Source organism: Balaenoptera ricei, chromosome X (assembly GCF_028023285.1).
Source record: "Balaenoptera ricei isolate mBalRic1 chromosome X, mBalRic1.hap2, whole genome shotgun sequence".
Taxonomy (NCBI): Eukaryota; Metazoa; Chordata; class Mammalia; order Artiodactyla; family Balaenopteridae; genus Balaenoptera; species Balaenoptera ricei.
The window spans coordinates 133,983,404-134,044,804 of record NC_082660.1 but is presented as its reverse complement, the minus strand read 5'-3'; the positions used below and the strand labels follow the sequence as shown (position 1 = coordinate 134,044,804).

Here is a 61,401-nt window from a genome sequence, read left to right as displayed (position 1 = left end):
TGCCGGCTGCTGGACTCCGCAGGTACCGGGGGCGCTGGGAAGGAGTGGGGGTGGGGGGAGGGGTACGGGCTGCTCGATGGGGAGTGGGGGAGGGGCGGCGGAGGGCAGCGGGCTGAAGGGGGGCTGGGGGAAGTGTCCCCCAGTGTGCGAGTCTGAGGGGAGGACCGTTGGCTGCCAGGGTGGCGGGTGGGGGGCGTTCTGGAGTCGGGGTGCAGAGGGTGGGGTAATGGCTAAGCGTGGGGGGGGGGCCCGGAGCGGAGGGCTTCCTCCTGGGCGGGTGGGGCCGGCTTTGGGGGCCAGAGGAGAGGACGACTGGCTGCGGGGGTGGGGAGGACGCGACGGGCGGGCCACTCCCCCTCCTCGGGCCGAGACACGAGGCGAGGGCTAACGGCTGCTGCGTGTGGTGGGAGGAAGGCGGAGCTACTCCTGGCGGAGGCGCGGGTCGATGGGGAGGACTCTCGGGCCCCCTCCCCGGGCCGAGACACGAGGCGAGGGCTAACGGCTGCTGCATGTGGCGGGAGGAAGGCGGAGCTACTCCTGGCGCAGGCGCGGGTCGATGGGGAGGACTCTCGGGCCCCCTCCCCGGGCCGAGACACGAGGCGAGCGCTAACGGCTGCTGCGTGTGGAGGGAGGAAGGTGGAACTACTCCTGGCTGAGGCGCGGGTCGATGGGGAGGACTCCCGGGCGCGGGTGCGGTAGGCGTTGGGGGAGCTCCTGCCGGGGCGGGGGGTGGGGTGGGGGGCGGAGGACGCTCGTGGCAGGAAGGGGGCTCCGGCTCCCGGGTGGGCGGGGGCAAGAGGGGTGGGCTCTGCGTCTGGGGTGCGAGAGGTGAGAGCCCCTGGCTCTGAGGGTGCTCGGGGGAGGACTCCCCGGTATGGGGAGGTGAGAGAGGCAGTCTGATCTCTAAGCATGGGGGGGGCGCCCGGCTTGCAGGGCCCAGAGCGGATCGCCAGCAGGTGGTGGGTGGGGGAGGGTGTATGGGGGGATGTGGTCGGGGGAGGGGGCGGGGAGGTGCTGCCTGGGCACGAGGGGCGTAAGTGATGCTGAGAGGGGCAGGCGCTGGGGCTGCTGTGATCTGGTGGAGGCTGTTGGCCATGGCAGATGGATTTGTGGGGGTCCAGGGAGGGGCTCTGGCCCCTGCATGAGGCATCGAGAAGCTCCAGGTCGCACTGGAGGCCATAGGGCGCGATGAGCGCTTGCAGTATTTCCTCACATCCTGGCCGCGGAGAGACTGGGGAGCGGGTATAAGGGGCGGGGTCTCAGGTGGGCGGAGGGAAGGATCCCACGTCCTGCGTGGAGTCAAGGTGAGGCCCCTGAGGGAGGACTGAGGGGAGCCCACAGAAACCCATCCGTGTGGTCAGCCCTGGGCAACACCGGGGCGGGATGACCCCGGGCAGCATTTCCTGACATGCGGGTCCCAGAGAGAGTGGGGACTTGGGGTAAGGGGCAGGGCCTCAGGTGGGCAAAGGGGGGGTATCCCAGGTCCTGCCGGGCGTCAAGGTGAGGACCCTGAGGGAGGACAGAGGGGACCCTGGGCCCCAGAACAGAGGGGACCTCAGAGGAGCTCGCCCATGCTGTCAGCCCTGGGAGGTCCCGGGCAGGGCTGACAACGTTGCAGGCTCTCACCTCTGCCACGTGGTTGGGGATGGACTCGTCTAAGGATGCGAGGACCTTGGTCTGAGGGGAAACATCAGGTCAGCAGAGGGAGGAGTCTCAGGATCTGCCAGGTGTCAAGGTGTGGAACCCGAGAGAGGACGGAGGGGAGCCCAATCCCCGGAACAAAGAGGGGCCCACAGAGTCCGGCCCACCCCTCCTACCAGCATCGAGGGGCCCAGAGCTGTGCCACAATCTACACCCGAGGTGCGCCCTCCATTCCTCTTACAGGGGCTCCAGGAACCGGGAGGCGAAGGCCCAGGTCTGAGGCACGTGTCCTCAGGCCACAGAGCAGAGGAGGCCCAGGCAGCGCCAGGAGTCAAGGTGAGGTGCGCGCCCTGAGTGTGCACCCAGGGGCTCCCCCTCCCAGAACACAGGGGACCCCACAAGGCCCAAGTCACCGCACCTCCCCACACCCCTCTCAGCCCTGGTCGGTACCTGGGGCTGCGCTGGCTGCACCCTGAGGAGCCACCTCGCTTCCTTCTTCAGGTTGGCAGGAGACAGGCCGCCCAGGAGGAGCGCCCCTGTGATGCCCGAGGGCACCCCTCCAGACGAGCCCTGTAAGTGGCCTTTGTCAGAGCTGCCCAGGGTGCGTTTCTCCGCCGAGGCTACTCACACCCCCTCTCTCCCCCAGGTCCGTGGTCCGTATCTGTCACCCCTGCCCAGACTCCCGTCGGCGGCCCGACCCCAGTCATCAGGCCCCTGGTCGAGATGAGTGAGCTGCGCCAGCCTGAGGCAGACCTTCAGGCCCCAGTCCAGGCCCAGGGCCCGGTGGAGGCGCAGCTGTTCGGGGCTGCGGGGGAGGAGGCCGCATCCCCCTCGTCCTCCTCCTCCTCCTCCGTCGCCCCCTCCTTCTCCGCCTATGCCGAGTCTTTGCCCCAGGAGGCACTTACTGTGCTGAAGTCTGACCTGGTGGCGTTCCTGCTCCTCAAGTATCGCACCAAGGAGCCGATCTCCAAGGCGGAGATGCTGAATATGGTCCTCCGTGACCATCGGGACCACTTCCCCGTGGTCTTCAGCCGAGCCTCCAAGTGCATGCAGCTGGTGTTTGGCGTGGACGTGAAGGAGGTGGACCCCCGCGAGCGCACCTACGTCCTGGTCCCCACCCTGGGCCTCACCTGTGATGCAGTGCTGAGCGACGGGCAGAGGCCCAAGGCCGGCCTCCTGGTGATGGTCCTGGGCCTGATCGCCCTGTACGGTGACCACGCCCCTGAGGAGGAGGTCTGGGAATTGCTCAGCATCATAGGGGTATATGCAGGGAAGCAGCACTGCATCTACGGGGAGCCCAGGGAGCTGCTCACCAAAGTGTGGGTGCAGGAGGGCTACCTGGAGTACCGGCAGGTGCCCCACAGCGACCCCGCCCGCTACAAGTTCCTGTGGGGTCCCCGGGCCCACGCGGAGACCAGCAAGTGGCAGGTCCTGGAGCATCTGCTCAGGGTCAGTACCGTGGGTCCCACGTCTGCAGAGGGTGTGAGCGATGAGGAAGAGGGGGCCTGAGCCAGAGCAGCAGCCAGGCTCCTTCCAGGCCCAAGTTCACTGGTAGGAAGTGAGGTTGGTCCTTCACTCTGAGTTTGAAGAGAGAGCGGTCGAGTTTCCAAGTAGTGAGGGCCCCTGCGAGTGGGGGGGAACGTGGTGTGTAGCATCTTTGGGTTCCTGTTGTGTATGATGACATGGAATATCATCTGTTTTCTTTAGGAATTTTTCAAATGTTATTCGTTTTAATGGAAGACTAAACAAGCTTCAGTGTCTAACTTTGTGCATGACTTTGATTAGAATGTGTTTATAATTACCCAGTTTAAGAACAAGAGTTTTGCTGTTTTGTAAAAGAGATTGGGAAATCTCCCTTTTCATTTTGTGACCCTGAGGCAGATAACATGGAATTGGAATCAGAACTGCTCTGGTAATGTGAAAGTACTTAGCAGTAATATAGATGGGGGAAGAATTAGAAAAATAAAAGTAATCGTAGTGAGTTTTTGCTTCTTATCCTTCTTGTCTGTCATTCTGTAAAACTACGCTATCTCTGTTTAGTTGGATTTGCACGGTGATTTACGAAAGCATGAAAAACTTGATTTGAGTAAGTAAGCCCCCTGCTCTCCGGCTTATATATTCGGCAGACCTTCACGGAGCCTCTGCTCTCTGGAAGGGCCTGTGTTAGTAGCGGGAATGCTAGGAAAAGCAGGACACACCCACACCCACACCTAGGGGGATGGTCTAGGAGCCGCAGTCACATGAGGAAGGTGGTGAGACGTCCCCCAAGTCCCACAGAACAAGTCAACATGGGACGAGGCGGTGGGGCTCCAGGAGCGAGCCCTGGAGTGTAAGTGCCCCGAGCCAGGGCAGTTTGGGCCTTTGGGAAGCGGGGCTTCCTTCTGTGGGAGGTGATGGTGATGAAGCTGCATATTCTCTGACATGACCGGGACAAGAAAGCGCCCAACCAAAGGCCAGAGGAGAGAGGGGAAGGGTCTGTGATCCAAACAATATGAGAAATAACTGCCCGTCGTCAACGTTCCCACAGACGCCAGGTCCTGTGAGCTGCTTCACGAAGCTCACGCGCATCCCTGCAGCCCCTACAAGACACGGCTCGTCACACCCACTCGCTTCACAGGTGACGAACCTGAGGCCACGGGGCTTGGGAATCTCCCCAGGGTCACGTGCTGCTAAGTGACGGGGTGGGGACCAGAGCCCTGGTCTGACTTCCTCTCGAGCCCACGCTGCGCCCACCCACCCCCGGCCCGTGGCCGACCTCCTGACTGGCGACCCATTGCTCTTCTCGGTGCTACACGGTGTCTTTCAGTTGACAAAAAGCAGGCCCAAGAAAGGAAGGTGCCAAGGAGAAGCAGAGGCAGTGTGGGGCTGGTCTGTGGTTTGCTGAGATCCGCCACTGCCAGGTGCCGGCATTTCTGTCCAGTGCCGGCACCTTCCCGCGTGACGGCGCCCCGTCCCTGTTCCTGCCCTGGGGCCCTCCTGCCCAACGGGAGCCCGGCCTGCTGAGCTGCTCATGGCTGAGCCACGGGCAGGGAGGGACTGAGACTGCCTGGGACTGACTGTAAGGCCCCAGTGCCTACCGGGACAAGGCCCCTCCAGGAGCCTCCTCAGATACTGGAGGGAAGTGAACGCTGGCAGACACCCCGAGACCCTGGCGGCAGCGAGGGAGGGGAGCGGCTGGAGGGCCTCTGGGCTGGGGGCATCGGGGCGCGGAAGCCAAGGGCAGGGGCCGCAGGGCGAGGCTGGGAAAGGCAGGCCTTGGACGTCACCAGGGCTTGTGCCTGCCCAACTGAAGGGTCCCGAGACCCGGCTGAGAAAGACCCCCATGGTGCCACGCAAACCCACTGCCGGGGCCTGGCTGGCACCTGGGAGGGAGGGGGACCAGGAAGGAGGCAGCTCCTACGGGACCCAGGGGGCGAGGGAGGGCCCGAGGAGGGGGGCAGCAGGCAAGGCCACACAGGCGGGCCCACCCAAGGAGGCCCCAGCCTTCGGGCCCCTTCCGAGGAGCCACCGACGGCCTCCACCGAAATTCGCAGCCTCCGAGGTCACGTCCCTACAGGAGGAACTGACCTGAAAGAGTGCTTTGTAAACCACTTTAGAAGCACAAAGACCAGGGAGCAGGCCCGAATCTAGGCCTGGGAGCTCCATCCAGGATGCCAGTCCTTAGGCTGAAAGGCACCTCGGGAGGTCCTCTTCCACACCCTCTTAGCTCTCCCCTTTCAGAAATAGGGCAGTGGCGCTCACAGAGGGCAGATGACCCTGCTTAGTGGCAGAGCTGGGACAGGGACCTCGGATCCTCGTAGACGGGCCTTTCCAAGGTGCCACTCTGTCCCCTCCACGGTGGCTATTTAGGACAAAGTCGCCCACAACGGCCAGAGAACGCGCATCGCCAAACCCACCATCCTATCCTCCCACCTGCGGTGAAGACGGACGACTCTCATTCGGGTTTCGGCGCGTCTGACACCCAGACCCTCATCTATTTCCAAATGCACGTGGACGGGGGCTTCCTCCAGTCACGTCTAGGTCGGCAAGTAGGAAATTTCCTTGAGAGTCAGTCCGTGTCACTTAGGCCCGTTCAAAAGCGTCTAAGCTGAAAGCAAACAAAATCATTCTATGTATCCTCCAGGTAACAGCGAGACAGGGCCCCGGGGGTGGAGGTGGAGGGGGGGCAGGGGCGGGCGTGGGGAAGGAGAGCAGGGCTGGCCTGGGAGCGCACCAGTGAAATGCTCACTTTCAATGGGACAGGCTACACGCTGAAGCCCCGAATCAAATCCTTCGAAGGGCAAGTACCCACAGAGACCCAAGGTGGACGTGGGAGGCCAGGATCGGGGGCAGCAGAAGCCAAACCACCCCACTGCGGAAAGCAAACAGGGCTTTCGAGGCAGCCTCCAGGGAGGCTGAATCCGACGGTCTGCGGAGGCGATGGGAAAAGGATACACACAGGTGTTCCAAAAGTGAGCACTCTTGGGCCACGAGAAGGGCTTCTACGGGAAGAAATGGACGCTGAAGACAATCCCTCTGTGATCCGCACAGGGATGAGGTCTGGGGCAGGCAGAGGAGAGAAAGGCTGCAGTCCCAGCACAGATGCTGGATGGAGGGCTGCCGTGCCCATGACCGTGGGGGGAGCACAGAGAACCGCACACCGTCCCCTCGGGGCTCCTCACCAGCCTCCAGACTTTGGCAACCTGTTTTAAGAAACGTTTAGTTTTAGCTGAAGAGGCCTGAGCAGTGGCAGGTGATTTAGGGAAACGCTTGCTTTGATGATTAGATCATATTACCTGTTGGAGTTAACGTGATTGTCACTTTTTCATCCTCATTCATAGTGAGTAATACATTTTACATGTCTGTGCAGTGCAGTGTGTCCTATATATATATATATATATAAAACATGTGTGTAGAATATATGTGCCTATATACACATGCATCGCCATACCACATGTATGTATAGGGAACGCGTCATGTATGTTCCAGTACCCAGACTGAGGTCATCCACAGGGCCCTGAAGGGCACAGACACTCACGCCCCGTGGGGGTGCTGAGAGTCCTCCAGCCCGGCGGTCCCCGTGCTTTGAATGCAGGCTTGCCGCCTGCCTGACAGCCAGTCTGCCCGGGGAAGTGAGCCTGCAGGAGAAGGTGGGGCCACCACGCCGCCGGGAGAGACGGGAGCAGAGTGGGCAGTGGAAGGAGAGAGCAGGGCCCAAGCCTGCGCAGAAGAGCCGCCTGCCGAGGGCCGTGCCTCGGACCCCCACGTCCAGGACCCTTCTCCATCCTCACACCCTCAAGTCCTAGACCCTCACCCTCCTCCCTGGCCCTCGTGTCCATTTCACGAGAGATGGTGACCTGATGGGGCTGGGGAGGCCACGTGGGTAGAATCCAGTGTCAGGCTCTCATGGGCACTAATGCCTGGCTTCCCTGTGTTTTCTCCATTATGTGGCCTGAGGCATCAGGTAGTAGGACCCCGTGGAGGACAGCTGAATCCCCCTTGACTGTTGGGGAGACATGTCAGGCCAGTGCAGGGACGGGGCTTTGCACGTACACGAAGCTCAGCTTGAATAAGAGTCCTTCTAGTGATAAGCTGATCAAATCATGGAGACTCCCTATGCCTCGATTTCTCCATCTGTAAAATGGGCCTCGTAATAGTACAAGGCAAAAGCATTGGTGTGGGTTTCCCCATGATGTGACCTGTTTGTAAAAGGCCTGGGCCAAATGAAGTGGTCGGTGGATGTAGCTCTTGTTACTGAGTGTGTAAGAAAGATGCGCCCTCCCCCATGTTGTGAAGATTCCAAACCAGTACATGTCTTCTGATCCCCGCATACGTGGATTAGTGCAGTTTTCCTTTTCTCGTGAAAATTTGTTATCAGAATGCTTGGATTCGCCTTACTCTTTTTCTCGCTTGTCCCTGTTCACGATGAGGCTATTGATTTGAGGTGTTGCTTCCATTTGAACACAGGTGTTTGCAGCTTTTATTTTTTTAAATTTTTTTTTTTTATAGCTACTTTTATTTTATTTATTTTATTTATTTATTTTTTGGCTGTATTGGGTCTTCGGTTCGTGCGAGGGCTTTCTCTAGTTGCGGCAAGCGGGGGCCACTCTTCATCGCGGTGCGCGGGCCTTTCACTATCGCGGCCCCTCCCGTTGCGGGGCACAGGCTCCAGATGCGCAGGCTCAGTAGTTGTGGCTCACGGGCCCAGCTGCTCCGTGGCATGTGGGATCTTCCCAGACCAGGGCTCGAACCCGTGTCCCCTGCATTAGCAGGCAGATTCTCAACCACTGCGCCACCAGGGAAGCCCCTGTTTGCAGCTTTAACTCCCAAGTGCCTCTTTGGCCGCGAGCCATAAGTCCGGGGGGCGTTGGTATGTGTTTTCTTCATTTCAAAGTATTTTCTAATTTCCCTTGTGATGTCTTGTGTGTTCCCTGGGCTATTGTTACGGACTGAACTGTATCCCCCCAAATTTTGCATGTTGAAGCCCTAACCCCTAGAACCTCACAATGTCACTGTGACGGGAGTTAGTGGTTCTTAGGTTGACATGAGGTCATTGGGATGAGGTCTAAAGCAAGATGGCTGGTGCCCTTGAGGGAAGAGCAGATCAGCACATGCAAGGAGAGAAGGCAGGGCCTGGGGGTGCGTGCACAGAGGAAGATGCTGAGTCCGTGCTCCAACATGCACTACATCAGGAGGTGACTGACCTGGTGGGGTTCCTGCTGCCCAAGTATCGCACAAAGGAGACTACCACAGAGGCAGAAATGCTGACCATCCTCAAAGATTACCAGGACCACTTCCCCGTGGTCTTCAGCTGAGCCTCCGTGCACTCGCAGCTGGTCCTTGGCCTCGACGTGAAGGAAGTGGACCCCAGCAATCACTCCTATGTCCTGGTCCCCGCCCTGGGCCTCGCCTACGATGGGATGCTGAGTGACGGGCCGAGCATGCCCAAGCCCGGCCTCCTCGTGTTGCTCCTGGGCCTGATCCTCCTGGAGGACGACTTTGTTGCCCCAGAGGAGGAGGTGTGGGGAGCAGTTAGCAAGGTGGGTGTGTGTGCCGAGAGGGAGCACTACATCTATGGGGAGCCCAGGGAGCTCCTGACCAAAGTGTGGGTGCAGGAGGGCTACCTGGAGTACCGGCAGGTGCCCCACTGTGACCCCGCCCGCTACGAGTTCCTGTGGGGTCCCCGGGCCCATGCGGAGGCCAGCAAGTGGCAGGTCCTGGAGTATCTGCTCAGGGCCAGTGGATAGGATCCCAGGTCCTTCCCATCCCTGTGTGCAGAGGCTGTGAGCGATGAGGAAGAGGGGGCCTGAGCCAGAGCAGAAGCCAGGCTCCTTCCAGGCCCACGTCCAGCAGCTTCTCCCGTGGGGCAGGAAGGGAGGCTGATCCTTCGCTCGGAGTTTGAAGAGGGCCCGGGCCTGTCGGGGGAACCCGGTGTGCAGCATCTTTGGGTTCCTGTTGTGTATGATGACATGGAATTTCATCTCTGTTTTCTTTAGGAAATTTTCAAATATTGTTCCATTTAAAAGAAGGCTTAATAAGCTTCAGTATGTAAGTTTGTGGATGACATTAATCACCCATGTATTTGCTCTAATTGGGTTCAACGACAAGAGTTTTGCAATTGGGTAAAACAAATTGTAAGATTCCCATATTATTTTGTGATCCTGCACAAGATAACATGGCATTGGAATAGGAATTTACTTGGAAATGTGAAAGTAATTAGCAGTACAACTGAAGGCCACCCCGTTGTTCCTCGGGACACACCATCGTCGGCTCGGTGGTGCATGCCATGCTGTGGGACTGTCCTGTTCCCGCCATAGGGCAGGACCAGGTCCCGGGCATGTGGGCCAGAGGGGGAGTGGCTGCCCTAGGGGGAGCGGGCATTGCCAGCGCCCATCGTCCTGGCGAGACGCCACCCGTGGGGCCCTCAGGAAGGGAGACTCTTGGGAGATGGAGGGCCACCGGGTGGGGTGTAGCGGAGGCACATTGTTGGGGACCCTGGGGGGGGGGCCGGGACCCGTGGGCTCTGGTTGCTGTTAGAAGTTCCTCTCTGTGTTCCTCTCTGTTCAATGGTTTCAGTCAATATTTCTCTTTAATAAATTTCCCTGAAAGTTTCAGCTGAGTCTGGCCTCTGCTGTGGGCAATGGAGGGAAAGGGCTGCTGGGGGTGAGGGCGGGGGTCCAGAGTCGGATTCCTGCTCAGCACCCACGGGACACCTCTCCAGTGAGAGGGGAGGGTAGGCACTTTGCAGACCCAGACATGGTGAGGGTTTCTCTTCCATTTCATAGGTGAATTGTAAAGTTTTAGCGAAAACTGATAATTGCCTAAAAAGGCAGTAGAGAAGTTAAAATGTAAATTAAAAAAATTATCTCAGCAGGAAGAAGGGAACATAGGAGCAAAAATAGATGGACAGACAGTGCTATGGACTGAATATTTGTAAACCTCTCCCCCTCATTCACCTGTTAAATTCTAACCCCCAAAGGGATGGGATTTGGAGGTGGGGCCCTGGGAAGTGATTAGCTCATGAGGGGGGAGCCGTCATGAATGAGATTATTGCCCTTGTAAAAGAGACCCCAGACAGCTGCCTCATCCTCTTCTGCCATGTGAGAAGATGGCTAGTTGATACAACTAGACAAGAAATCAGTCCATATAAAGAAGAGCTTTATTACTATTATTTATTACTCAGCTGTACAAAGGAACGAAATTGGGTCATTTGTAGAGACGTAGATGGATCTAGAGACTGTCATACAGAGTAAAGGAAGTCAGAAAGAGAGAAACAAATATCGTATATTAATGCATGTATGTGGAACCTAGAAAAATGGTACAGATGTACCGGTTTGCAGGGCAGAAGTAGAGACACAGATGTAGAGCACAAACGTGTGGACACCAACGTGGGAAAGTGGTGGGGGCGGGGGGGTGGTGCTGTGATGAATTGGGAGATTGGGATTGACATATGTACACTAATATGTATAAAAGGGATAACTAATAAGAGCCTGCTGTATAAAAAAATAAATAAAATAAAATTCAAAAATTAGAAAAAAAGAGAAAGAAAAAAGAATAGCTTTATGACATTAACAATCACAGCAGAAACCCACCTGTAAAGACAGATTGACCTATGTGCCACCATGGGCTCTGCATCTGCAAGTTTGCTCCTCCCACTCCGTAGCCTTGCAGGGAGGCCTTCCTATTGGTGGAAGGCCAATGGGCGTGTCTTTTGCTTCCGGAGGCGCCAAGCCTTGGGACCTCACGCCCTCAGTGCGCATGGCTACTGCTGCTTCCGTAGCAAAGCGCCTCCTCACGTGCTCTTCTGATCCAACCACTTTCTCTGTAAGGAGACGTCTAGAACTTTCTCCCTCATCTTCCTCGGGCTTCCGGGAGCACCCGGAAACCCACGTGGCGTTCTCACAGAGTGCCTGGGACAGTGGGCTGCACAGTTCCTGGCTGCAGTGCTGAGACGAGCTCTTCAGCCCCTTCTGAGCGGGACTCCGGCGTCATCCACAGAGTCAGAGAAAGTCAGGAGACAGGCGGGGGCTTTGCCGGCTGCTGGACTCCGCAGGTACCGGGGGCGCTGGGAAGGAGTGGGGGTGGGGGGAGGGGTACGGGCTGCTCGATGGGGAGTGGGGGAGGGGCGGCGGAGGGCAGCGGGCTGAAGGGGGGCTGGGGGAAGTGTCCCCCAGTGTGCGAGTCTGAGGGGAGGACCGTTGGCTGCCAGGGTGGCGGGTGGGGGGCGTTCTGGAGTCGGGGTGCAGAGGGTGGGGTAATGGCTAAGCGTGGGGGGGGGGGCCCGGAGCGGAGGGCTTCCTCCTGGGCGGGTGGGGCCGGCTTTGGGGGCCAGAGGAGAGGACGACTGGCTGCGGGGGTGGGGAGGACGCGACGGGCGGGCCACTCCCCCTCCTCGGGCCGAGACACGAGGCGAGGGCTAACGGCTGCTGCGTGTGGTGGGAGGAAGGCGGAGCTACTCCTGGCGGAGGCGCGGGTCGATGGGGAGGACTCTCGGGCCCCCTCCCCGGGCCGAGACACGAGGCGAGGGCTAACGGCTGCTGCATGTGGCGGGAGGAAGGCGGAGCTACTCCTGGCGGAGGCGCGGGTCGATGGGGAGGACTCTCGGGCCCCCTCCCCGGGCCGAGACACGAGGCGAGGGCTAACGGCTGCTGCGTGTGGCGGGAGGAAGGCGGAGCTACTCCTGGCGCAGGCGCGGGTCGATGGGGAGGACTCTCGGGCCCCCTCCCCGGGCCGAGACACGAGGCGAGCGCTAACGGCTGCTGCGTGTGGAGGGAGGAAGGTGGAACTACTCCTGGCTGAGGCGCGGGTCGATGGGGAGGACTCCCGGGCGCGGGTGCGGTAGGCGTTGGGGGAGCTCCTGCCGGGGCGGGGGGTGGGGTGGGGGGCGGAGGACGCTCGTGGCAGGAAGGGGGCTCCGGCTCCCGGGTGGGCGGGGGCAAGAGGGGTGGGCTCTGCGTCTGGGGTGCGAGAGGTGAGAGCCCCTGGCTCTGAGGGTGCTCGGGGGAGGACTCCCCGGTATGGGGAGGTGAGAGAGGCAGTCTGATCTCTAAGCATGGGGGGGGCGCCCGGCTTGCAGGGCCCAGAGCGGATCGCCAGCAGGTGGTGGGTGGGGGAGGGTGTATGGGGGGATGTAGTGGGGGAGGGTGCGGGGAGGAGCTGCCTGGCCACGAGGGGCGTAAGTGATGCTGAGAGGGGCAGGCGCTGGGGCTGCTGTGATCTGGTGGAGGCTGTTGGCCATGGCAGATGGATTTGTGGGGGTCCAGGGAGGGGCTCTGGCCCCTGCATGAGGCATCGAGAAGCTCCAGGTCGCACTGGAGGCCATAGGGCGCGATGAGCGCTTGCAGTATTTCCTCACATCCTGGCCGCGGAGAGACTGGGGAGCGGGTATAAGGGGCGGGGTCTCAGGTGGGCGGAGGGAAGGATCCCACGTCCTGCGTGGAGTCAAGGTGAGGCCCCTGAGGGAGGACTGAGGGGAGCCCACAGAAACCCATCCGTGTGGTCAGCCCTGGGCAACACCGGGGCGGGATGACCCCGGGCAGCATTTCCTGACATGCGGGTCCCAGAGAGAGTGGGGACTTGGGGTAAGGGGCAGGGCCTCAGGTGGGCAAAGGGGGGGTATCCCAGGTCCTGCCGGGCGTCAAGGTGAGGACCCTGAGGGAGGACAGAGGGGACCCTGGGCCCCAGAACAGAGGGGACCTCAGAGGAGCTCGCCCATGCTGTCAGCCCTGGGAGGTCCCGGGCAGGGCTGACAACGTTGCAGGCTCTCACCTCTGCCACGTGGTTGGGGATGGACTCGTCTAAGGATGCGAGGACCTTGGTCTGAGGGGAAACATCAGGTCAGCAGAGGGAGGAGTCTCAGGATCTGCCAGGTGTCAAGGTGTGGAACCCGAGAGAGGACGGAGGGGAGCCCAATCCCCGGAACAAAGAGGGGCCCACAGAGTCCGGCCCACCCCTCCTACCAGCATCGAGGGGCCCAGAGCTGTGCCACAATCTACACCCGAGGTGCGCCCTCCATTCCTCTTACAGGGGCTCCAGGAACCGGGAGGCGAAGGCCCAGGTCTGAGGCACGTGTCCTCAGGCCACAGAGCAGAGGAGGCCCAGGCAGCGCCAGGAGTCAAGGTGAGGTGCGCGCCCTGAGTGTGCACCCAGGGGCTCCCCCTCCCAGAACACAGGGGACCCCACAAGGCCCAAGTCACCGCACCTCCCCACACCCCTCTCAGCCCTGGTCGGTACCTGGGGCTGCGCTGGCTGCACCCTGAGGAGCCACCTCGCTTCCTTCTTCAGGTTGGCAGGAGACAGGCCGCCCAGGAGGAGCGCCCCTGTGATGCCCGAGGGCACCCCTCCAGACGAGCCCTGTAAGTGGCCTTTGTCAGAGCTGCCCAGGGTGCGTTTCTCCGCCGAGGCTACTCACACCCCCTCTCTCCCCCAGGTCCGTGGTCCGTATCTGTCACCCCTGCCCAGACTCCCGTCGGCGGCCCGACCCCAGTCATCAGGCCCCTGGTCGAGATGAGCGAGCTGCGCCAGCCTGAGGCAGACCTTCAGGCCCCAGTCCAGGCCCAGGGCCCGGTGGAGGCGCAGCTGTTCGGGGCTGCGGGGGAGGAGGCCGCATCCCCCTCGTCCTCCTCCTCCTCCTCCGTCGCCCCCTCCTTCTCCGCCTATGCCGAGTCTTTGCCCCAGGAGGCACTTACTGTGCTGAAGTCTGACCTGGTGGCGTTCCTGCTCCTCAAGTATCGCACCAAGGAGCCGATCTCCAAGGCGGAGATGCTGAATATGGTCCTCCGTGACCATCGGGACCACTTCCCCGTGGTCTTCAGCCGAGCCTCCAAGTGCATGCAGCTGGTGTTTGGCGTGGACGTGAAGGAGGTGGACCCCCGCGAGCGCACCTACGTCCTGGTCCCCACCCTGGGCCTCACCTGTGATGCAGTGCTGAGCGACGGGCAGAGGCCCAAGGCCGGCCTCCTGGTGATGGTCCTGGGCCTGATCGCCCTGTACGGTGACCACGCCCCTGAGGAGGAGGTCTGGGAATTGCTCAGCATCATAGGGGTATATGCAGGGAAGCAGCACTGCATCTACGGGGAGCCCAGGGAGCTGCTCACCAAAGTGTGGGTGCAGGAGGGCTACCTGGAGTACCGGCAGGTGCCCCACAGCGACCCCGCCCGCTACAAGTTCCTGTGGGGTCCCCGGGCCCACGCGGAGACCAGCAAGTGGCAGGTCCTGGAGCATCTGCTCAGGGTCAGTACCGTGGGTCCCACGTCTGCAGAGGGTGTGAGCGATGAGGAAGAGGGGGCCTGAGCCAGAGCAGCAGCCAGGCTCCTTCCAGGCCCAAGTTCACTGGTAGGAAGTGAGGTTGGTCCTTCACTCTGAGTTTGAAGAGAGAGCGGTCGAGTTTCCAAGTAGTGAGGGCCCCTGCGAGTGGGGGGGAACGTGGTGTGTAGCATCTTTGGGTTCCTGTTGTGTATGATGACATGGAATATCATCTGTTTTCTTTAGGAATTTTTCAAATGTTATTCGTTTTAATGGAAGACTAAACAAGCTTCAGTGTCTAACTTTGTGCATGACTTTGATTAGAATGTGTTTATAATTACCCAGTTTAAGAACAAGAGTTTTGCTGTTTTGTAAAAGAGATTGGGAAATCTCCCTTTTCATTTTGTGACCCTGAGGCAGATAACATGGAATTGGAATCAGAACTGCTCTGGTAATGTGAAAGTACTTAGCAGTAATATAGATGGGGGAAGAATTAGAAAAATAAAAGTAATCGTAGTGAGTTTTTGCTTCTTATCCTTCTTGTCTGTCATTCTGTAAAACTACGCTATCTCTGTTTAGTTGGATTTGCACGGTGATTTACGAAAGCATGAAAAACTTGATTTGAGTAAGTAAGCCCCCTGCTCTCCGGCTTATATATTCGGCAGACCTTCACGGAGCCTCTGCTCTCTGGAAGGGCCTGTGTTAGTAGCGGGAATGCTAGGAAAAGCAGGACACACCCACACCCACACCTAGGGGGATGGTCTAGGAGCCGCAGTCACATGAGGAAGGTGGTGAGACGTCCCCCAAGTCCCACAGAACAAGTCAACATGGGACGAGGCGGTGGGGCTCCAGGAGCGAGCCCTGGAGTGTAAGTGCCCCGAGCCAGGGCAGTTTGGGCCTTTGGGAAGCGGGGCTTCCTTCTGTGGGAGGTGATGGTGATGAAGCTGCATATTCTCTGACATGACCGGGACAAGAAAGCGCCCAACCAAAGGCCAGAGGAGAGAGGGGAAGGGTCTGTGATCCAAACAATATGAGAAATAACTGCCCGTCGTCAACGTTCCCACAGACGCCAGGTCCTGTGAGCTGCTTCACGAAGCTCACGCGCATCCCTGCAGCCCCTACAAGACACGGCTCGTCACACCCACTCGCTTCACAGGTGACGAACCTGAGGCCACGGGGCTTGGGAATCTCCCCAGGGTCACGTGCTGCTAAGTGACGGGGTGGGGACCAGAGCCCTGGTCTGACTTCCTCTCGAGCCCACGCTGCGCCCACCCACCCCCGGCCCGTGGCCGACCTCCTGACTGGCGACCCATTGCTCTTCTCGGTGCTACACGGTGTCTTTCAGTTGACAAAAAGCAGGCCCAAGAAAGGAAGGTGCCAAGGAGAAGCAGAGGCAGTGTGGGGCTGGTCTGTGGTTTGCTGAGATCCGCCACTGCCAGGTGCCGGCATTTCTGTCCAGTGCCGGCACCTTCCCGCGTGACGGCGCCCCGTCCCTGTTCCTGCCCTGGGGCCCTCCTGCCCAACGGGAGCCCGGCCTGCTGAGCTGCTCATGGCTGAGCCACGGGCAGGGAGGGACTGAGACTGCCTGGGACTGACTGTAAGGCCCCAGTGCCTACCGGGACAAGGCCCCTCCAGGAGCCTCCTCAGATACTGGAGGGAAGTGAACGCTGGCAGACACCCCGAGACCCTGGCGGCAGCGAGGGAGGGGAGCGGCTGGAGGGCCTCTGGGCTGGGGGCATCGGGGCGCGGAAGCCAAGGGCAGGGGCCGCAGGGCGAGGCTGGGAAAGGCAGGCCTTGGACGTCACCAGGGCTTGTGCCTGCCCAACTGAAGGGTCCCGAGACCCGGCTGAGAAAGACCCCCATGGTGCCACGCAAACCCACTGCCGGGGCCTGGCTGGCACCTGGGAGGGAGGGGGACCAGGAAGGAGGCAGCTCCTACGGGACCCAGGGGGCGAGGGAGGGCCCGAGGAGGGGGGCAGCAGGCAAGGCCACACAGGCGGGCCCACCCAAGGAGGCCCCAGCCTTCGGGCCCCTTCCGAGGAGCCACCGACGGCCTCCACCGAAATTCGCAGCCTCCGAGGTCACGTCCCTACAGGAGGAACTGACCTGAAAGAGTGCTTTGTAAACCACTTTAGAAGCACAAAGACCAGGGAGCAGGCCCGAATCTAGGCCTGGGAGCTCCATCCAGGATGCCAGTCCTTAGGCTGAAAGGCACCTCGGGAGGTCCTCTTCCACACCCTCTTAGCTCTCCCCTTTCAGAAATAGGGCAGTGGCGCTCACAGAGGGCAGATGACCCTGCTTAGTGGCAGAGCTGGGACAGGGACCTCGGATCCTCGTAGACGGGCCTTTCCAAGGTGCCACTCTGTCCCCTCCACGGTGGCTATTTAGGACAAAGTCGCCCACAACGGCCAGAGAACGCGCATCGCCAAACCCACCATCCTATCCTCCCACCTGCGGTGAAGACGGACGACTCTCATTCGGGTTTCGGCGCGTCTGACACCCAGACCCTCATCTATTTCCAAATGCACGTGGACGGGGGCTTCCTCCAGTCACGTCTAGGTCGGCAAGTAGGAAATTTCCTTGAGAGTCAGTCCGTGTCACTTAGGCCCGTTCAAAAGCGTCTAAGCTGAAAGCAAACAAAATCATTCTATGTATCCTCCAGGTAACAGCGAGACAGGGCCCCGGGGGTGGAGGTGGAGGGGGGGCAGGGGCGGGCGTGGGGAAGGAGAGCAGGGCTGGCCTGGGAGCGCACCAGTGAAATGCTCACTTTCAATGGGACAGGCTACACGCTGAAGCCCCGAATCAAATCCTTCGAAGGGCAAGTACCCACAGAGACCCAAGGTGGACGTGGGAGGCCAGGATCGGGGGCAGCAGAAGCCAAACCACCCCACTGCGGAAAGCAAACAGGGCTTTCGAGGCAGCCTCCAGGGAGGCTGAATCCGACGGTCTGCGGAGGCGATGGGAAAAGGATACACACAGGTGTTCCAAAAGTGAGCACTCTTGGGCCACGAGAAGGGCTTCTACGGGAAGAAATGGACGCTGAAGACAATCCCTCTGTGATCCGCACAGGGATGAGGTCTGGGGCAGGCAGAGGAGAGAAAGGCTGCAGTCCCAGCACAGATGCTGGATGGAGGGCTGCCGTGCCCATGACCGTGGGGGGAGCACAGAGAACCGCACACCGTCCCCTCGGGGCTCCTCACCAGCCTCCAGACTTTGGCAACCTGTTTTAAGAAACGTTTAGTTTTAGCTGAAGAGGCCTGAGCAGTGGCAGGTGATTTAGGGAAACGCTTGCTTTGATGATTAGATCATATTACCTGTTGGAGTTAACGTGATTGTCACTTTTTCATCCTCATTCATAGTGAGTAATACATTTTACATGTCTGTGCAGTGCAGTGTGTCCTATATATATATATATATATAAAACATGTGTGTAGAATATATGTGCCTATATACACATGCATCGCCATACCACATGTATGTATAGGGAACGCGTCATGTATGTTCCAGTACCCAGACTGAGGTCATCCACAGGGCCCTGAAGGGCACAGACACTCACGCCCCGTGGGGGTGCTGAGAGTCCTCCAGCCCGGCGGTCCCCGTGCTTTGAATGCAGGCTTGCCGCCTGCCTGACAGCCAGTCTGCCCGGGGAAGTGAGCCTGCAGGAGAAGGTGGGGCCACCACGCCGCCGGGAGAGACGGGAGCAGAGTGGGCAGTGGAAGGAGAGAGCAGGGCCCAAGCCTGCGCAGAAGAGCCGCCTGCCGAGGGCCGTGCCTCGGACCCCCACGTCCAGGACCCTTCTCCATCCTCACACCCTCAAGTCCTAGACCCTCACCCTCCTCCCTGGCCCTCGTGTCCATTTCACGAGAGATGGTGACCTGATGGGGCTGGGGAGGCCACGTGGGTAGAATCCAGTGTCAGGCTCTCATGGGCACTAATGCCTGGCTTCCCTGTGTTTTCTCCATTATGTGGCCTGAGGCATCAGGTAGTAGGACCCCGTGGAGGACAGCTGAATCCCCCTTGACTGTTGGGGAGACATGTCAGGCCAGTGCAGGGACGGGGCTTTGCACGTACACGAAGCTCAGCTTGAATAAGAGTCCTTCTAGTGATAAGCTGATCAAATCATGGAGACTCCCTATGCCTCGATTTCTCCATCTGTAAAATGGGCCTCGTAATAGTACAAGGCAAAAGCATTGGTGTGGGTTTCCCCATGATGTGACCTGTTTGTAAAAGGCCTGGGCCAAATGAAGTGGTCGGTGGATGTAGCTCTTGTTACTGAGTGTGTAAGAAAGATGCACCCTCCCCCATGTTGTGAAGATTCCAAACCAGTACATGTCTTCTGATCCCCGCATACGTGGATTAGTGCAGTTTTCCTTTTCTCGTGAAAATTTGTTATCAGAATGCTTGGATTCGCCTTACTCTTTTTCTCGCTTGTCCCTGTTCACGATGAGGCTATTGATTTGAGGTGTTGCTTCCATTTGAACACAGGTGTTTGCAGCTTTAACTCCCAAGTGCCTCTTTGGCCGCGTGCCGTAAGTCCTGGGGGCGTTGGTATGTGTTTTCTTCATTTCAAAGTATTTTCTAATTTCCCTTGTGATGTCTTGTGTGTTCCCTGGGCTATTGTTAGGGACTGAACTGTGTCCTCCCAAATTTTGTATGTTGAAGCCCTAACCCCTAGAACCTCACAATGTCACTGTGACGGGAGTTAGTGGTTCTTAGGTTGACATGAGGTCATTGGGATGAGGTCTAAAGCAAGATGGCTGGTGCCCTTGAGAGAAGAGCAGATCAGCACATGCAAGGAGAGAAGGCAGGGCCTGGGGGTGCGTGCACAGAGGGTGACCATGTGAGGGGCGGTTAGAGCACGGCCACCTGCAACCAAGGAGACTGGCCGCAGTACAAGCCACCCCTGCTGGACCCTCCCTCTCGGCCTCCCGGGCCCCACCACCGTGAGAATCTGTGTCTGCTGTTTCAGCCCCTCATCCTGTGCTGTTGCATTTGGCATCGTCCCAGACTAATGCTGTTATTTGGGGAGGCCTGGCACAATTTCCCTCTATTTGCAGATTTCCCAAGCTTCCTTCTGTTATTGATGTCTAATTTCACTCTATTTTGGCCAGAGAACATACTTTGTATGATTTCCGTCCTTTTGTTTGTATCCCCTTAACTTTACTGAGTGATGCTGTGTGGCTTAATGTGTGGACTATCCTGGAGAACGTTCTAGGTACACTTGACGAGCACGTGTGTATTCTGCTCTTGGGGCTAATAGTCTACACGTGTCATGAGATCTAGGCTTTGTACAGGGCTCTTCAAACCTGTGATTCCCTTACTGCGGTGCTGGCAGGTTGTTGTACCCATAATGAAAGCAGGCTGTGTTAGTCTGCTTAGAGCTGCCATAGCAAAGTCCCACAGAGTGGGTGGCTCAAACTAGAGAAACGTACTGGGTCCCACTCCTGGTGGCTAGAAGTCCAACATCAACTTGCTGGAAAGTTGGGTTTCAGGTGAGGGAAGGCCTCTCCTCCTGGCTCGCAGCGAGCCGGTTTTCTCTTGGTCTCTCACTTGGCTGCTTCTGTGCACAGGTTGGGGGGATGGGAGGGAGGGAGGGAGAGAGAGAGAGAGAGAGAGAGAGAGGGAAAGAGGGAGGGAGGGAGGGAGAGAGAGAGGGAGGGGAAGGGAGAGGGAAGGAGGGCAAGAGAGAAAGGGGGGAGGGAGGGAGAGACAGGGAAGGGAGAGAGATAGAGATGAGCAGGGAAGGAAGGAGAGAGGGGGAGGGAGGGAGAGAGAGAAAGGGGGGGCGAGGGAGGGAAAGAGAGAGGGGGAGGAAGGTGGGGAGAGAGAGAGAGAGGGAGGGAGGGAGAGAGGGGGCAGAGGGGGAGGGAGGGATGGAGAGAGAGAGAGGGAGGGAGGGAGAGAGAGAGAGAAAGAGGGAGGGAGGGAGAGAGAGAGAGGGAGGGGAAGGGAGAAGGAAGGAGGGCAAGAGAGAAAGGGGGGAGGGAGGGAGAGACAGGGAAGGGAGAGAGAGATAGAGAGGAGCAGGGAAGGAAGGAGAGAGGGGGAGGGAGGGAGAGAGAGAAAGGGGGGGCGAGGGAGGGAAAAAGAGAGGGGTAGGAAGGTACGGGGAGAGAGAGAGAGAGAGGGAGGGAGGGAGAGAAAGAGAGAGAGAGAGAGAGAGGGAGGGTGGGAGGGAGGAAGAGAGGGTGAGGGAGGGAGGGAGATCTTCCCTGTCTCTTCCTCTTTTCCAAAGGACACCACTCTTGTGGAATTAGGGCCCCACCCTTATGACCTCATTCAACCTTACTGACTCCCCCAAGGGTGCTATCTCCAAATACATTCACCTTGGGATTAGCACTGCAACAGGTGGATTTAATGGTTGGGGTGGGAGCTGGGGGATCCATTTGAATCCATCACAGGGGGAACTGAAGTCTCCCACTTCTGTTGTACACCTGTTTCTTCCTTCCCTTCTGTCCATTTCTGCATCATTCATTTTGGGGCACTGCTGTTGGGTTGCTCAAGAGACCCCCCTGACGTCCACTAGCTGTTGGATTGTGACAGACGGGAGCGGCAGATGGGACCACCCCTCACCCGGGCTGACCCGCGGCTCCTCTGGCTGCTGCTGGTTGGATCATTCCTGGTACCTTCGGTCTACTTCCCCTCCTCCCCCAACCCTCCTTTTTTTGCCTTTTTTGTGTTTTTGGCCACCCCACAAGGCTTGGGGGATCTTAGTTCCCCGACCAGGGATTGAACCCGGGCCACCACAGTGAACGCGTCGAGTCCTAACCCCTGGAACTCCAGGCAATTCCCGCTCCCCCCCGCCGCCTCCTTAGCAGTGTTTGGGAGGGGATGTCACCCTATCGCTGTGACAGCCACAGAGGCCTGGCCAGGTCCCCCAGCCCATCCCCCACACGTGGAGGCAGCAGCTGTGAGCTGGGGGCACGCCCTGGCCTTCAGTGCTCTGCACACATCACTGGGCGCTGACCCTGCTCACTGTCTTCGTGGGGACGCAGGCTCAGGACGCCCGCCCCCCACCCCCGAAGCTGGGACCCAGCACCTTTCCAGAATTTACGTCGTTGACCAGTGCGAGCTGGCTCAGTCACGTGTGTGCCCGCGTGGTGCTGAGCCCTCGGGGCCCTGCCGCGGCTGGTATCGGCACAGCCGGCAGCGAGGGCGACGAGGCCGCGGCTGGTGGACGGGCAGCCCCGGGCTGACCACGGGGCTGAAGGAGGCTCGGGCAGAGCTGGTGGCAAGTGAGTCCGCCATCGATCGCCAGGCTCACGTGGCTCTGCCCGTTTCGGCCTCCAGGGTCACCCTTACAGAGTCTGGAGCACTTGTGACGCAGCCCTCTCTCTCTCTGAGCCACCCTTTCCGGTTGAGAAGCCTTTCCACTGTCCTAGACACTGTCGCCTGGGACGCCCTGGGAACAGAAGTCAAGCCCAGGGCTCGGGACCAGCCTGGCCTCTCCTCTGGTGGCCCGGGCACGAGTGGTTCGGCGACTCTATGTGGCTGTCACAGGTCAGCCTGTGAAGCCCCTTCTCGCGTCCCCTTTACTCCTGCGGGAGCTTGGGCAGCTGCCTCTACCCAGCCCAGGAGGGCGGGAGCTCAGCCAACGCCAGTGCGCAGACATGCGGTGCAAAGTCTAGAGGGACTCAGCGCTGGCGTGAGGTTCGCCGCTGCTCTCTTTACTGACGCCAGGCAGCCTAGATTTCTTAAATCAAAAGGTGCCTTTGGTGAAAAGCAGAGAGCTTGATATTACAGTCCGCACAATCTCCCCTTTCTCTGTAGAGTTACACGTAAGCAAGTTCCCCACGGGCTGAGGTGAACAGGAAAGTGGTTTTTAAATACGAGCATCTCCCTGTGGTCCCAGGTCAGGAGGCCTACGGAAGTCCACGACCAGGAGGAGAGCAACCTACTCCTTAAAAGTGAAGGCGTGCCACAGTCAATGAACCCTAGAAAGGGGCTGAGCACGCATCAGCGGGCCTCGGGCTGTAAGCGTGAGCAGCCCGGGCCGGGCGGCACCTGCAGGTCAGCGCCCAGGGTGACGGCACTCCTCTCCTGCACCGCCCAGTGTGCCCGTCTCAGGGGGCCTGCTCTACCTGCCGCCAAAGTGCAAAGAAGGGAGCCCCCAGTCTTCTGGTTCTGGTGGACTGGTGTGTGCGCTCTCTCCTCCCACTGAACTCGGGGCTCTTATCTCGACAGTATGACCGTGGAGCTTTACTTCCTTTGCTCCTCAAGGGAAACACTCTTTAGGGGGGCTCGTCCACAAGGACTCGCGCTCTAAGCTCGACACCCCAGCGACCAGAGGGTGTTGGAGCATGGCGCCCTTGAAGTGCTTAGCTCGAAAAGGCAAGGAAAAGAGAACCAAGAACATGTCACCAGACGCAGGACCCACAGTGCAAAGCAAACCTCAATCCTGCTGTCCAGACACCGGAGAGCACCCCAAAACTGAACCCCCACAGGCCCCTGGCGGGGACCGTCCCCTCCACCCCTGTGCGTCTCAGGACAGTAAGGGCTCTTTTCAGGCCTCTGACCCGGGGAGGCCTGAGCTCTTCTCATCTGTCAAATCAAGACCCTGCTGGACACGGTGTGCCCGTGACCGTGAAGCCGCAGATGCCAGGCCCTTCCTTGTGCTTGTCAAGCCCTTGAAGGGTCTCTCTAGTGAGTGGAGGCAGGGCGTCTGAGGGGCTTCACCGGGTGTCTGCTAGGTGCCCGCACTGTGCCAGGGGTGGGCTGTCCCCTGTCATCGTTTCCTGCTGAGGGGACTCAACTGCTCAGCCGGGCCCAGGACGGAGGCGCCAAACACGTGTTGGGCGGAACATCACTCTCATGTCCCCGTGCTCTTTATTGCCCTGCAAGGTTGTGACCGTGTTACCACCTCTGTGTGTCTGCAGGGTTTGCCTGGTCAGGGTCCTCTGTGGGCCCGCCCGGAGGGGCCGGGTATTCCCTGAAACAGCGGGAGCCCACGCAGTAGTAGCAGAAGGGGCTCAGGGGCCGAGGGATCAAGGTCAGGGAGGCGGCAGGCCTGGCGGCCACCTCGGGCATCCAGGAGGCGCAAGAGGCAGCGGCGCGGCCACCGGGAGCCATGCGCGGGGGCAGGCTGAGAGCTGGGGGGGCGCGGCGGCCAGGCCCAGCACGGGCCAGGGAGGACTCATCTGGGCGGGAGGCCAGGCGAAGCAGAGCCAGGGGACCTCGGCGGGCTGGGCCACCTCTGCCAGGCCATGGTCTAGAGGGACCAGAGCCTGCGCGTCGGGATCCGGCGCGGGGGGCTCGGCTGCTGTCTGAGGAGGGGCCGGAGGGACAGAGTCAGTCCTGGCCAGGGCGGCTGCATGGTCGAGTTCCGGGTCGCTCGGGGTCCCCTGGATGTCCTCAGGATAGGGTGGGAGGCCGTCCTGCGGCTCCGAGGCGCTGGGCGCCGGGAGGTACCCCAGGGCTGCCGGCTTGCCGTCCACCTTCCAGGATGCAGGTTTAGTGCACACTCTCCCCTTCATCCTCACGAGGAGGTGCGGGCAGCCTCTCTTAAACAGGGGCCCTTCTCGTCCTCAGCCATGCGGAGGGCGGCGTGTCCCTCCTTCACGTAAACGGGACAGCGCAGCGCGGCCGGCAGCACCCTGGGCTCACACTCCCGCTCAGCCCCTCACAAAAGTGCTCCGGTTGCTCGGGGGTGACATCACAGCCCAGCCAGGAAGTGACATCATACAGGGCAGGCCCGTCAGCATGTCAGCCTCCTGCTTCACGCCCGTCATCGCAGGGGGCACGGTGACACTCGTGCACGGGTGCAGAGCCACAGGCCGAGCCCTCGTGCAAACCGGGCACGGCCTTCTGGTCCCGGAGCCCCCGGGCCAGGCCGACGTGCACGGACCCACGTGTGACCCACGAGGTCAGAGCTCCTCCTCTGTGTCCACTGGCCTTCAGGGCCGTGCACAGCACCCATGCTTTCAAGCACGAGCAACGTCCGGGACGGGGCCCACGGTCAAACTAAAACTTTACAGTTCACCTATGAAATGGAAGAGAAACCCTCACCGTGTCTGGGTCTGCAAAGTGCCTACCCTCCCCTCTCACTGGAGAGGTGTCCCGTGGGTGCTGAGCAGGAATCCTACTCTGGACCCCCGCCCTCACCCACAGCAGCCCCTTCCCTCTGTTGCCCACAGCAGACACCAGACTCAGATGAAACGTTCAGGGAAATTTATTAACCAAAAACATTGACTGAAACCATTGAACAGAGGGTATGATAACACAGAGAGGAACTTCTAACAGCCACCGGAGGCCACGGGTCCCGGCCCCCCCCAGGGTCCCCAACAAAATGCCTCCGCTACACCCCACCCGGCGGCCCTCCATCCCCCCCCAGTCTCCCTTCCTCAGGGCTCCCCGGGGGGACGATGGCTAGGGTGTGAGTGTTGGGGGGAGGGGAGCGGGGGCTGGGGGGTTCCTTGACACCTGAGTCCCTCTGGGGACCTACAGGGACACATTTGGGCTTGCCAGTGCAGGGAGCAGCCTGCCCCAGGGGATGATGAATAGGGGTCCCCTCTCAGGAGGGAGGCCCAGGCACCTTGAGTGGCCCTTAACACGGGGCCAGGAGGCTGCCTGGCCTGGCCTCCCCCTGCCGCCAAGCCTGGGGGCCCCGGGGCCTGCTGAGACTACTGGCCCGAGGAGGACCCCGGGGGGCTCATCTCTGCAGCCCCGTCCTCATTTCCCGGCACTTCCGGGATGGGCTTGAGCCCCTCCTCGGGGGGCTCCTCGGCCTCCTGGCCTCCTGCCTGGGCGAGGCCCTCTGGCTCCCAGCCCGGACCTCCTGGGGCCACCGGGGAAGCACTGCCCACCCGGCCAGGCATGGGGGCCCCGGGGGCACCTGAGGGTCCTGCCTGACCTAGGCCCGCAGGGGCGGGAGCACTTCCATCTTCCTGAGTGACCACGGAGGCCTTGCTGGTCTCCCCAGGGCCAGGGGCTGCCCTGGCGGCACCATGATCTTCAGGGGCCGCCTCGCCAGCCTCGGCAGTGCCGGCAACTGCCTCACTGGCCTTTTCACGCGCTGGGTGGTCCTCGGCGCTACCTTCCTTGGAAAGGGCGGCCTGGGCGGCGGTATCTTCACCGGCCGGGGAGGCCTTGGTGCCATCTGCAGTGGTGCCCTCGGTGATGGCCTCATGGGCCGGGGCGGCCTGGGCGGCTGCTGCCAGGACTCCCACGTCCACACGGGCCTCTTCTCCCCCTGGGAACTGCTCACTGCTAGCCGGGTCGGCCTCCCAGGCCTCGGCCTTCTGGACGAGCCGCAGCATCCCCAAGAAGCCGGGAGGCCTCCGCGTCAGCCGCATCCTCCTCAGCTCCTTCTGGAGCGTGTCGTTCAGCCGGGCCCGCATCAGCACCTGCCGGGCGCGCACCTGGTCCGCCGTGGCCGGGTGGATGGCCCCCTTCTCCAGGGCCGACTGCAGCAGGCCTTCCAGGCGCATGACGTACGCAAAGAGAGTCTCCTGGGGCCGCTGGGCACAGGTCACGAACTTCAGCCGAGCGCTCACCCGGGGGTCCTTGTTCCCAAACCCCTGCACCAGCGCGGCCAGGCAGTCCTGGGCGGCCAGCTCGGGATCTTCCGCCAGGAGGCCGCACAGGAGGTCCAGCGCGGGGCCGCGCAAGCTCTCCACCAGCCTCCTCCTCCTCTCCCTCTCAGACACGTGGCGCCACAGGTGCAGCATGTCGTTGGCCTGCTCCAGCCAGCTCTCAAAGGACTCTTCCCCGTGGCCCGGCTCTTCCACCCCAGAGAAGGTTCCCAGCTCCTTGTAGCCCATTTTCTCTAGCACGGGCTGCAAGGCCTGCCTCCACTGCTGGGTCCAGGGCCCTGCCTCATCCATGGCGGCTGCCGCTTCCACAGCTGCTTTCTCAGCTGCAGTCATTGCCTCGCCCATGGGTCCTGCCATATTCAGAAGTCCTGCCACGCCTGCAACATTTCTGTCCCCTGCAACTCCCTCCTCATCTGACACTCGTGCTTCACCTTCAGCTCCTGCTTGACCCTCAGCTCCTTCCCCCCCTGCAGCTCCTGCCTCACCTGAGGCTCCCTCCTCACCTGCAGCTCCTGTCTCACCTCCATCCCCTGCCTCACCTCCAGCTCCTGCCTCACCTGCAGCTCCTGCCGCACCTGCATCTCCCTCCTCATCTGCACCTCCTGCCTCACCTGCAGATCCCGCCTCACCTCCATCCCCTGCCTCACCTGCAGCTCCTGCCTCAACTCCAGCTCCTTCCTCACCTCCAGCTGCCACCTCACCTAAGGCTTCCTCCTCACCTGCGTCTCCCTCCATAGCTGCGGCTCCCGTGTCCCCTGCAGCTTCCTCCTCACCTGCAGCTCCTGTCTCACCTCCATCCCCTGCCTCACCTCCAGCTCCTGCCTCACCTGCAGCTCCTGCTGCACCTGCATCTCCCTCATCATCTGCACCTCCTGCCTCACCTGCAGCTCCTGCCTCACCTGCAGCTCCTGCCTCACCTCCAGCTCCTGCCTCACCTGCACCTCCTGCCTCACCTCCAGCTCCTGCCTCACCTGCAGCTCCCGCCTCACCTGCACCTCCTGCCTCACCTGCAGCTCCCGCCTCACCTCCATCCCCTGCCTCACCTGCAGCTCCTGCCTCACCTCCAGCTGCCACCTCACCTAAGGCTCCCTCCTCACCTGCAGCTCCTGCCTCAACTCCAGCTCCTTCCTCACCTCCAGCTGCCACCTCACCTAAGGCTTCCTCCTCACCTGCGTCTCCCTCCATAGCTGCGGCTCCCGCGTCCCCTGCAGCTTCCTCCTCACCTGCAGTTCCTGCCTCACCTGCCCTGCCAACCACTGCTTGTCTCTGGGGCTGTGCAGGGAAATTGGGTCTATCCTGTGACTCAGCATCAGGGGCCTGGGGCAGGCAGACCACAGTCCAGGGCCCCCCCTTGCCTGGTATTTGGCGGGGGATCAAGCTTCGATTTAAATACTCAGCAAACTCGACCAGGGCAACGCTCGAGCCCAGCTCCTTTCTGTAGACCTTGCCCAGCACTCGGTACCTGCCCAGGGAACACAGGGCAGCCTGCACGGCCTCCTGGAGTTCCTGGTCTTTGCAGTCGTCCGGGACGCCCAGGATGAGCAGAGACCGCTGAGCGTTCACGCCCATCCACCTGCACCAGTCCCGCAGTATCGCCAGAGCCATCGCCGTCTTCGAGGACCTGAGGGCGGGGGGAAGCGATCAAACAGGTGTGCACAGACTGTTGACGTGTGGGAATCGGCCTGTGGGTGCAAAGGGGAGAGAAGCATGTTTGTGCCACACAGCCCACCCTGCTGCCCCTCACAGCAGCAGCCTGGAGCACCTCCCTGCCCTGTTTTGTTTGTTTGACTTAAGGAAACTTCTTTTTGATAAGTTAGATTTATTTACAAGATAGAAGGCTAGGGACTTCCCTGGTGGCACAGTGCTTAAGAATCCACCTGCCAGTGCAGGGGACACAGGCCCGATCCCTGGTCCGGGAAGATCCCACATGCCGCGGAGCAACTAACCCCGTGCGCTGCAACCACTGACCCAGCGCTCTAGAGCCCACGAGCCACAACTACTGAGCCCACGTGACACAACTACTGAAGCCCACATGCCTGGAGCCCGTGCTCCGCAACAAGAGAAGCCACCGTAATGAGAGGCCCGTGCACCGCAACGAAGAGTAGCCCCCGCTCGCCGCACCTAGAGAAAGCCCGCACGCAGCAACGAAGACCCAACGTGGCCAAAAGTAAAAATAAATTTTAAAAATAATAACAAAAGAGCACTTGTTGTATATGACTCAAGAAGCAATAATAAAATAAAATAAAATAATTTTTAAAAAAAGATAGATAGAAGGCTCGTCACATTTTCTCCATTTCTGGCCTCAGTTTTAGGAAGCTGCCTTTCTCCCAAGGGATTTTTCAAGTCTTCCAATTTTTTAGCATAAACATTTCCATAATATCCCTATATTCTCTTTTGTAATGTACATCTGATCCGTAACGTTAGCCCTCTTTCATTCCTGACATTGGTGATCAGCGTTCTATTTTTCCTTGATTCATCGCTCTAGGACTTTCTCAGTTTTCTTGCTCTTTTCAAAGAAGAGCATGGCTTTGTTCATCGTGTCCATAATTGGCTTTCTATCACTGATTTCCTCTCTTAGCTCTCTTATTACTTCATTTTATGTTTCCTTTGCTCTTCTTCTTCTAGCATCTCTAAATGGACTGTTAGCTCACTGATTTTATGTCCTGACTCTTTTCTAACAGAAGCATTTAGAGGAATACAGTTTCGTCCTGTTGCTTTTTGCTGCCTCCCACTAATTTTGGTAAGTTGTGGTTTTTTAGTATTCACTTTGAAATATTTTCTAAAAGTCCCTCTGTGATTTTTTTCTTTGATCCATGGGTTTCCCAATATTTGAAGATATATCATCATTAGTACCATCAAATAAAATTCCCCCTTGATGAGAAAACTTATCATGTAAAATTGCAATACTGTTAAATTTATGGAGTCTTTTTTACAACTCTGGTATGGCCTGTCCGGGTGAATGTGCAAAGCACCCTCGTAAAGAATCTGTGTACTCTGTGTGGAGGCCAGGGCCTTGCCCCTCCCACCCACCTCTGCAATTCCTGTGCCACCCGGACAGAGGCGACCTGGAGCTTCTCGATGCCACATGCAGTGGGCCAGAGCCCCTCCCTGGACCCCCATAAATCCATCTGCCATGGCCAACAGCCTCCACCAGATCACAGCAGCCCCAGCGCCTGCCCCTCTCAGCATCACTTACGCCCCTCGTGGCCAGGCAGCTCCTCCCCGCCCCCCCCCCCCGGACTACATCCCCCCATAAACCCTCCCCCAGCAACCACCTGCTGGCGATCCGCTCTGGGCCCTGCAAGCCGGGCGCCCCCCCCATGCTTAGAGATCAGACTGCCTCTCTCACCTCCCCACACCGGGGAGTCCTCCCCCGAGCACCCTCAGAGCCAGGGGCTCTCGCCTCTCGCACCCCAGACGCAGAGCCCACCCCTCTTGCCCTCGCCCACCCTGGAGCCGGAGCCCCCTTCCTGCCACAAGCGTCCTCCGCCCCCACCCCACCCCACCCCACCCCCCGCCCCGGCGGGAGCTCCCCCAACGCCTACCGCGCTCGGGAGTCCTCCCCATCGACCCGCGCCTGCGCCAGGAGTAGCTCCGCCTTCCTCCCGCCACACGCAGCAGCCGTTAGCCCTCGCCTCGTGTCTCGGCCCGGGGAGGGGGCCCGAGAGTCCTCCCCATCGACCCGCGCCTGCGCCAGGAGTAGCTCCGCCTTCCTCCCGCCACACGCAGCAGCCCTTAGCCCTCGCCTCATGTCTCGGCCCGAGGAGGGGGAGTGGCCCGCCCGTCGCGTCCTCCCCACCCCCGCAGCCAGTCGTCCTCTCCTCTGGCCCCCAAAGCCGGCCCCACCAGCCCAGCAGGAAGCCCTCCGCTCCGGGCCCCCCCACGCTTAGCCATTACCCCACCCTCTGCACCCCGACTCCAGAACGCCCCCCACCAGCCACCCCAGCAGCTAACGGTCCTCCCCTCAGACCCGCACCTCAGCCAGGAGTAGCTCCGCCTTCCTCCTGCCACACGCAGCAGCCGTTAGCCCTCGCCTCGTGTCTCGGCCCGGGGAGGGGGCCCGGGAGTCCTCCCCATCGACCCGCACCTCAGCCAGGAGTAGCTCCGCCTTCCTCCCGCCACACGCAGCAGCCGTTAGCCCTCGCCTCGTGTCTCGGCCCGGGGAGGGGGCCCGAGAGTCCTCCCCATCCACCCGCGCCTGCGCCAGGAGTAGCTCCGCCTTCCTCCCGCCACACGCAGCAGCCGTTAGCCCTCGCCTCGTGTCTCGGCCCGGGGAGGGGGAGTGGCCCGCCCGTCGCGTCCTCCCCACCCCCGCAGCCAGTCGTCCTCTCCTCTGGCCCCCAAAGCCGGCCCCACCCGCCCAGCAGGAAGTCCTCCGCTCCGGGCCCCCCCACGCTTAGCCATTACCCCACCCTCTGCACCCCGACTCCAGAACGCCCCCCACCCGTCACCCCGGCAGCCAACGGTCCTCCCCTCGGACCCACACACTGGGGGACACTTCCCCCAGCCCCCCTTCAGCCCGCTGCCCTCCGCCGCCCCTCCCCCACTCCCCATCGAGCAGCCCGTACCCCTCCCCCCACCCCCACTCCTTCCCAGCGCCCCCGGTACCTGCGGAGTCCAGCAGCCGGCAAAGCCCCCGCCTGTCTCCTGACTTTCTCTGACTCTGTGGATGACGCCGGAGTCCCGCTCAGAAGGGGCTGAAGAGCTCGTCTCAGCACTGCAGCCAGGAACTGTGCAGCCCACTGTCCCAGGCACTCTGTGAGAACGCCACGTGGGTTTCCGGGTGCTCCCGGAAGCCCGAGGAAGATGAGGGAGAAAGTTCTAGACGTCTCCTTACAGAGAAAGTGGTTGGATCAGAAGAGCACGTGAGGAGGCGCTTTGCTACGGAAGCAGCAGTAGCCACGCGCACTGAGGGCGTGAGGTCCCAAGGCTTGGCGGCTCCGGAAGCAAAAGACACGCCCATTGGCCTTCCACCAATAGGAAGGCCTCCCTGCAAGGCTGCGGAGTGGGAGGAGCAAACTTGCAGATGCAGAGCCCATGGTGGCACATAGGTCAATCTGTCTTTACAGGTGGGTTTCTGCTTTGATTGTTAATGTCATAAAGCTATTCTTTTTTCTTTCTCTTTTTTTTTAATTTTTGAATTTTATTTTATTTATTTTTTTATACAGCAGGTAATTATTAGTTATCCCTTTTATACATATTAGTGTACATATGTCAATCCCAATCTCCCAATTCATCACAGCACCACCCCCCCGCCCCCAACACTTTCCCACGTTGGTGTCCACACGTTTGTGCTCTACATCTGTGTCTCTACTTCTGCCCTGCAAACCGGTACATCTGTACCATTTTTCTAGGTTCCACATACATGCATTAATATACGATATTTGTTTCTCTCTTTCTGACTTCCTTTACTCTGTATGACAGTCTCTAGATCCATCTACGTCTCTACAAATGACCCAATTTCGTTCCTTTGTACAGCTGAGTAATAAATAATAGTAATAAAGCTCTTCTTTATATGGACTGATTTCTTGTCTAGTTGTATCAACTAGCCATCTTCTCACATGGCAGAAGAGGATGAGGCAGCTGTCTGGGGTCTCTTTTACAAGGGCAATAATCTCATTCATGAGGGCTCCCTCCTCATGGGCTAATCACTTCCCAGGGACCCACCTCCAAATCCCATCCCTTTGGGGGTTAGAATTTAACAGGTGAATGAGGGGGAGAGGTTTACAAATATTCAGTCCATAGCACTGTCTGTCCATCTATTTTTGCTCCTATGTTCCCTTCTTCCTGCTGAGATAATTTTTTTAATTTACATTTTAACTTCTCTACTGCCTTTTTAGGCAATTATCAGTTTTCGCTAAAACTTTACAATTCACCTATGAAATGGAAGAAAAACCCTCACCATGTCTGGGTCTGCAAAGTGCCTACCCTCCCCTCTCACTGGAGAGGTGTCCCGTGGGTGCTGAGCAGGAATCCGACTCTGGACCCCCGCCCTCACCCCCAGCAGCCCTTTCCCTCCATTGCCCACAGCAGAGGCCAGACTCAGCTGAAACTTTCAGGGAAATTTATTAAAGAGAAATATTGACTGAAACCATTGAACAGAGAGGAACACAGAGAGGAACTTCTAACAGCAACCAGAGCCCACGGGTCCCGGCCCCCCCCCAGGGTCCCCAACAATGTGCCTCCGCTACACCCCACCCGGTGGCCCTCCATCTCCCAAGAGTCTCCCTTCCTGAGGGCCCCACGGGTGGCCTCTCGCCAGGACGATGGGCGCTGGCAATGCCCGCTCCCCCTAGGGCAGCCACTCCCCCTCTGGCCCACATGCCCAGGACCTGGTCCTGCCCTATGGCGGGAACAGGACAGTCCCACAGCAGGGCATGCACCACTGAGCCGACGATGGTGTGTCCCGAGGAACAACGGGGTGGCCTTCAGTTGTACTGCTAATTACTTTCACATTTCCAAGGAAATTCCTATTCCAATGCTATGTTATCTTGTTCAGGATCACAAAATAATATGGGAATCTTAGTATTTGTTTTACACAATAGCAAAACTCTTGTTGTTGAACTGAATTAGTGCAAATACATGTGTGATTAATGTCATTCACAAACTTAGATACTGAAGCTTATTAAGCCTTCTTTTAAGTGGAACAATATTTGAAAATTTCCTAAAGAAAACAGAGATGAAATTCCATGTCATCATACACAACAGGAACCCAAAGATGCTGCACACCGGGTTCCCCCGACAGGCCCGGGCCCTCTTCAAACTCCGAGCGAAGGATCAGCCTCCCTTCCTGCCCCACGGGAGAAGCTGCTGGACGTGGGCCTGGAAGGAGCCTGGCTTCTGCTCTGGCTCAGGCCCCCTCTTCCTCATCGCTCACAGCCTCTGCACACAGGGATGGGAAGGACCTGGGATCCCATCCACTGGCCCTGAGCAGATACTCCAGGACCTGCCACTTGCTGGCCTCCGCATGGGCCCGGGGACCCCACAGGAACTCGTAGCGGGCGGGGTCACAGTGGGGCACCTGCCGGTACTCCAGGTAGCCCTCCTGCACCCACACTTTGGTCAGGAGCTCCCTGGGCTCCCCATAGATGTAGTGCTCCCTCCCGGCACACACACCCACCTTGCTAAGTGCTCCCCACACCTCCTCCTCTGGGGCAACAAAGTCGTCCTCCAGGAGGATCAGGCCCAGGAGCAACACGAGGAGCCCGGGCTTGGGCATGCTCGGCCCGTCACTCAGCATCCCATCGTAGGCGAGGCCCAGGGCGGGGACCAGGACATAGGAGTGATTGCTGCGGTCCACTTCCTTCACGTCGAGGCCAAGGACCAGCTGCGAGTGCGCGGAGGCTCAGCTGAAGACCACGGGGAAGTGGTCCTGGTAATCTTTGAGGATGGTCAGCATTTCTGCCTCTGTGGTAGTCTCCTTTGTGCGATACTTGGGCAGCAGGAACCCCACCAGGTCAGCCATGAGCACAGTAAGTGCCTCCTGGGGCAAGGACTCGGCACAGGCGGAGAAGGAGGGGGCGACGGGGGAGGAGGAGGACGAGGGGGATGCGGCCTCCTCCCCCGCAGCCCCGAACAGCTGCGCCTCCACCGGGCCCTGGGCCTGGACTGGGGCCTGAAGGTCTGCCTCAGGCTGGCGCAGCTCGCTCATCTCGACCAGGGGCCTGATGACTGGGGTCGGGCCGCCGACGGGAGTCTGGGCAGGGGTGACAGGTGGGGACCACGGGCCTGTGGGAGAGAGGGGGTGTGAGTAGCCTCGGCGGAGAAACGCACCCTGGGCAGCTCTGACAAAGGCCACTTACAGGGCTCGCCTGGAGGGGTGCCCTCGGGCCTCACAGGGGCGCTCCTCCTGGGCGGCCTGTCCCCTGCCAACCTGAAGAAGGAAGCGAGGTGGCTCCTCAGGGTGCAGCCAGCGCAGCCCCAGGTACCGACCGGGGCTGAGAGGGGTGTGGGGAGGTGCGGTGACTTGGGCCTTGTGGGGTCCCCTCTGTTCTGGGACGGGGAGCCCCTGGGTGCACACTCAGGGCACGCACCTCACCTTGACTCCTGGCGCTGCCTGGGCCTCCTCTGCTCTGTGGCCTGAGGACACGTGCCTCAGACCTGGGCCTTCGCCTCCCGGTTCCTGGAGCCCCTGTAAGAGGAATGGAGGGGGCACCTCGGGTGTAGATTGTGGCACAGCCCTGGGCCCCTCGGTGCTGGTAGGAGGGGTGGGCCGGACTCTGTGAGGTTCCCACTGTCCTGGTGTGGGTGGCCCCCTGTGTGCTCACTCAGGGCAGGGCCTCCCCTTCCCCCTGGCAGGGCCTGGGCCCTCTGTCTGCTGTCCTGAGGCAAAATTCTCAAGACACATTCCCTGCACTGAAAAGAAGGGCGTGAGGACCTCCACATCTGGCCATGGTGCCCAGGGGCTAACAGGGCTCACAAGGGACAACCAAACGCCATGGGGTCCATCTGTGCTGGGACGATGGGCGGTCGGCTCAGTCTCCACTTTGACACCCTGCAGGGCCTGGGACAGCTCCCTCTGCTGACTGTGACTCATCTCCTTCAGCCAAGGCCTCACCTCCATAAGATACCAGAAGAGGAAGTGAGGGGCAGTCCATGTACCCACCTATTCTGGGACACCCACGGCTGACAAAAGGGGCAGGGCCGGCTGGGCTCCAAGTACTCTGTGAGGAGGGGTCTCCCCAGTCTTCTCCATGGCCCTTGCCAGGGCCTGAGGCCAGACCCCCAGAGCAAGGCTCCCGCCTCCCTGAGCCCACCCATCTGGAAATGAGGAGGGGTCAGTGAGACAGGTCCTGCCTGGGGTTTCCAGGGCTGACCGTTGGGTCAGGCCAGATTTCTGTGGGCCCCCCTTTGTTCCGGGGATTGGGCTCCCCTCAGTCCTCTCTCGGGGTCCACATCTTGACACCTGGCAGATCTTGGGACTCCTCCCTCTGCTGACCTGATGTTTCCCCTCAGACCAAGGTCTTCGCATCCCAAGACGCCTCCATCCCCAACCACGTGGCAGAGGTGAGAGCCTGCAACGTCCCGTCAGCCCTGCCAGAGACCTAGCAGGGCTGACAGCATGGGTGAGCTTCTCTGAGGTCCCCTCTGTTCTGGGGTCCAGGGTCCCCTCAGTCCTGCCTCAGGGTCCTCACCTTGACCCCCGGCAGGACCTGGGAATCTCCCCTCTGCCCACCTGACACCCCGCCCCGCATACCAGGTTCCCACTCTCTATGAGACCCGGATGTCAGGAAGTGCTGTAACTGGCCCTCCTGCCCTATGACCTCCCAGGGCCGACTCTGATCTGAGGTCCATGGTCCCCTCTGTCCTCCCTCAGGGTCCTCACGTTGACTCCCAGCTGGACCTGCGATTCTCCCCTCCACCCACCTTAGGCCCCGCCCCTTATCCCAGGTCCCCAGTATCTCTGAGACCTGGACGTCAGGAAGTCAGGACAGGCCTACTGTGCTCATCCCGCCCCGGGGCCTCCCAGGGCCACCTGCAAGGGCGGGGATCTGGTGGGTCCCTTTTGTCCTCCCTCAGGGTCCCCTCAGTCCTGCCTAAGGGCCCTAACCTTAGTCCACCAGGGACCTGACATTTTACCCTCTGCGCTCATGAGGCCCCGCCCCTTATCCCAGGTCCCCAGTATCTCTGAGACCTGGATGCCGAAGTCAAAACGCCTTGCCAAGTGCTCATTCCGTCCCGGGACTGCCCAGGGCTGTCGGCAGGGGCGGGGATCTGTGGGGTCCCCTCTGTCCTCCCTCAGGGTCCTCAGCTTGAGCTCTGGCAGGTCCTGGGACGCCCCCTGTGTTGACCCAGGGCCGGACCCTCACACCAAGGCCCTCACTGTCCTGAGACCCCCGGTGGGAATCTATGGACAGCACATCAGGCCACCAAGCCCAGGGCTTCCCAGGGCTGAGATGATCCCGCTGGGTTCCCTCAGCCCTCCCTCGGCTCCTCACCTTCCCTCCCAGCTGGTCGGGCCCCCCCCCTGCCCACCTGTGTTTGGTCCCCTGAGGCCCAGGCCCTCCGCAGCCAGGACCCCTGAGAGGGAAGCGGGGGTCGGGGGTGGCGCTTATTCCCACAGCCCTGCCGGGGGTCGCTCAGGGCTGACAGCAGGGCCGACCTGGATGCCTTGTGGCCTCCGAGTCCCCCTCATGGTTGTACCGTGACTCCTGGTGGGGCTGGGCTCCTTCCCTCTGCCGACCTGGCCCCGGCCTCCCTGCCCCAGGCCCTCCCCGCCCCCTCCCAGGGGCATCAGTGCACGTTGCATCCGGACAGCATGCCGGGGGGCTCCCAGGGCTGTCGGAGGGCCGCAGATGCATCCCCTGGGGGCCCTCAGTCCTCCTCTGGTCCTCACCTCGACTCCAGGCAGCACCTGGGCCCCTCCCTCTGCCCACCTGAGACTGCGCCCCGCAGACCGAGCCTCTGACCCCCCGAGATCCCTGAGGAGGTGGGCGGTGGAGTGGGATGGGCAGCCTGACAGCCCGGCCCGGGGTGCCCCAGGAGTCCCAGTAGGGGGGGTTGCATGCTGGGGGACCCTCTGTTCCGGGCCTGCTGGACCCCTCCATCCTCACTCAGGAGGGTCTTCCTCAACCCCTGAGAGTAAGGCTGCAGTCCCAGCACAGATGCTGGATGGGGGGCTGCCGCGCCCATGACCGTGGGGGGAGCACAGAGAACCGCACACCGTCCCCTCGGGGCTCCTCACCAGCCTCCAGACTTTGGAAACCTGTTGTTTCACAAGGTTTCTTTTCTACACGGAAGAGGCTGTGTTGTGGGATTTGGGGAAGTCCTGTTGTTTTCAGGTTGTCTAACTTTACATTGTCCAGTGAAATGATTTTTGTTTTCTGAACCCTCTTTTCTAGTAAACAATACATTTTATATCTCTACCAAGTTTACTTTTAGAATATATCTATATCTATATCTATATCTATATATATATATACATACATATATATGTATATATATAATTTCATGAAAGAATACCTACTCTTACTCTCTGTGGTTCACTCATCAATCTATTGTCTGGTTGTGTGATGGGGTAGAGTGTTTTCTGCTCCTTGGAAAGGAAGGTGCGTGTCTCACTTCCTTAGCGAAGCATTCATGTATTCCTCTATGGAGACAGTGTCAGGATGGGCACTGTCCTGGATCCCTGGCATATGCCAACTACAACCATAGTAACAAGGTGGTCTTTGCGCAGGTGCAAAGTTGTATCCTGAAAGAGGTAGACCAACATTAACAACAGAAAGATATGTTTGTCTTGTGGTGATGTAGGTATGCCACTCAAATCTCCAGCAAGAGAACCTATTGTAGGGGGCATAGTTGCTTGCCAGCCCCAGTTGAGTTTGCAATGAGGTCACACTTCCCCCTTGGGCTGCTCTCATCCAATGATTCAGCATGACAGGGATAGTAGTGTTGGCTTGTTCCAGCCTGAGCAGGACCAGAGGGTTCAAATAATTATACGAGCAGATAGCTCAGATCCCCATATCACCCACTACAGTTGCACCAGCACCCCTTCCCCAGCTTGCACCTATGACCATATAGCGTTTCTTTAGGCCCTGGCTGGTTTAAGCATGAGCTGGTGCAGTATGTGGGTACAAGTTGAAAATGGATAGTGGTATTGAAAGAGAGCGGGGACGGAAAATCTTCCTAATAGGCAGAGATTTAAGCAGTGCACCTGGCCTGGGGTGAAAATGGGCTGGCTCCTTGGTTGGGGCTAGGAAAGGAGAGGATTTGAAGAGGCCCCCTAATGAACAGGGTCTTGCCTAAAGCCACACAGAGAATTCCAGACAGAAGGGAGGGCTGGGGTCCACTATTTCCAATAAATTTTTAACCTCCGTCCCTTATGTGATATTAAAGGGAGACTCTCTAAGAAGATGATTTGTAATTGAAATTGAGAGATTTACAGTCAAGGATGCAGAACGGCATTCAATTGTAGCAAGTCTTAGCCTGGCCATTGGCAGAGTTTATGTTCAAATTATGGCCCTTGCTCACTGTACAGTCCCTGAGTTGCTTCTAGACCATTGGAAAGAAACTTGAGTCCCATGAGGAATAGGTCCTCATCACCCATTACTTATTTTAAAAAAGTTTTATTTATTTTTTTGGCTGCATTGGGTCTTCGTTGCTATGCACAGGCTTTCTCTAGTTGTAGTGTGCAGGGGGCTACTCTTCGTTGTGGCATGTGGGCTTCTCACTGTAGTGGGTTCTCTTGTTGCGGAGCAGGGGCTTTAGGTGCGGGCTTCAGTAGTTGTGGTGCGTGGGCTCAGTAGTGGTGAGGCATGGGCTTAGTTGCTCCCTGGCATGTGGGATCTTCCCGGACCAGGGCTCGAATCCGTGTCCCCTGCATTGGCAGGCAGATTCTTAACCACTGCACCACCAGGGAAGTTCCCCCATTACTTTTTTTTTTTTGATCTTCACTTTTTTTTTCCCCATTTTCTCCTATTGCTATTAAACATATCAGTATAAAAAATGTGCTTAAGGTTATTAAAAAGTAAAATAATCCTTCCTGAATCCTGTATACTTTACTAATTCCCTTGAGTGTCTTATCAGGAAGGGAGCTTGGGAGAGACCTGGTTGGGGGAAGTGGCACCATGGCAGTACTAAGGGGTCCTGGGAGGCCCTGCCAGGGCTCAGAGGCAGCTGAGCCAACATGGGAGGCTGGGAAGAGACCTTGCTGAAAGCCTGGAGAAGTTGTAGCAAGGGTTCTTTCACCCTGAGAGTTAGGGAAGCTGTAAATGGGGAGGGAGACCACATCCCCCTTCTCTTACCCCATATCCATTAAGGTGGTTGTATAGTTGGTGGGTAGCAAGTTACAGTAGGACCATTCAAGGGTCACAACTCCACCTGGGGTTGCAGGCCAGTTTCAGAACCTGAGTTATTGGCAAGAAATTATCCAGCAGAAAAGAACTCAGTAGCTAAGGGCTTACTCCAGACATACTGTGAAAACTACCCTTTTACCCCCAACTGCATTTTCTCTTTCTGTATGTCCCTGTGACAACACCAGCCCCCAGACCCTTGGGCAGATCAGACCTGTTGGGTGTGAATGCACAGCTCTCCTGTCCTGCTTTGGGTACAAAAGGGACCACAGAGGAGGGGACATTAGGTCTGGGTTCCTGCTGCAACTCCAAGGTTTTCAACAAAAGGTGCTTGGAGGCGGGCACACTGACAAATGTGGGCCACAGCAATGACCTTCTGCAGCATCAACAGGATGTTTTAATGTGACTCTGCAAACTTTTTAAAACCTGAGCACACCGTTCTTCCCACCTCTACAGGGCTTTCTTGCTTTTTATTCTGCACATCCACATTGGTAATGGAGATTTTTAAAAATTTTCTTTATGAAGACCTTTCTCCCCCAGCCCCCCACCCTGAATGGAAATAAGTGTACACATTGTATTTGACACCACAATGACTTGCCGTGTTTTAAAATTTTTGTCTTAAATAATTAGAATGATTTGTGCAAGAGCATAAACTATTTTCAACTGTGACATCATTATTTCCCCTCCTCTTGAAAACTATGGATTCAGATATCCCAGGGTATGGGGAGGTGGGTGTGCAAAGCTGTGGGGAGGCAAAGGTGATGAATGGAAGCCAGAGGCTTCCTGGACCCAGATGAAGGTCCCTTCCAACATAATAGAGAGGAAACGCAATGACTCATATGTATGAGTATTTGCAATTATATATATTTATTTTCCCCTTTTGGCTATTTACAAACCTTTATTTCAGCATATTTTCAGAAGCATAATTTTATGTTTCTTCATGTTTTCCTTTTTAAAAGTCAGGATTGGTCGAGGTCTTTTTCATGCAAAAATGTGCATTTAATGAGGACAAAGAGGGAACTGGGTCATCTTGGGGGCTCTCTGCTGCTCTGGGCCCTTTTGCCAGACAGACCATCCAGGACACATGGGTCTTGGTCTTCTTTCTTGATTTTTACTGCCTGGGCCCAGCACCACTCCTGAAGACCTGCACGTGTGTCGTTTTACTGTATTTCATCTGCTTCCAGAATGGCACTGCCTTGGCTACCCTCTGAAGAATTCACTTCCGCTGATGACTATTGAACCCGGAGATGCAGTCCGGCAAGATGGTGGGTACAAAGTCTTACATATGTTGAGTCAACAGAGGTGACCCTGACCAACTGGGGGTATTTCATAATTGAAGTATATCAGGGAGACACTGTAACGCCCTCCCCCCTCCCTACCCTGAAAACCTAACACTGATAATAAAGATTTCGTATTGATCACAGGACACGATACAACCTACACAAACACACTGCACTTTCAGTAGGACAAGTCACGATTTCCTTTGGTGGTCATCACCACAGCAGGGTACCATGCAGGTGGATAGCTTAGTGAATGCATTCATTAGTTAATAGCTCAAAGGATTAGCTCTTTTATGTACAGAATAAGGAAACTTCATTAGGAATGGCCACAGTCTCAGCAAAACTCAGCTCTAAAGGTGCAAACACTTTGCAGCCTTGCTATTAACAAGATGACATGGATTGTAAGAATACATTTGACAAGCTCCAGTAAGACCCAAGAGATCATCTGTTATCTCTGCAAAGGTGCCCCACAGTGGCACATGCAAGAACTTCGTAGGAATCGTGTCACACATCCCCACAACAAACTGACACATTAAAGACACAGAGGTCTCCTTCCCGTGGTAGTGGTAGAGGAGCAGTATTAGGGGGAAAAGAAAGAGAAGGTGGGTAGACGAATAAAGTCCGGGCTGCTCCATCCCAGACTAAGCAAGACCCTTCCCTCTGCCCAAGCTCCAAATTCTCTGTCACCACAAACACTCTCTGATTGAGTTAGTTGGTGTGAGATGAGGAGTGGGAGGGGATGTAGGCAGCCAGCTGGAGGACGACGTGCTTGTACAGCTGGGGGCAGCTAAGGGTGGGGCTCAACCACGACACTGATGACAGAACACACAGAGAACGAGACAGGGGAGATCTGGCAATTTTCAGGCTAAAACGACCAATTCTATGGCAAACTCAAAGGTTCAAGTTTCTGATAAGCTGTCATTGCCAAACCTCCGCCTCACCTTGACACTCACTCTCACACAGTGTGAGTCGCAGTAGTTCAACTGCTCTCATTGCAGCACACTAGGGCAAGGTATTCTTTTTTAAAAGTATAATATTATATCTAGCTACATGGATCTGTAGAGAGATTTACAACTGGCCTCTCTGCCCTTCCTCTGCGCTCTGAAGACTTCCTGAGCATTTCTGCCAGATACATCTTAAAATCTTCTTTTTTTGTCCCCACTCCTCCAATCTATCTGTATGATCTCCTCCCAAATGAACTGCTTGCCTCCTGCAGGGCTCAAAGGCACTCCTGGGTCCTGGAAACCCAAATCCAAATCAATCAACCAATGTTTAGGCCCCAGGAAGCAAGTCTTTCAATAGCCATGATGGGAGCTTCAGATGTGAGGTCATTGCTCTCCCCGCAAACCTGATTTCTCTGTGAGGGGTGTCCAAAAAGAAAGAGGCTATCTTTGACATTCCAGCAGCAATTTTCTTGTTTTTAGCTGTCTCATAAGATTTGTGTGTGTGTGTATGTGTGTGTTTGTGTGCGGATATGAGGGTAAACGTGTGATTTTGCGTGTGAACATATGTGTGTGTGGCTGTATGTGTTTGTGCATATCTGTGTGTATATATGTATATGCTGCTGAAGGTGAGTGCCCATGTGTGTGTACATGTATATGTTACTGTGTAGGTCTCTGTGGGTGTGTTAGGATGCTATATTTGTATGCTGTGTGTATAGAAAAGAAGAAGAGACAAGCTGGGCTGATTGAGGTAGTCAGTCCCTGAGGGCTCCTTTGCACTTCTCTCCTTCATCAGCCCTCTCACCCCTCTGACTATTCTTTCCCTGGAGGGGGTGGAAGGAGGGAGCTCTGGCCTCCAAATCCAAATCCAAGGCTGAAGTGCAACTAACAACCATCCCAGGATGGGCTACCGAAGTGCCCTTTGGTTCTTTGCCTCCAACTGCTAGCAGCCAATCCCCTGAGCCGTTTCCTCATATCACCCACCTGCTTGCAGCTGGCTCCGCCCTGACATGTGTCAGACTTACAAGGTGATTATAATAAAAGGATGAATTATAAGGGCTATATACAACGCCCTCTCCGGCTCTTTAGCTCTCCCACCCCATTGTGTACATCATATTTTTGTTCTTACTGCATCTTCAAGGCTTCCCCACCCCAACCCCTACCTTTGTTACTCCCAAACACGTCCTTCCAGGACAAAGCAAAATCTCTGAACTCCCATCCTAGCCCATGATCGAGCATTTCCTACCTCAAGGCACTAAATTTTCACTTCCTGGGACTACATTCACTTCTTCTGCGTCTTCCATCCAGGAGACAGCACAGATGGGTGGAGGGAGGAGGAGAAGAGTGGATGGGGACTGGGAGACACTGCTCCCCGGAACAAGGGAATTGGAAAGAAACGGTCAGTTAAATAGCCCGGCCAAATACGACCCCCCTTATGTGGGAACAGGCCAAGGGAATTCTGGTGGTTCTAGAAGAGCCATCAAAAGGGAATGCATATGCTTTCACGCATATTTCCTTTCACACCTATTCAAATCAGATATATAAACATAGGTATGCACACATGCACTTATACACATGCACGCAGAATACACCCATGTGTGTACACACAAGCACACACATACATGTCATAAGTTTACACACTCTTTCACAGGGGTGCACACATGCACACACATATGCATCTACATGTGTTTATATATACAATCTTGTACACACCAATATAGATTTACACTGATGTACATAGAACTATACAGCTTCTCAAGTGGTTGTATGTGCACATAGAACTACCTTGATGCAGACACACACCCAGGTATACACAGAAACACAAATACAGCAACACGGTTAAAAGCATAGGTGGCTGAGGGGCTGCAGTAGAGCCTGCCTATGGAGGAAGGAGGAACATAAGCTGAGTGCTTGGCGAATCTTGCTCCCTCACCTCCTCTGTCAATGAAATGGAGCTGCTTGGCAAATTGGCATGCAGGCTACTGCCTACTTCCCTTAGGAGCCCCATCCGGTGGGCAGTGCCCATGTTCAATGCGCTCGGTTCACACTCATTGGCTGGTCACTGGTCTCTTTCTGCTGAGATGCTCCAGGTGCTGTAGGATGAGGTCTGATGCCTGGCACATAATCAGAACCTGATGGAGCACCCCCTGTTGTAAAGGGGAGGAGAGACAGGGGAGCACCTCAGCTGACAGAGTTATGAGGACAAGAAGAAGGAAGAGCACCCCTGGATTCATGTCCTCAAGCATGGTACATAAATTCCATTCTTTCCCCCTCAGAACACTGGGGACAATGTACTTTGCCTTCCCTGGCTCACAGGACTCTTGTGAGGGTTCAACAATGTGATGTGTGGGTAAGCTCGTTGACACTTACTATGCACTAGACAAACAGAAAGAATCAGTATACAGATTCACAACAGTTGTTCATCTGCTATTCTAGATCAGATGGTGAACTTTCCAAACCCTAGTCTTCATTCACCAAATGCTTGCACTGTGTCTAGTGATCAACTCAGCACGTGACCTAGACAGATGTATTGAGTCCCCATTGTCAAGCATTCTGAAGCAGAAATATACGCAAGAGAAGTTCCAATCCCTCCAAAGATGCTGCCTCAATCTGAGTAATCTCCAACCCAACATCATTCACCCTCTGCGAGCTCCTGCTGGGAACATGCTCTCTCACTTACCCTGACATTTCACTCAGCACCCCTACCCACCCACCCACATTCCATTCCCAACCCCGCACCACAACACCACACTCAAAATACAACAGAAAAAATAGTGGGGGAAAGGCACTTTCAAAATCCCCCAAGTTCCCCAAAGCCAGCCGCCTGCATTTGTAAGAGATGGCTAGCCCTTCCCCAAGCCAGTCTGGCTTTCTCCTGTAAAACCCTAAGCAGAGGGTGAGCAAGGACCATAATCCCTAGGAGGAAAAAAAACCAAAACAAAACAAGAAAAAAGTAATGAAAAAGAAAACTCAACACTTCAGTGGGACAGAAAAGCCCCCAGAAATGTTTTTGTGTACAGGGCTTGGATCCTTTCTGTCCCCCAGTCTGGCTGCTCTCTGTCTTCTAAACATTTCCATTTCCAGGGGGCTTTTCTGTGCTTATTAGATGTTAGAAGGCTTTGAAAACGTGATACTATTCTGAAGAAAAGGGAAATCAATGTGCTATTTACCTCCAACTCCTCCTCAATCCCTTTCCTTCCAGCCAGAACACAACCTTTCCAACTACTCCCCACCTCATGTTTATAAAGAGAAAGGTGGAACTGATTCAACTGCCCAAATAACCACAAAGTAAAATGAAAAAAGAAAAGAAGGTAAAACGGAACCGAAAGGAGCATAGTGTCACTCTGGGACACTATGGAACTAATAGATATGGTACACCCAGTAAACAATGTTGAACACCACAAAGGCAAGAGGGAAGAGGAGCCGGGAGCACCGGTCGACCTTAGGGATGTAGTCAGGGTGAAAGAGCTTGGAAGAGAACCCTTTACTGAAGGAGCACCCAGGGCTTGGGGGGGGACCGTCATCAGACTCCGAGTTACTGTTCTTGTCTGGATCAAAGCCCATAACATTACCATAAAGGCTCCAGGTACTGTCAACATTACACTTGAGTTGCTTCTCAAGGTCCAGGTAGCCACTCTCAACTCTGACGTCATCAGGCAAGCTACGAATGTCATGAAGGGTGCTATGGATCTCATCAAGGGTGTTACGGATCTCCTCAAGTTCGTAGTTTGCTTCTTGCACACGCCTCCGGCCGTGGACAAGCAGATGCTTCCTACTGGGGCCATGGTCTTGGCTCTCATTGGAGTCGGAGCTCTCTTCAGGGTCTTCTGGGTCACAGGTCTCAGCACGGCCATGGGCCTCGGCACGGTTGCGGATTTCAGTAGGAATAACACTGTCATCAGTATCAATACCATTAACGTGAATGCCATAGCTGGGCACGGCCTGCTCTGAGGTGGACGGGAGGTCACTCAGGCTTTCTGCAGTGGCCAGCCAGGACTGGTCCGAGAGAGAAGACAGTGAGCTGAGGCTTTCTGAGGAAGCCAGAGGTGCCTGTTCTGAGATGGAGGCTAAAGAGCCGAGGCTGTCTTCGCTTGCTAGGCCAGCCCACACCCGTCTGGAGGGAGGAGAGCCATTTTCATCTTCTATGTGAAACTGGTCATCCTTTAAGGAGACAGTGGATAGACTCATGAGGTCGAATGCTGCATGAACAATCACTTTCGGGGAGCATGGGGGTGGGGGACTTTCCTCATGAGCACTTGTAACATGACTGATGGGCTCTTCCACTGAGAAAGCCACCTCTTCTTCCTGGGGTCTCTTGTGTGCAAGGTGCTGAGGAACAGGACCGAGAGGCTGTTAGCATGCAAGGGAAGTTCATGGCTCTTGCTGCCCCCCTGGGGCAGCTGCTCCCTCTGGAGTGCTGTGTAGTGGACAGAGGCAAGATCTCCTCAGGCAGGTGGGGGTAAGTTCCCTGTAAAGGAGGGACATTAACGTACTGCCAGCAGCAAAAGACTCAGCATGGCTTTCGGAGTCAAAAGAGCAAAGGAAGGAGGGTTAGGTCAGCCTCTCTGCTGTCTCTTCCTTTCAGCTTCCCTGTGTTCCCTTTCCCTCTGGCTCCATTGCCTGCCATTGGAGGCATGCTAAGTAGACCGGATGTGAAGCCCAAAGGTCTTGGGAAATCTAGCTCTGCCACTTATGACCTTGGACAATGACTCAACCTATAAAGGAGTGACGATAAATTGTTCTACTTCTTTCTTATCTGGAGTGTGTGTGTGTGCGTGTGTGCGTGTCCGTGTGCGTGTGTGTGTGTGTGTGTGTGTGTGTGTGTTTTGTATGAGGATTAAAGGAGCTAAGGAATTTGAAAGGGTCAAGTGCTAATCTTAGGTTTAAGAAGTGCTCAAGGAAAGCAGATTGTCAGTCAAAAAGCCAAACCTGCATCGCCTCTTGGTAGCGGTAGCGGGCCATGACTCTTTGGGCTCTTCTGAGTTGCCTCTGAGAGCGCTGAGGTCCTCTTCGGCTGTAGAAAAGATAGTTGATGTAGACGTATTCTAGCAAGGACAGGAACACGAAGAAGAAGCATACGACCATATAGATGTCAATGGCCTTGATACAGGAAAATTGGGGGAGTTTATTCCGCAGATGTGAGTTGATGGCGTTCAGGATGAGCATTGAAGTCAAACCTATAAACAATATAGCACAGGGTTAGTCCCCTCAGGTGGCTGAAGTTCTTGGCAAGCCATCAGGCCCACATCCCACTGGAAGGGAGCAAAGGCCATCTCTGAGACTGGGAGGGCCCTCAGCAAAAGGCCTTTAGCTTACCAGGCTTAGGGCCCTGGCTCAATTGCTGTCTTTGCTTCTCCTCCCCCATCTTTACACCCATCCTGTACTTCAATAGTTTAGTGATTTCCCATTGCTCTTAGGATCAAGTCAAAAATCTCCAGCCATGGTTTCACAGTGATTTACACGTCCAGCCCCGTTTTGCCCTATGATGGTCCTTTCCCCTTTTGCCTGCTAGTATGTAAGCTTTCCTGTAGTCCATCCCTCAGAAGGTTTTGTGACCCCTAAAATATTACGTAAATATAAAGGTTTAGCCTAGCGTGTGCTTCTAAAGAAGGAGGCTGAAAAGTCTGCCCCAAAGATGGTGAAGGAGAAAGCAGACCAGGGTCTGGGATACACAGGCATTCTGCAGAGTGGGACCAAATAAATTTGGGAGCTGATCTCTTTAGGCCCCTCCTTGGTACTGCTCAAAAGCCTTTAAAAAAAAAAAAAAAAGGCTTTGATGCTCCCCGTTGCTTATACATGAAGTTCCAACTGCTTAAAATGGAATTGCAAGTGCTTCCCAAGTCAGCCCAAGCTGTCTTTCTGCTACTCTCCCCACTTCCCCAGCTTGTGCTCCAGGCACCCTCCTGGAAGTCCTCAAAACCCAGTTTGAGCAATACTTTCTTGGTGCAGTTTTAGCCGATAAGACCTGGGTCATTACCTGGGTCATTTCCTCCTCTGGACTCTGATAGCATTTGTCTCAGCATTCCATTAGACACTTGCCAGGGGCAGCTCGTCTAGAAGCCCTCTGCTGCCTAATTGGGCATTTTGATATGTTGCTTAATCAATGTTTATTGTGTTGCATTTCTGGTCTAAATTTGTGACTTGTCCATTCATTTATGTATCCAGCAAATAATGAATTCTGGTACTTTGGACCCAACATACCAAGATCCCAACCCTGATGTTTTTTTCACATCTGTCTCCAATGTTGGTCTCTCTGCTGTGGATTGGCTGGGCACCTGTAGCGTGCCTGTTAGGTCCCATCTTGTTTCCTTGCCTGTGCAGTCACACACTGTTCCTTACTCTCAACTTTTTTCTGAGCAAGACAACCCAGGTTCCTTCCTGGGATGGGAACAGGACCTACCTACTGACACCCTGGCTGCAGAGGATTCATAGTTCATCCAAAATGATATCCAGGAAACAACAGTGGTGAGGACAGTAGGCCAATAGATCTGCACAAGGTAGCTGGTGACTTCCCTCTTGACCAGGAACCTCACTATCAGGCGCACATAGGAACCTGGCAGGGAGACACACTGGTATTAGGGTGGTAGGGCTGAGGGGATTTTCAGAGTAAAGTACAGGATGATGGAGGGGAAACCAATGGCCAGTTCAGCCTCTAATATTCCAGTCTTGGCAGTATGCAGACCTGACCCCATTTGCTGCCTAAAGGCCAGTGACAATGGCATGTGTCAGCAGGCCCATATGGCGTAGCAAGTCTGCTATCTCTTCCTTCCTTCCTCACTTTCTCCATGTCAACTGAAGTTGAAATGGGAGAGACATGAGATATTTCAAAGCTACAACAGATGGAAGGGGAGAGGCTGGCCCTGGAAGGAGGCCTGTGGAGTGTCAAACCTGGCCAACTGTTTCCACGCACATTTCCTCATTGGCAGAGGGTAAGCCATTGGGACTTTATGAAGGGGGCTTTGGAAGGTGTCCAGAACAAGAACGGAATAGGAAAGAAGGAAGAAGAGAGTCTAGAGGTCAAAGGCAGAGGTCACCAGGAGTTTCCTAGGGTACAAAAGAGACAGGAGATAGGAGAGAAGGAGGGGGTCAGACCCACCTGTGTAGAAAAACACCTCTTTGCTAGTCATCGTCTTTCCCAGGAAGCTGAACTGAGGGATGTGCAGCTTCTCAGTACCCTGGATGGCATTCCCATTGCCTTCCCAGTATAATAGGATGTCTTCAACTGTGTAGCCATCTAGGAGGGGGAAGGAAACAGAGTTAATCTCAGAAAGCAGGCATAGGCAGATTTCACACCAGAGGAACTTGTGAAAACCAAAGGATAGTTGGAACCTGCAATATTGGGGTACCTTTGTGTTTTGTGGGTCTGAGCATAGGGAAGGGGGGCACAGGGAAAGAGAACTCTCAGTTTGAAGTTTCTTATCCAGGAAGGAAAGCACAGCAAAGAGATGTGCTCCTACCCATTAGCTTGTGCACAATTTTCCCATAGCTAGGCACATTTCCCTATGGGACTCTTTATAGCCTAAAGGCCACCTTCTCCCTGATACCATATGTATATATACCCCTCTCTGTCTGTCTCTCTGTCTCTATCTATCTATCTATCTATCTATCTATCTATCTATCTATCTATCATCTATCTATCTATCTATCTATCTATCTATCTATCTATCTATCTAGGAGAGAGAGAAATGGGGGAGGAAGGGAGTAGGGGAGATATGCAGGCCCTCTCGCTGTCAAGTTTGCCTTTGGCTTCCTCATGGCCCCAACCCCAGGTAGGGAAAAAAGGGGCCTTGGGAGACATACGTACAGCTTTCCACCTCCAGCTTGCAGGTCTGCTTGTCCAGAGGGAATTTTTGCAGATTCATGGAACAAGCTGCTGTGGTGGTGAGTCTGCAAAGGAAAAGCAAAAGGAAGAGAAAAGTGAGTCAAGCCCAGGCAAGTAACTGTTCCTGAGAAAACTGAAGGGGTGGGGTGGGGAGAGGCACCCCAAGGACTGACCCACCTAACACCTTCCCACACTGCCCACCTTAGAGCTGGGACCTCCTTCCCTCCCTTTCTTCTTTCCTTCTTTCTCCTCCCCACCCCGCCCCCACCCCTCACTCTTCCTTCCCTCCTAGAGGAAAGATGAGTTGCAGTTGTGTAAGGAGGAGAGAGGGAATTTGTATGTGACAAAGACACCCAAAAGTCTGGTAGGACTTACACAGATGACAACAGATGTATGGCATGTCAGGAAACCTCAGGGTGTCAGAATGGGAAGGGTCCTTGAGGAAACTGAATGCAGAGACAGAAAGAGGACTTTCTTGCTGAAGGAGCAGCAAAGCTGTCAGGAGGAAACCGCTACACTGAAGCAGCTGAAGCACCAGATCTGATGTGGCGTGCCTGTGTGTGGCGTGCGGGTACCAATGTGGGCAGTGGCCCCGGCCTACCTTTGGCCATGGGAGCTGCTCCGGCAGCAATCCCATCTCTGTGCATCGGCTTATGAGGGTACTGGGGCTTAGCAAAATGCCAGTGGGTGTAAATGGATAGGAGGGATTAATATATCTGAGGTGAGCTATGGAATGGGACTTCAAGTTGTCACGTGGTAGGTCCAAGAGAGGAATCTGAGGAGGGATCTTGGAAGACCTGGGGAAGTGGGAGAAGTGAACAATGGGGAAGAGGATAATTAGAAAAGTTCTTTGCAGCCCCAGCTGGGAAGCTCTGGCCCCTTCCTTGTCCTGCCTTTCCCAGTTGCTGATACCACCCTTGTCCCTTTCAACTCTTGAAGTGATTTCCATTTTGTACAGTGGGTAGTGTGTGTGTGTGTGTGTGTGTGTGTGTGTGTGTGTGTGTGTATTTCTCTCCCTTCTGTGAATTCTACATGAACATTAATCAGCTGAGGCCCCCTTTGTGACCAGTGACCTGTTCCCTGTAAGCTTTGTTGTTCTCTGACTCCAGTGCCTTGGTCCATGGGAAAGTGGATGGAGAAAGAAGAGGGAAACAAAGGGATACAGCAAGAGCACCCCAGAGAAAGAGATCCAGAGAAAGAGCTGTACCCTAGTAGCTACCTCTTGGAGAAATTTTCTGAGCTAAATTTATGTCTCATGCTTGTCTTAAGAGACGGTTTGTAAGAGATGAGGCTGTGCGGAGGGCTTTGGTGACCGTCTGCTATGCTATAAATAGGCCAGTGAGGAGCTCCAGTGTGCACACATTCTGTTTGTACAAAGCCATAGGCAATAGACGCACACTGTGCACCCTTGGGTCCCCTGCATGTTGCATATATGATCAATGGCAGAGACCAGTCCCCCTCCTTCACTGCATGGGAGAGAAAAGACACAAATAATTAACAGAATATACATTCAATGCTAAGGCAAGGGAGAGCTCTTCCAGTTGAGAGTATCAAAGATGATTTCTTGACAAAGAGGGCATTTGAATTAGGGACTGAAGGATGGGAAAGCTTCAGACTTGTGGAAAGAGGAACGGGTCATTCCAGACAGAAGCAACAGCATAAGCCAAGGCATGGGGACAGGACAGCCAAGGATGGCTGTGGGAAACTCTGAAGGTTCCACTTTGACTACTGAGTGAGGGGGGCAGTGAAAGAGAGATTTGGAAAGCAGTGGGCTCCTCTGTGTGTCCCTTGGAGAGTGTTCATGGGATAATTAGTGGGAAGAAGGTAGGCTGTCACGGTGATCCCCAGGTCCCTGGGGAAACTCACCGGATGCCATACCGCACCGTTCCATCTGGCTGAAGCTGAAACACGCGATTTTCCACAGTCACATCATGCACAAAAGCATCCTTGCTATTTAGAAAGTAGCAGTCAGGGACCCACAACTTCTCAAGCATCTGATAGTCCAGGGTCAGGTTCAGATTGGTCTCATGGTATGCTAAACGTGGATCTTTCCAGGTCTGATGAAAAAACATTGTAATAGTATAGTCCTGAGGAAAGAAAGGTAAATCCTAGTTGTAAGTGAGGTTGCCCAGCTTTCTGTCCTCAGTGTTTGTGTGTATGCAGGTGTATGAAATACATCCTAAATATAGATGCGTAACGAAACATATGTAAGAGTGTTCAATGTTACGAATAATAAAACGAGCCCCATATAATTAAAATTCAGGTTAAGAAATAGAACGTTCCCAATAACTATCAATCTTCAACGTGTCTCTTGCAGAACATATTTCCCACACCTCCCAGCAGTAACCATTATCTTAGATTTTAATGATAATAATCCCTTGCTTTTTCTATTTTTTCTCTATGTTTTCCTAAGTTTTATTGTCTACCTATTTCTAAGAAACATAATGCTTAGTTGGACTTATTTAAAGTTTTTTTCTGAATGGAATCACACTCTATGTATTCATAAGTTGCTTCTTTCACTCAACATTATGTTTGTGTGTTTGCTCAGGTGGATGTGTGTAATTAAAATTTGTTCACTTGCACTGCTGGATACTATTCCCTTATATGAATATACTACATGTATTATTATGTGATGACACCATACATATCAAAATCGCAATGAAATAAAAACTATAAAGCAAAATTCCAGTTTATACCCCTATAAAGTGCAGATAAGAGTTCCCAATGCTCCTGCCTTGCCAACATTGGTATTGTCTGACTTTTGACTTTTTGCTAGTCTGGTGGATATGTAATGGGTTCTCACTGTGGTCTTATTTTGCATTTCACTGATTAATAATAAAGTCAAGCATCTTTTCATAAGTTTATCTGCTACTTGGTTTTCTTCACAAAAGTGAAGTTCTTGTTTAAATTTTCTGATCATTTTTCTATTGCTTTAAAAATATTCTCCTCAGGAATAAAGATGCAGACGTAGAGAATGGACTTGAGGACACGGGGAGGGCGAAGGGTAAGCTGGGACAAAGTGAGAGAGTGACATGGACTTATATATACTACCAAATGTAAAATAGATAGCTAGTGGGAAGCAGCCGCATAGCACAGGGAGATCAGCTCGGTGCTTTGTGACCACCTAGAGGGGTGGGATAGGGAGGGTGGGAGGGAGACACAAGAGGGAGGGGATATGGGGATATATGTATATGTATAGCTGATTCACTTTGTTATACAGCAGAAACTAACACACCATTGTAAAGCAATTATACTCCAATAAAGATGTTAAAAAAATAATATTCTTATTAATTCACAGGAATTATGTGTATTTTCAATACCAGTCCTTTGTGTTGCAAATATTTTAGTCCAATCTGAATTATCCTTTCAAACTTGTCATACTCAAGTTTTGCTTTTTTATTTTGCAAAACAGAAGTGCCAGAAGTTTTGGCTAAAGAGAATATTAATATAGTCTAGTTACCAGTATTTCTTTTTATAGTTTGTGTTTTCTGTATCTTTTTAAAAAAGTCCTTACCTATCTCAAAGACACTAAAAGAATAACCTATATTATATTTTAAAAACATCATAAGCCGTTCACTTTTATGTCTGTAATACATCTGGATTTATTTATTTTTAATTTCAGGTGGCTGTAGTTTCCAAAACCTACTGTGTTCCTCCATGTGGCCTCTGCTGCAGGTCAGAACAACAGGCTTATGACCCTGCTCCTTGTCTCATGGCTGGAGCTGACACACTTACCATAGTCATTTCTGAGATCTGTTCAATACTGGAGACATAGATAGATACTCCCACTGGCACAGGGGCACCTACAATACAGGAAGACACTATTACATGCAGGGTAGGAAAAAGGGTAAAACATGGACTCAGGAGCCAGACTGCCTGAACTTTGAACCCCATTTTGGCACTTACTAGCTATGTGACCTTGAATAAACTACCTAACCTCTCTGAGCTTAGTTTCCTCATGAGTAAAATGGGAATAATGATAGCACTTATCTCATAGTTAATGCAAGCCAAGCACTTAGGGTAGGGCCTGGCTCACAATATGCTGAAAAAAAAGGGTCAGGCCAAAATGAAGAAAAAAATAAGGGAATGAAGCACTCTTTTTCTAAACGTTTTCTTGATAAAAAACTTAAGAGCAATGAGCCCCAAAGCAAGATTTGTGGTGCGCATGAGCATATTTGTGTGAGTTCATGTGAGTGTGTCCATGTGTGAGCGAGTGTGTGTTTTTGTGTGAATGAATGCGTGAGCTGTGTGCATGAGTGTATGTGAGCATGTTCACATACCTGAGTAAATCTGTGCGTGTATTCATGTGCAGGTGAATGTGTCAGTGTGCACATGAGTGTATGTGAGCATGTCTGTGTGTGAGAGAAGGCATGAGCATGTTTGTATGCTTGAGTGTGTTGTGTGGGAGTGAATTATGAGTGAATGTGTTTGTGTGATCACGTATGAGAGAATGTGTGACTGTGTGAGTGTATGTGAGCTTGTTAATGTGCAAGGGAATGTGTGAACATGGGTGTGTTTGTGACCTTGTTTGTATGTGTGTGAGTGAATTTGTGAGTGTTTTCATGTATGTGAGCATGTTTCTGTATAAGTGAATGTGTGAGCACATTTCTGGGTGAATGAATGTGTCAGCATGTGTGTGTATTTGAGTGTATTGTGTGGGCGTGAATATGTAGGTTATTTGCGTGAGCCTGTTCACTTGTTAGTGTATTTGTGAGCATGTCCATGTGTGAGTGAATGCATGATTATGTTTGTGTGTGTAAAGCTGTGTTTGGGAATGTAAGTGAACTTATGGGTGTATGTATGTGTGAGTGAGCATGTTCATTGTGTGAATATGTGAATGTATTTGTGTGTGTGACCTTGTTCACATGCAAGTGATAAGTGTGATAAATGATTACACTTCTACACTCACACCCATCACACTTATAACTGTGAGTGTGTAAGTGTGGGTGTATGTAAGCATGCTTATGTGCCTGAGAAAATCTGTGAACTTGTCCATGTGAGTGTGGCTGAATGTGTGAGTGTGTTTGTGTGTGAGTGAGTGTGTGACCATGCTGACGTGCAAGTGAACCCATGAGCATATTCATATGTGTTAGCATGTCACTATACAGGTATGAGTGAATGTGTGAGCATGTCAGGTGCGTGTGTTTCTGAGTTGGTAAATGTGTCGACATGTTTGTGTGTGTGTGCATGTGTGAGTGAACATGTGGGTATGTTCATGTGTGTGAATGACAAAGCATGTGTGAGTGTGTGTGTCTATGTGTGTGAGTGAATTTGTGTTTGTATGTGTGGGGATGTTTGTGTTCAAGTATAAGTGAATGCATGAGCATGAGCATGTGGATGTATGTGGGTGTGTGAATGAATTTGTGAGTGTGTTTGTGTATGTGAGCATGTTTGTGTGAGAATGAACGTATGAACATGTTCATGTGTGTATGCAAATGTGTGAGCATGTGTGTTAGTGTATGTGAGGGTGTATATGTGTGTGAGTGAATTTGTGTGTTCATGTGAGTGAGTACATGGGTGAGGGTGTTTGTGTGTGTTAATATGTAACTGTGATTGAATTTGTGCGTGTACATGTGCATGCGTGCATGTGTGTGTGTGTGTGTGTGTGTGTCTCTGTTTCTGCCTCCTGGCTTTCTTTTTCAGGACTAGGTGTTAGTGCTGCCCATTCAAATGTGATAATGGATGTGCAAATATGTACTAAACTATAAAGTACTGTGGAAAAATACATTTTAATTGTTTCCTCATTGACTCAAAACTCTCTTCACCGGGCCTCACAGCTAAGCCATTATTCTGTGTGTATTACATCACGTTGCTGTTATGGAAACACGTGTGACGCTTCCAATTCAGCCTGCTGGCTTCACTGCAGGCTGGCTGACTAGAAGCTGAGCTGCACAGTGCTATTGGGAACCCACGTATGAATGGCAGCTGAGAAGTAAATGGGCCTCCGTGTGAAGGCATAGCATTCACAGCTATGTAGTGACAGGGGTTTCTAGAAAGGCAGTTTTTTTTATATTACAGCCTTTCAGAGTCCCCACATGCGTTTAGATGAGGATGGAGGCTGTGTTACGCAGGCAACAAGCCCCAGAAGGGCCAGGCAGTCATCCCCTCAACTACCTCACTCTAGTGTCAAACTTATAATCCTAGACCATTCTGTGTCACTCAGGCAATCCAATCACTTACAGCAGAATCCTGGGGACCCGAACCCTAAAGTGCCAGGGCTCAGCTTTGTCCAAAGACTCCCAGTTGAAGAGGCAAGTGAGAACTGAAGTGCAGTCCACATTCCCCTCACCAAGGCATGAGTCTTGGCCCAGGATTGTGGCCTGGAGGAAGGGGACCTGGGATCTTTTTCTAATTTATCCACCTAAATTAGGAGGGAATACCTTATGTGCTAGTAGTGGTCAGAACAAGAGCTTAGCTAAGATATCCCACATCCTTACAAGGATAACAGAGGGGAACAAGATGCTTCCGGGTCAGGTATCTAAATGCTATCTCTGGGGTGATGGCCTCTGTCCCATATTCCGTCGCTGTCCTTCCTGATGGACTCAGGAAGGCAGAAAAAGTGGGAGGGGGTAATCACTTCCCTCCCTCTTGGAAACTTTGCTACCCCAACTCTACTTCCTCCCTCGCATCCATCAGAGTAGCAGAGGAAGAGGAGGTAAATGAAGGAATGATGAAGATGTCCCATTTATTCCTTCACTCCACACCTATGTCATACCAGGTGATGGGCTAAGCAAAGTCCTTAGGGGCCTGCCTTTTGCAGCACTATGGAGTCCCACTTCTCTTGCTCAGAAAGAAGCAGCTTTGTTAACTTTCCCTGGCCCCTCCTCCTCCTCTTCATCCTCCTTCTCTTCTCAAGGAAGTAATGTCTCCCATTTGAACCTAACCACAGTTAGGTCATGTCTCTGCATGTGGGGGGCGTGTGCGCCTGCGTGTTAAGCTCTGAAACTCTACTTAACTTCAGACACAGAGGGAAATTTGACTCTGTGTCTAGTGGGAGTCATGGGCTACCCCAACTCTAAACCCCCTGGCCCAGCTCTCCAATTGACTGCCTCCCCGCCACGCAATAAAACAGCCCCAGACTTAGAGCCTGTAGTTCCTCCTTCTGTCTAAATGCTAGAAGGTCCTGCATTGTCCTTGCCCTCCCACCTTCATCTACTGTTTGGCCAAACTGGGGACCCAGCTATTCCCATACTCCCCAGGTCTGCATGCCCATAAAGCTTAGGTAACCCAGGAGGTTAGGCATCAGGTGTAAACAAATCCAAGTTAGCTAAAAAAATGGCGGTGGGGTGCCTTGGAGATACCATTGGCCAGCCTCACCTGACAATCCCCAGAGGGTGGTCCTTGCCTCTGTTCTGTCCCCATAGCCCCGGATGCCTGCAGAGATGGCAACCTGAAGCAGTGGGGAGAATGTGCTTGATGTACTTGAATGGCTGTTGGTTAGCCTTTGCTGAGAAATAGGAAAACAATGAATGGAGAAAATGTAACAGCTACACCCTTGACACCCACTGTTGCTTGGTGCAACTGGTCCAAAACCAGTGTCATGCAATGGAGTGCTCGCTGTGCCCTAACACCTGAATTCCTATAATGAACGAACTTACCTTCTGCCCTCTCCACTCCAGCCTCCCAGTCCCCAGTGCACACTCACCTTGGGTCCAGGGACTGCACGGCCTTCTGCCCTCACACTTGGAGGAAGCAAAGCAGCAAATGGGATACCAGTCAAATGTCCCACCTCCAAACCTAGGGCATAGGGCGATCAACTTGGTTTTCAAGGGGGCTCCCTAGGCAAATCACAGAGCCCTCAGTGGTCTAGCACAAAGGCAAGTGCTAACAGCTGTGTGCCCTTTAGGGTGGAGGCTTTGTGTATTCAGAAGACCTCTATTCATAGGTACAAATGTGAATATTAGCATTCATTAACCCTTTAGGTTCGATGTCTAGTTCTACCACCTGCAGGAAGGAGAGTGCTTTCTCTGACTTAGCCGCCCTATTTTTTAGCTCTTTCTCTGTTTCCTTTGAGCCAAAATGTGACTAACGTCTATTTAATGCACCCTTCCTCTTGTCTGTCCTTGGTCTAGGTTTCTTGGGCGTCCCTTCAGCCAGAGAATGCTATTCCTGTTCTGTGGGGTCGGGGAAGGTTGCCTGTCACTTTAAAGCTGTGTGATGGAAGCCAGTCACCCTTTCCAAAGCCAGGGGTGGGGGGAGGTGAGGCTAGGCAGAAATAAGAGGAGAAACTGATGTATTGGCTTCCTGGAGGTTTGTATTTCAGTTTCCTTGTCATTTCTCATCTTTGTGCTTAAGATCTGAGTGCTAGGCTAAGGAGTTTAGATTTTATTTTGCAGTTAAATAAAGCCATCAAAAGTTCCTGAGGTGATCAGGTGGGATTCATAAAGATCACGCTGACTGCAGTGTGTTGAATAAACTGAACCTGGTAGGGGCTGAAGGCTTGGGGAGGGGGACCAGAAGCAGAAGTGCCTGGGACCCAGGTGGGTGAAGTAAACTAGGCAGAGAAGACCATGCCCTTAGTTTTAAGCCAGCTGAATGGGGTAAGTGCCCAGGGTGCAAAGAATGTGTTCACAGGTGGAACACGTGTCCTCCCCATAGATGGAGCAGAAAACTCTAGCATGAGAAGCACACCTGGTGTGATTAGTGCTTCTCCAGCCACCCCAGGGAGTGTGCTTCAGGCTCCGTGCCACTGTAAAGGAGTGTGGAGGGGGCAGAGGCCTCTTGCATTAGAAGGCAGAGAAGTGGGAGAAATTCCAGGGGCAGAGTGAAAGGCCTGGGGGTTGGGGGCCTGGGAGTGCTCTGCTACAGGTCTCTGCAGGGTCGGGAAGGTGGGGTTTGGAGAGGCACAAGTGTCCGGTCTAGAGGACTGCTCCTGGTCAGCTCGCTGGGTGGGGCTGGCTTGTTGTGTCTCAGCTCTAGTATCTGGACGTGTCTTACCTCCAAAATTGGGCCTCAGACGGACGTCATATTTCGACAGCACCCTGTCCAAAATCTTGTGAACCATAGCTTCATTTGCACAATTTTTGCTGAAACAGAGAAGTCATTGGTAAATATTGGTCATCAGTGAATGCCACACTGCTTCTCAGAAAACAAACAACAAAGAGCACCCCAGGCATCAACTTGCCAGGGCCTTCCCTCCTGCACACATGCAGACATATACAGCCATACATGTACACGTCTCTCCCCGCTCCCCTCCGTCCCTGCAGTGAGTCAGCCAGAAGCACAGCATGACGCAGACTCCTCTTTCCCCCTCCTCCTCCCCAGCTTTTATCCAAAGCGTGGGGCCTAAAGACTGGATCCTTGTTACCAGGCAGAACTGGGGTGGGGGGTGGGGGGAAACTGTAGGGGAAGTGGAGAGGAGAGGGTGTGGGCAGGTGTGAGCCCTCACATAAACGTATTACTTCAACCCCCTAAGGAGCCCCACTTTACCATCAGCCTGGATGCAGCTTTCCAGGTTGGTGGGAGTCCTCTTTCCAGGGGCACCTGATTGCCCCAGGAAAGGTCATCTTTCACCCTCAGTACTCCCATGAGCTGAGCCCACCAGTCTATGTTCTCTAGCTCAGTCACATTTCCCCTACCTAGGCTAGGGCCAGCATTTTGTTGTCACGTCTATGTGAATCTTGCTTTTGTACACCTCTGTTTCTAAGACTTGGCATATTACATATGACACAGAGAGAGAGCCTTGCTCATGTAGCAGAGTTTTATGACCCTCATAAATCACCATTTTTGATTCTTGGGGTTCAGGGCTGTCCTCAAAAACACATGTATTCTTGGAGCAGGCATCTCTTTGGCTAAGCATGTGCTTCCAGCCTAGACGTGTCTTGGGTGAGCACATGTAAATGGACCCAGCGCAACCCCGCAGAGAGCTGGCCTTTCCAGAAGTCTCTGATGTGCTCTCCCAATTCACCTAGTCCTTCATGGGGGGCTCTTTTCCCCAAAAGGGGCTTGTGAATGAGAATAGGCCCTGGGCATCACTATGACTCTTAGGATCTTTGATGCATTGACTATGGAACATCAGCCTCTGCAAATCTCTCTCGTGTGTGTGTGTGTGTGTGTGTGTGTGTGTGTGTGTGTGTGTGTTCACTAGCGCAGTTTGGTATGTTGGGTTGAGGACATTGCAGAGCTGTCTGCTGGAACCTTGCCCAACTATCCCCCCTTTTCCTAATACATGTTCATTTCTGGTTTGCCATTTAAAAAAATTATTCTCAATCATCTTTTAAAAAAAATCTCATCATCTTTAATGACAAAATTTCAAACTGTGCACATGAATGATTCCTGAATTAAAGCAACGCATTTCTGCCTGTTTAGGACCACACACACATTATCTATATGCCAGCGCTCAGGATCTGTGGCCACCACAAATACACATTTCCATGTGATCTACATGTAAAGCCTGACTGTTTAACATCTCTTCAGTTATTTGCAGACCCAAACAAACTTGAAATCAAACAGCTAATCTTCAAATGTTTTCACAGGAAGCAAGTACAAAAATGCACCCATCTCAGGCCACAAGGTTATATGCTACACAGCCACCGATCGCACTGTCTGGGCTACGATGAGGTTGAGTCAATAATTTCTATCTGCAGCATCGGAAAAGGTCCCTCACTACTCAACACACACATTCAGGAACACACGCACGCACCTCATGGAATAGAAAAAAAAAATCCAGACTCAAACAGGTGTCTCTACTGTCTATGTTTTGTGAATTTCTCATCACCCTGTACCCCCATCCCCCAATCCTACAGGTGCCAAAGGACGTGACTGGGAAAAGCTACTAGGGGCCTTGGTCCCCGGGGATGGATGGCAGACCTTGGGGTGAGAGCATCTTTCCCCCCACCCCCCAGGGCTGCAGTTTGGGCACACGCAGGTCTCTGTCAGGTCAGGCGCCGCAGTAACAGGTGGGCTGAAGCACAGGGCCCCCGGCGGCCCCCACTTCCATCCCACCAACCTCCAGGGACCTGTAGGCAGAGCCCGCACGCCAGGGCTCAGCGAGCCCGGGTCCAAGTCTTCCCCAGCCCGCTCCGTCCAAGAGGTCCGAGGCTGCCCGTCCTCTCCTGTCGCCGCCATGCCCAGCCTGGCGGCTCCCGCTTACCACTTGAAGAGGTCCAGGACGACATCGGGCACGGCGGAGGAGAGCTCGAAGTGGAATTTCGGGGCGGGATTCAGGTCGTTGCCCTCCGCGAGCCAGGCTCTGACGAGCAGCAGGAGCACGGCGGCTCGCAGCGTCCCACGGATGCCCATGTGGCTACGGCCGTCCGCCGCCGGGGAGAGGGACGGGGTGTGGGCAGTGCGGGGAGAGAGGGAGCTGCGGGGTCGCTAGGAGTCGCCTCTAAGGAGACAGTAGCGAGAGTATGGGGAGCAGGGAGCGCGGGGTTAGGACCGGAGCCCAGGACCCAGGGGGAGCAGTCCTCCAGTACCTCTGCCCGACGCAGCGCCCTCAGGACGCGCCCGGCAGGTGCGAGGTGCGCTCCGTCTGCGGCCGCTCCAGGCTGCGACTGGCCACCCAGCCTGGCGCCCGGCTGGCTCCGCCCACTCCGACGGTAGCACTGGCAGAACCAATCCGGCATGTGCCAGGAGCCGCACAAAAAGGCGCGCGCTCTTGCCTCCGCCCGCAGCCAGCGCACCGCCCGCCCCCGCCCCTTCGGGCCTCTGCAGTCGTCCCCCTGCTAGCAACAGACACAGACAGGGGCGGGGCCGGCCCGGGGGAGGGGGAGGGGGAGGGGAATCGGCTGCAGCGGGGCTGGGCATGCATCCACACCTAGGGCACCCGGTGGGTCCTGCTCTTTCTCTCTGCAAAAATGCAAAATGTGCGTTTCTTTTGGAAGACCGTGTGCCCAGGAGTCTGTTTTTTTGTGGTGAGGGAGTGAGGTAATTAGACTGCCCTGGCTGAATCTACGTTCTGATAGAGCTGGACACATTTGGGTCCCGAGGACAAAGCTCAGGGAACTGGAAGGGTTCACCAACTGGGATCACGCTGAGATGTGACTGTCCCATAGCCAGGGCTGACACCATGGAAGGGGAAGAAGGCAAAGACCAGTGTTTCAGATATTCAAGGGAGTTAGTCCCTGGAGAGCAGGCAACTCATGCTCCTGCACTTTGGGCCCATCATGTGGAAAAGCCTGGAATTTTAGCTATTCTTTCCACTACCTCAAACACTCTCCTATGAAACAAAAGGATCTCAGAGGATAGGGAAATTCCTCCACCCAATCCCCTCTGTCCTTCCCTTCTCAGATCCTTGACAAAGCAAGCTCAGAAAGACGTCCTTCAGAGCACATGGGCCAGATGGTCAATCAATAAATAGACCTCAGTCACGTTCACCAATGCTGAACTTCCTAAGGCATGCCACTGAGAAGGGTTTCAATGAAAATGGATTTTAGGTTCACTCTTGGTTAGCTAAAACATTCACACAGAGATATAGCCCTCTTCTCCTTTCTCTCAGTATTTGGTGAAGTGAGTTGGGACTCCTTGTGCTCAGAAAACCTTCAGTTGCCTGGTTGGTTGAGTGTTTCCCACACTTAAGTGTTTAACTCTTTATCCCCACTTTCTTAACCATCTTAGAACCAAACTTTAAAAAAATCTGTCTCATAGTTCCCTGCCTTTTTTAACTAGCAGAACACCTTTGCACCTTCCTTTCCCTTCACCCCACTATTGCAGCAAATGGTCTCCTTCTCA

At 54.9% G+C, this 61,401-nt stretch overlaps 6 protein-coding genes across 6 annotated transcripts; 3 read left to right on the top strand and 3 right to left on the bottom strand.

The window, feature by feature from the left end:
* The first annotated feature begins 2,364 nt into the window (after positions 1-2,364).
* Positions 2,365-3,150, top strand: LOC132357682 (melanoma-associated antigen 10-like). Its single transcript, XM_059911350.1, has one exon. The coding sequence runs from the start codon at positions 2,365-2,367 to the stop codon at positions 3,148-3,150; it is 786 nt and encodes a 261-aa protein (XP_059767333.1).
* Positions 3,151-8,195: 5,045 nt separating this feature from the next.
* LOC132357225 (melanoma-associated antigen 10-like) lies at positions 8,196-8,930 on the top strand. Its single transcript, XM_059910499.1, is given in 1 exon segment — positions 8,196-8,930. A coding segment is annotated over 1 exon segment (735 nt).
* A 4,696-nt stretch (positions 8,931-13,626) lies between these two features.
* On the top strand, positions 13,627-14,412 carry LOC132357683 (melanoma-associated antigen 10-like). Its single transcript, XM_059911351.1, has one exon. It carries the CDS (start codon positions 13,627-13,629, stop codon positions 14,410-14,412), a length of 786 nt encoding a protein of 261 aa, XP_059767334.1.
* A 10,571-nt stretch (positions 14,413-24,983) lies between these two features.
* Positions 24,984-29,646, bottom strand: LOC132357224 (paraneoplastic antigen Ma6E-like). The gene is made up of 3 exons (XM_059910498.1): positions 29,441-29,646; positions 26,765-27,516; positions 24,984-26,497 (listed from the first exon to the last, which is right to left on the bottom strand). The coding sequence occupies exons 1-3, from the start codon at positions 29,644-29,646 to the stop codon at positions 24,984-24,986; spliced, it is 2,472 nt and encodes an 823-aa protein (XP_059766481.1).
* A 3,099-nt stretch (positions 29,647-32,745) lies between these two features.
* Positions 32,746-33,546, bottom strand: LOC132357727 (melanoma-associated antigen 10-like). The gene is given in 1 exon segment (XM_059911427.1): positions 32,746-33,546. A coding segment is annotated over 1 exon segment (801 nt).
* A 10,721-nt stretch (positions 33,547-44,267) lies between these two features.
* On the bottom strand, positions 44,268-59,970 carry GABRQ (gamma-aminobutyric acid type A receptor subunit theta). The gene is made up of 9 exons (XM_059911477.1): positions 59,822-59,970; positions 57,667-57,755; positions 52,465-52,532; positions 50,596-50,816; positions 48,712-48,794; positions 48,004-48,141; positions 47,308-47,460; positions 45,841-46,084; positions 44,268-45,090 (listed from the first exon to the last, which is right to left on the bottom strand). Exons 1-9 carry the CDS (start codon positions 59,968-59,970, stop codon positions 44,268-44,270), a joined length of 1,968 nt encoding a protein of 655 aa, XP_059767460.1.
* Positions 59,971-61,401: the final 1,431 nt, after the last annotated feature.

Bases quoted from the DNA above. Each gene is read 5' to 3' on its own strand.
- GABRQ (XM_059911477.1), bottom strand. From the start codon at position 59,970: ATGGGCATCCGTGGGACGCTGCGAGCCGCCGTGCTCCTGCTGCTCGTC. The intron at 46,085-47,307 runs GTAGGTCCTGTT...TATTGTTTATAG, and splicing joins TGCAGCCAGGGTGTCAGTAG to GTTTGACTTCAATGCTCATC. The intron at 45,091-45,840 runs GCAGGTTTGGCT...CGACCTCATGAG, and splicing joins TACCGCTACCAAGAGGCGAT to TCTATCCACTGTCTCCTTAA.
- LOC132357224 (XM_059910498.1), bottom strand. From the start codon at position 29,646: ATGAGGCGAGGGCTAAGGGCTGCTGCGTGTGGCGGGAGGAAGGCGGAG. The intron at 27,517-29,440 runs GTAGGCGTTGGG...CCCCGCCCTCAG, and splicing joins GGGGAGGACTCCCGAGCGCG to GTCCTCGAAGACGGCGATGG. The intron at 26,498-26,764 runs GTGCAGATGATG...CAGGTGAGGCAG, and splicing joins AGCTGCAGGTGAGGCAGGAG to GAGGTGCAGATGAGGAGGGA.
- LOC132357683 (XM_059911351.1), top strand. From the start codon at position 13,627: ATGAGCGAGCTGCGCCAGCCTGAGGCAGACCTTCAGGCCCCAGTCCAG.
- LOC132357682 (XM_059911350.1), top strand. From the start codon at position 2,365: ATGAGTGAGCTGCGCCAGCCTGAGGCAGACCTTCAGGCCCCAGTCCAG.